The following is a 72,089-nucleotide window of genomic DNA, read 5'->3' on the forward strand; positions in this document are numbered from 1 at the left end:
AGAAACTAAATATGGCTAGAACAAACCACCCAGCCATTCTGACTTTAAATTAATGGTCATGAACCCTGAGTAGGCTTTTGATATTGTCCTACCACCTTACTATTTTCCTCAGCCAATTCATACTGACTCTCTTTGAGTGCATCGTCTACGTACTACCTTCTCCTAGATCCTTCATTTTCCAAAACCTCCTCCCTGTCAGCACATGATATTTTTAATATTTCAATGAGAAAATGTGAATAACTGGAAGAGAACTTCTGGATCTTTCCATTTCTAAAACTAACAACATACTAGCAACCACACTCACACTTGGTCCTCACTTCCGTCATAGAGATTTATTTATTTTTTTATACATGTAGATCTAGTTAATTCATTTTTTTTCTTTTTTTTTCATTTTTATTTTATTTTTTTATATAGCTTATTACCAAATTAGTTTCCATATAACACCCGGTGCTCTTCCCCACAAGTGCCCGTCATAGAGATTTAAAAATAAGTCCCCTTGGGGCACCTGGGTGGCTCAGTTGGTTAAGTGACCAACTCTAGATTTCAGCTCAGGTCATGAGGTCACAGTTTGTGGGACAGAGCCCTGCGACAGGCTCTGACAGCATGGAGCCTGCTTAGAATTCTCTCTCCCTTTTTCTCTGCCCCTCCCCCACTCAAACTCTCTCAAAATTAAAAAAAAAAACAACAACACCTTTTTTAAAACTTAAAAACAAAATAGTAAGCCCACCACTTCAGCAATGCATCCAATCCTAGTTTGCCTATTGAAGGACTTCACTTTTGCAATCAATCAAGCTTTCTTCTGCAACATCACCTCTTACACTTGAAGGGATTATTTCCATCTGCATATAAACCTGTTGTAATATGGTTTACCCCCCCAAAAATAAGTGGACATTCTTGACTCTTTATCCCTTATCAGCTTCTTCACTTCTTATCCTTCCTACACAGCAAAATACTCATGAGGATTCATAACTGCTTGGTGCACTTCCTCTCCTCCTCTGGTCCTCATCTTTGCCACTTCATTTAAACTACTTTCAAACATGCCTACTGATGTCCATGTTGCCAAGTTCATGATTATCTGTCTGCCCCATCTTCCTCTACCTCTCAGGGCTTTTCGCACACTTTTTCTTACTTAAAATAGTTTTTTTTTAATGATTTTCTAGATACCATACCCTCCTTATTTCCTCTGACCTTGTTAACAGATTCTTTATGGTCTCTTTGACTTCCACTCAAGAACTTAGGTCTAAGCTTTTATCTCCCATCTCTTCTCTGCATTTACTCTTTTTGTGATCTCATCCATTCCCATGGTTTTTAAAATAACCTCTGCACTCATAAATTATTTACGTCTTTGGACTCAACCTCTCCCTTGAGCTTTGTCCTTGTATATCCAACATGTTAATTTGGTCTCTACTCTTTGATGTCCAATACGCATAAGAAACAATATTTAAAATTAAGTTCCTTATTTCTCTTCCAACTTTCTCCTCTCCAAATTTTCTCTATTTCAGTGAATGGTTCCAATATTAAAAAAAATTTTTTAATAATGTTTTTTTAATTTTTGAGAGACAGAGAGAGACAGCGCGAGCAGGGGAAGGTCAGAGAGAGAGGGAGATACAGAATCTGAAGCAGGCTCCAGGCTCTGAGCTAGCTGTCAGCACAGAGCCTGCTGCGGGGCTCGAACCCACGAACTGTGAGATCATGACCTGAGCTGAAGCCAGACGCTTAACCGACGAAGTCACCCAGGAGGCCCTGAATGGTACCAATATTCATCCAAGTGTCCAGGTGAAACATCTTGGAGTCCTCCCTGACTTTTCCCGTCCTTGCTTACCAACGTACAATCCAATAGCAAACCATGTCACCTTTTCCTTTAAGATGTAAACAGAATTACTGGCCCACCCCAAGTCCCTATTCATTTTCACATTTTCTTTTTTTTTAATGTCTATTTATTTTTGAGAGGCAGAGAGAGAGAGAGAGCGCGAGCATGTGCGAGCAGGTGGGGGGCACAGATGATACAAAGGGAGCTCCATGCTGACAGCAGAGAGCCTGATGTGGGGCTTGAACTCACCAACTGTGAGATCATGACCTGAGCCGAAGTCAGACACTTAGCCATATGAGCCACCCAGGTGCCTTCATTTTCACATTTTTAACTACAGTTGACTTGTATTCTCTTCCAGCCTATATGTTATATAAAGTCATAAATTGATCATTGGGATTAAATAACCAATTCAAATAATTATTTTAAATTATGTAAGATGATATCTCCCCCAGGCACAAAGTTTTCTACAGCTTCCCTTCAAACTCTTAATCTTGATCCACAAAACTGGACCTGGTCTAGTCCCTGGATACCTCTCTGACCTATAATCGGATAAGTCCCCCTTGCTCACTGTACTCTAGTCACTGTTTCTTCCAACAACTCAACAAGCACTTACCGGCAGGGCCTTTGCGCCTACTGTCCCCTCTGCTTGGACTGTTCTTCCCCCAGACACACACATGGGTTCACCCCTTCAGCTCTTTCAGCTCTTGCACCTCCCCAGAGAAGCGATCATTTCTACCCTTTGTAAAATCACAGAACTGCTATCCCTTCTTACCTTTATCCATTTTACTTCTTTCATGTCACTTACTACTACCTGACAGTGTTTCACATGATTATTTTATCCATATTTACAATATAAGCTTTATAAGGGTCATTATGCTAATTTTATTTATTGTTATGGTTTCAGGGTCTAGGACAGTGCTCTATTCAATACAAAGCAGGTAATCATTCAGCCTTTGTTAAATGCACAAATGCTTCCTGAGCCTTAACATGATGGATTTGCTAATTACTATTCAGAACCAAGACTCTCTGTATATTATCAGAAACAGTCTAGTCAATCAATAATGTCGCTTTTTTGGCAAGTCAAGCAAATATTAAAAGAGTATTAAAACAAAAGGGAGGTAACTGCATTCATGAAATTGAATTCCTTTCAGTTAAAGAAAGTGCATGCTGAAATAGCTGGTGACTACAAAAGCAATTGTTGTCATTCTGGAACCAGGATCTAGAAATAAAAGAAATTCCTTTCCCTAAAGCAACTACACAGTCAGAACCTGTTTCCAAAGTAGGAACAGCATTATCAACACTTACCTAACAAGTATTTCTTTGAATAAATTTAACTTGCTCTCTGCTAAGAGCTCATTACTTAAATCAAGTAGGAAAACATCGCTTCCTAAATGAACTGCTGGTGCACAGTGTGAGGTACATGGTCAGTACGAAAACAGAGTGTACAAGGATCTGGTTAGTACACTGTGGGTTCCAGTGGATAACATTGCCCAGAGTGAGTCTAACTTTTCATAATGTCCTGAAAGTTTTCATAATGTCGTCGATTATTACCTTGTAATAATAAGCTACTAATGTCTTCTAATTGTTTGAGCCATTCCAACTCATTCATGTAATAATCACACATTTTTCAGTGCAACTTGGAGTTCTTCCACTACATAAGAATCTCAACTATTCTGTTCTAGCCTTCAAATAAACAGAAATCAAAAGTAAGATATATTAATGTTAAATGTAAATTGATTTTATGAGTCTCATTGACATTCCTTCCTAAATGCTATCCAGGGATGCAGAGCTATAGTCCCTCATGTGCTTTTTAAAGCAGTAATGCTTTACTGTAGAACAGTGAACTTATATTTGGCGTTAACTTAAAATTCCTATAAATACATTTCTGAGGGTCAGACTATATGTCCTGTGCCATGTAAGAGTGTTACTTCAAAATTAAATTAAGTTCCTTTGAAAATAAATTTTACACTTCTATTGTTAGCTATTAAGGAGTGTGGCTTCAATAAAAAGGAAGACTCTCAGTTTGGCTGAGTGCTGGGAAATTAGTTAGGAAAATGAAATTGGAACTTTGAGTTGGGATACAGAAGATTTCTCTTCTCTTACAAGATAATACATAATACTTAACTGGGCCGTCTGGGAGGCTCAGTCCATTTAACCTCCAACTCTTGTTTCTAGCTCAGGTCATAGCCTCACTGTTTGGGCCCCATGTCAGGCTTTGCATTGACAGCATGGAGCCTGCTTGGGATTCTCTCTCTCTCTCTAGCCCTCCCCTGTGCTCTCTCTCGCTCTCAAAATAAAATAAAATTAAATTAAAATAAAGTCTGTAGGAATATTTCCCTATGTGTCTTCCATGGGCTTAGACATGAAAGAAAAAAAAAAGAATTGAAAGTGTTGGACAGAAAATCTTCATGACAGGAGCAAGTCAAAAATGGTACTGCATTTGAGAAGGAAAGAGGTAAAGCTGTCACAGGTGAAATGGTAAAGAGCAACGTGTTCTTTTCAGTAGTCGCTGTTGGGTGTGGGATATACACTCCCTTGTCCGTCTCCTGTGTGAAACTTTTTAGCTTTTATTTATTTGTTTATTTGGAGAAGGAGAGACAGAGTGAGTGCAAGAGAGAGAGGAGCAGAGACACAAGGAGAGAGAGAACCCCAAGCACGCTCCATGCTGTGAGCACAGAGCCCAACACAGAGTTCTATCTCAGGAACAGTGAGATGACCTGAGATGATGTCAAGAGTGAGGCGCTTAACCAATAGAGCCACCCAGGGGGCCCCTCCTTTGTGGAATTTTTATTAGAAGATACATTGTGACTAATAGTGACAGCTGCATAGGTCAACTCCTTCGGGGAAACTGGAAAGATGCAATAGTGGTGTTAACAGAAAAACAACTCATGAATGCAGAGGTGGAAAAGAAGGAAGGGCTGGTGCCTGAATAGGGCACTCTCTTTGATCCACCCCTACTTCCCCAACTCTGAAAGTTAGTATCTGCTTTCACCAAAAGGCTATTGTTCCACCACAAAATAACCTTGGAACACTTTGAATATCAAGTTAACAAACTTCATTTATAAAACGGACCTTAACAATGGACTTCACTTCTGGAGGAATTATGCCCAGATGGTACTTTTATAATTTATTCAAGACTTACAACAGATATATTTGAAAATAGTTTAATATGTTCATTAGAGATTTATATGTATCATGAATTCTCAGCCACATTTCATCCCATTAGGATAGATAACAAATTGATTTCAGGCCAGAAGCCATCTAGAAATATGGAAGGATGCACACTTCCCTTCTATACCATCCACTTGAATCAAGATTTCAACCCTTGAATAAAATCATGTCGAGCAGCTTCCCCTGGGGATGGTTTTGTGACTCAGTAGGGCAGGTGCTCTCTTACCTGACAATTCAAGCTGCTTCTTCCCCAGCATAATAAAGTTAAATGGACAAGTTGTGTGGCTCACAAGAGAAGGTAACCACTGTTCTAGTAACTGGATGTCCTCAGTCTACCATTATTCAAATCAATCACAATATTCAGTTAATCACCCAAACCCAAATCACTTGCCTAATACAAGCAGGCTTTTCGTAAGTGGCAAAAGTCATGCAGAGGCTGGCAGAAAACATGTACAGAAGCATAATAATCTGTCAATTCATTTCTTATGAAAATAAGATTCATCAGACATAAGTAGCAGCTATTGAGAATGCAACAAAATAGAAAGAAATAAGGAGAGTCCAAAGGGCAGTCTATAATAAGAAAAATTCATTCAACCCACATGTAACAGTGTTCAGACAGGTATTAATTTGGGGAGAGGGAAAAGAAAAGAAGAGCCAATATGAATATACAGTTAAAGACATTAGGCAGTGTATCTGATAGAGAAAGAGTTTAGGAGAGAGAAGAACAAAAGTACAGAAGTGATATGTTGGGGCAAATGTAACTGACTAACTAGAAAGGGGGGGTTTTAAGAGTTACCACAATCCAATTACATGGATAGAGATAATCGTTCTTTCGATGTTGTGTTTAACTTCTACATTAAAAAATTCTTTTTGGGGTGCATGGGTGGCTCAGCTAGCTGAGCGTCTGACTCTTGATTTCACCTCAGATCACGATCCCAGGACCATAGGATGGAGCCCCAAATAGGATGCTGTGCTCAATCCTCTGCCCCTCCCCCACTCATTCTCATTCTCTCTCTCCCAATAAACATAAAAATATATAAAAAATTAAAAAGTATTTTAATTTTTATTTCAGTAATTGGCATCATGTTTGTGCTCTAAAAATGCTCAATGACTCAGAGTAATAGCTCTCTCTTCCCTGTTTCCCTTTCTTTCAAAACTATTCCAAATGATAACAAAAGAAAACCAAAGTATTTGGTCAACAAAGATTACTTTTGTTGATAATTTAAAACAGAACTTCTTAGCTTGGAATACCTAGAAACACAAAAACAGGGGTGCCTGGGTGATTCAGTTGGTTAAGCATCTGACTTCGGCTCAGGTCATGATCTCATGGTTTTTGAGTTTGAGCCCACGTTGGGCTCTGTGCTGACAGCTCAGAACCTGGAGCCTGCTTCAGATTCTGTGTCTCCCTCTCTCTCTGCCCCTCCTCTTCTTGCACTATGTCTCTGTCTCTGTCTCTGTCTCTCTCTCAAAAATAAATAACATTAAAATTATTTTTAAATACAAAAACAAGCCCCCCACAAAAACATGTTATCTTTACCACCTGTAATCAATCTGCTTCCACATTTTATATGGGAGAATACTCCTATTGGGTGCATGAAATTTATTACAGTTAACTCCCATGCTTCATGGGAACCAGAGTTCACATCTACTACAGTGAGGCACAAACAGGAGCATGATCAAAGTTATAGGTAAATAATGAATTTCTCCTCCTATAATAGTAAAGGAAATTCTTCAGGGCTTTCCATAGGTTCTCTTAAGGTCAACTTCTTTTCTCATGTTTACAAGACAATATTTTACCTGTGCCAATATAAAAATTTTTTGAACACCAGCAATATTTCCCCAGGTGTGTTCTGTAGAATTTTTTAAATGATTTTTTTAAATGTTTTTAATGTTTTATTTATTTTTGATACAGAAAGAGACAGAGCATGAGAGGGGGAGGGGCAGAGAGAGAAGAAGACACAGAATCTGAAGCAGGCTCCAGGCTCTGAGCTAGCTGTCAGCACAGAGCCTGATGCGGGGCTGGAACCCACGAACGTGAGATCTGACCTGAGCCGAAGCCGGAGGCTTAACCGACTGAGCCACCCAGGCGCCCCTGTAGAATTTTTTTTTTGTGATATGTTAGTAAATGTCCTAGAGATAAATGGATCTTGCTCAACTAAGTTTGAAAGCACTGGATTAGCAGATTTTTATTTTACTTCAGATCTTCTCAGAAGATTTGACTGCTCAACATCTAGTGCATTTAAAAGCAATACACTCTGCAGAGGTTCACTTCTTATTTGATCAGGAAACCACTGCATTGAGTGTCCATTCTGTGATATTAGTGTTGTGCAGAAACACTTGGTAAATGCTATTATTCTGTCTATTCAGGAGACAGTTAAATGTATAACAGGTAAATTTACAATGTCAAATATACACACTTTTTATTCCTAAGATGTGGGTTAGAGATCATGACACACTTTGAATCATAACACAAAATAAGAGGTCTTTGGTCTACACGTGTAGAAATAGGGTTATTCTCTGCAAGTTCATGGAAACTAATTAATGGCAGATTCTTTCAACAAAGGCTTAACTTTTTCCCAGAAGTTTCTGTAGACCAATATGAAAAAGTCTCATGGACCTTTTAATCCCCATCTTTGTAAAAACGGAAAGCCAAAACAGAAGAAGTTGGATTCTAGCTAGTAAGATTATATTCTGGATCATAATGTTATCTCAAGTGAAGGGTTATTTGGAAAAATGCAATACAACAGTTTAGTGATCACTTTAAAATTATTCAAATCATAAAATGAGAGTGAGGCATTAAATAAGTCAGTTGCCACCTTTCATATATAAATAAAAAATAGTTAACATTCAAAGTGTACTCTAAGTTATTTATAATGTTTGTCTTCACATTTAGAGGAGACCGCATCGGGCTCTGTGCTGACAGTGTGGAGCCTGCTTTGGAGTCTGTGTCTCCCTCTCTCTCTGCCCCTCCCCTGCTCCTGCTCTCTTCTCTCTCTCAAAAAATGAATAAACATTAAAAAAATTCTTCCCAGTAATATTTTCTATTTATTATTTAAAAGCTCCAAATACTTCCTGGGTAATATCATAATTAGTGCTTACATTACCCTTGGGAAATGAATACGCATATAAGTTATTTTCTCTATTATATAATTAGGGACCTGAGGCACCCACTCTAGCATTCAATTTTTTTCCTAAGGAATACAGCTTTTTAAACTATATACAGAACTCAACATTTGACCACAGTTCCTGTATCTGGATAGAGTTTATAACAAGGCCCCATGGTGTAATGATAGAAAAGTTTCTACAAATTTTAGCAGCTTTCTGAAATATTTACATTAAAAGCCTCTATTTAAGCTTGTAAACACCAAGAATTTGGCAGTCACATTCAGGTAAATATTTCTAGCATTCTGTGTATGAGGAAGTATACATGTGTCAATACTGTAGTGACAAAATATGTTTTTTAATGTTTATTTTTAAGAGAGAGAGAGAGAGAGAGAGAGAGAGAGAATCCAAAGAAGGTTTGGGGCGTTGAGCTGTCAGCACAGAGCCTGACGCAGGGCTTGAACCCATAAACTGTGAGATCATGACCTGAGCTGAAGTCAGATACTTAACTGACTGAGCTACCCAGGCACCCCAAAATGTGTTTTTATTCAATTAATTAACCAACAGATTAATTAAAGATTTCTCTAGGATTTCAGCTCAGTGGTCTGGGACTTCTCTGCGGTTAACGTACCCTCAGTAGGACTTATGAGCTTCTGATCAGAAAGATGAAAATGTAAGAAGGAGGGAAGAGAGTACATCCATCTTGGACAGAGTGAGGGAGAGTGTGTTAAAACCACATCTCAGAGTGTGGTCCTGGGGAACACACCTGCAACAGTGGATTCTGGGATCAGTCGATTTCAAGAAAGAGAACACTAAGTTGGGAGTTATACAACTTGCTACCCCCTGGCAGAAAGGACCTTTACTGTTAGTAGCAGATGGAGCACTAGAATCTCTGGCACATGTCTCAGGCCACTAGCTAAAATTTTCCAGAGCCCTGGGGTCTCCTGGGTGGTTAAGCCTCCATCGTCACTTGAGTCATGCTCTCACAGTTTGTGAATTCGAGCCCCGTGCTGAGTCTGTAGGTTGCTTCAGATTCTGTGTCCCCTGTCTCTGTCTCACCTTCACTCATGCTCTCTCTCTCTTCTCTCTTTCTCAAAAATAAATAAACATTAAAAGAAAGAAAAAAGACTCTCCAGAGCCCTAAATTAGGATGGTAGGCAAGTGGAGCAAACACATTAGCTGGTGCATTGTGCGAAGCATCTGAGAAAAAGGAGAGACGTAGTAACAATAAATAACACAATACAATTGGGTGGTTATTACTAAGAACGATTGATATTCTGAGAAAAGATAAAGAAAAGCTAAGAGGGATTAGTCACTGACTGATAGTTAAGTGAAAGTCAGAGGGCCTCCTTGCTGGCTCACAGCCACTCATCTCTTGCAGAGGGCAGAAAACGTTGGAGGCCAGGCCCAGGACTTAGTATTTGGAGGAGCCCAACTCCAAAGAAGTCTAAACCATCAACCAAGGCAGCTCTGCTCTGCCAGACTGAGAGCCGTCCGCGGAAGAATGGGACCCAAGCGGCTCTCTAGGGGACCCAGAGCAGAAGAGGCTCTGCTGAGCACCCACACTGCAATATAAGAGCTCAGTTACTTGAGCCTCTCAGATTCCATGGTATAAAAGGGTTTGGTGGTGGGCAAAGATGACACGAGGAACTTTTGGAAACCTCCAGGGACATCACAATGCAAACTTGTTAAACAAGGCCATACTCTATCATAAGCTATAATCCTAATTCCATACATACTTGTAATATTTTGCTTTAACTTCTAGCTTCTATATTGCTTTCATGGTTATTCATTTTAAAAGATGAAAATTTTCCTATTAAGTTCATATAATATAATTTACCTTCATGTTATTAAAAATGAGGGGTGCCTGGGTGGCTCAGTCGGTTAAGCAGCCGATTCTTGACTTGAACACAGGTCATGATCTCACAGTTCGAGTGTTCAAAGCCCTGCATAGGGCTCAAAGCACAAAGCCTGCTTGCGATTCTCTCTCTTTACCTGTCTCTCTGTCCCTCTCTCACGTCTGTGAGTGTGCTCTCTCTCTCTCTCTCTCTCTCTCTCAAAATGAATTTTTTTTTAAAAAAGCCCATGTCTGCTTTTTTGCTATTACATACAATAAATACTTTGATGAACAATTGGCATATGTAACTTTATATTAATTTCAATTATTTCTATACTGTTAAATACCAGTAGTAGAGTGTTTGATATAAACACATGAACATTATATGTCTCTTGATTATTATCATTATCTTATTTTATCTGCTCTCCAAAATTCTTATAGCAATTATAGTAACTTAAACAATTTCAATAGGGCATCAAATCCTCAAAAAATGAAGTAACTTACCCCCTCAAAAAAGCACTTCATCAGTAACAGAACCGGTATTAGAATCACATCTTTAACAGCATGACATTAATTTATTGAGGACACACTTAAAAATACAAGAGAAAAATGAAATTAAGGGCTTGGCTTTGCCAATAAGAAAGTAGATTTTACTCAGTTCCAAGGATAATAGGACTTATTTTGATGCTATTTCTTCAGCATGAAATACCTTTTCCTGATTTTCTCCTTACTTGGAAATTTCTACCCATTCTCCTTTAAAACCTTTTTAAAAAATGTTTATTTTTGAGAGAGCACATGCGCACACACGTGCTCACACACACATGCACACACATGTGTGAGTTGGAGAGGGGCAGAGAGAGGGTAACAGAGGAGACCAATATGGGGCTTGAACTCATGAACCATGAGATCATGACCTGAGCCAATGCCAAACAGACTGAGCCACCCAGGAGCACCTACCTATTCTTCTTTAGAGAAGAACTCAAAACTTAATTTATGGAAGAAAACACACTTTATCTCCAGATTAGGTTAGGTTTTCTATAAGATACTGTCATTCCAGACTAATTTCCGCTTGTAGAATTGATCAAGAGTATAATAAAATCATTAATAATTAATTACTTTCCTAATAAAACATGAGGTAAGTCTGTCTTCTTCATCACTAGATCTGTAATACCTAACACAGTGCTGCATACAAAAATTGATCAGTATTTATTGAATAAATAACCAATACATGGATAGTAGTATGGATGGTCATTTAAGCAGTACTGATTCACGCTCATGGAAAATCCTGTTAGCACTAGCTTTCTTTTTTCTAAAAATCTAAAGGGAAACTTTGTTTCAAGATGATGCATTACTATAAGCCTTTTCCACTATTGGCTCCAAAAAGCATCATGAAATGAAAGTAAAATTACACTATAAATAATAAAATATACCCCAAAATAGAAAATATGTCACGTATGAAGGAAAAAAGTATCGGTGATGTAATGGCAGACAAATCACGTCAGACAAAGTGACTACCCAAAGTATGAACAGAAGAAGGCAGTTGCAGAGATGGGAGTGGTTGAGCATGGTGAAGCGCTGAGATTTCAAGCTTGGAGTTGACAGATACTGAAAATAGAAATGGGGTGCAGGGAAGTACCACGTGTTCACTGCGAGGTTACTGATAACGTCCCTGGCTCTGCTCCCAGCGACAGCCCTCAAAGGTAATTCACGAAGAGGAAGATTTCCGAGTGGCCAGTCAGGACATGAGTGTGAAAAAAGGGGAGAGAGATAGCTGAGAGCCGGCAGTGACTCCAAACCTCCACGGCAGAGCTGTGAAGGTGCACTGCGTAAAATCTGAGAAACTTAACCGAAGAACGGAGGGGAAGGGAAGGAAAAGGAAGATAAAAACAGAGAGGGAGGAAAATCAAGAGACTCTTATACAGAGCACAGTCTGAAAGTTGATGGGGTGAAGGGTAGGTTAAGTGGGTGACAGGCTTTAAGGGGGACACTTTTCAGGATGAGCATGGGGTGTCACATGTAAGAAATGAATCATTGGGTTCTACTCCTGAAGCCAAGACTACACTGTATATTAACCAACTAGAGAATAAAACTAATTTTAAAAATGTAAAAGCAAAGCAAAGCAGTTTCACCGGGAAATAAACCATTTCACATGTTCCCCACCAGAGGGCAGAATGCTTGCTTTAGCAGCAGGCACAGATCAAGGAGTGCCCAAATGTTCCCCAATTTTGCAACAAAAAGGGAGACTTCTGGGTGACAAAATCCATGCCTTTGAAGAAAATTCATATCCACGTATTCTACTTAGAGTGAAGTCTTGAGGATATGCAGAGAGATGAATGGTGACTACTAACTGTCCATACTTAACAACCAGAAGTCTTCATCCATAAACATGAGTGGTCACACAAGGATAGCTACACTATTTCATAAAAATAACAACATGCAAAAGGAACATTCAGTTTTCAAGTTTTAAAAACAGTCTCATAGGCCATGTTGTAAGGAACAGACGACAGACAACACTATTTAAAAAAAGAAAGAATTAGTTTTATGCTAAAAGTGATTGAAGAAATTTATTACTGAAAGTCTTTTTCTGTCTAGGATTTAGACAAGAAGAAAGAATATTGTGTCCACCAAAACAAAAAAATAAAAATAAAAACACAACCAAAATAATGCTGGATATATTTTTTTTAATTCTAATTTTTGGGGGGCACCTGGGTGGCTTAGTCTGCTGAGCATCTGATTTTTGGCTTTGGCTCAGTTTGTGAGTTCAAGCCCCCCAAGTCTCTCTCTCTGCCTCTCTCTCTTCCCCTCCCCTCCTCATTCTCTCTCCCTTCCTCTCTCAAAATAAATAAACTTTAAAAAGTAAAAATTAAATAAAATTCTAATTTTTCTTGAACCTGTCAAAAATCTGTGTTTGCAAAGTCATCAAATAGCCTAAAATTCAATGGAGGAAAGACACTTCCTCAGAGAGATGGTCTTAAGCCTTGAATCAACCTGTGGCCAAACGTGGAAGGAAGAAATTCAGGTATCAAGGAAGCAAGTTATAAGATTTTAACAACCCACGCAAATTTATTTTAATTGCTCTATCAGTCAGCATTCTCCAGAGAAACAAATCTAATAGGAGGGTAAGAAAGAGAAATGAGAGAGTGTGTGTGTTTAAGGAACTGGACACTCAATTATAGATTGAGTGGATAGATTCTGGAATCTACAAGATGGGCCAGCAGGATGGAAATCCAGGGGAAAACTGATACTGCAGTTCTAGTACAAAGGCCTCTGATGGCAGAATCTCTCCGGCTCAGAAGTCAGGCTTCTGTTTGATCCAGGCCTTCAACTGATTGGATGAGGAAAAGCCATATAATGGAAGCCAATGGTAGCACACCGAGTTCACCTATTTGAATGTTAATCTTCTCCAAAAACTCTCATGTGAAACATCCAGAGGGACACTGGACCACATATCTGGGCACCATTGCCCAGCCAACTTGACACATAAAATGACCCATCACAATTGCAAACAGCTGAATATGGGCTAGAAAGAGAGAACAGAATTCTGGCAAGCTACAAACATAGGCCATTTTGTTTCTGCTGGGTTTTTTGTCACTGTTTTCCAGTGACCTCTGCTACGTACTCAGGGAAAAGACTGGAGGCACAGTGGGAGGCTGAGGAATGCCTTCCCTGGTGGGCAAGTCTATAGAAAGAAAGAGATGGTCATTGCAAGGAAAGCCTCAAGTCCCAAGAAGAGGCCCTTCCCTAAGAAACAACCCGAAAGCACCTTAAACATGAAAGGAAGTCCTGTCACCCTGGGGCAAAGGTGAAGAGTCACTATGGCTGAGAGAAAGTAAAAGAGAAAATCCTACCCTGGACAGGGGAGCAACTCGTGGGGCCAGAATTTCATACCAGTAGAATCCTGTGTCAATCTAATATGTACTTATGAGGAAAGGCAGAAACACTGCACTAACACAAAATCTGCAAAATGTACAAGGCAGAGATTGGCTGCCACAGAGAGAAAAAGCAGGATCACTGGGGTGCCTTAGTGGCTTAGTTGGTTAAGCATCCAACTCTTGGTTTTGGCTCAGGTCATGATCTCCTGGTTGTGAGTTCAAGCCCCATGTGGGGCTCTGCGCTTCTAGCATAGCTCATGTTGGATCCTCTGTCTTCCTCTCCCTCTGCCCTTTCTCCATTCTTACTCTGTCTCATCTCTCAAAAATAAATAAATAGTAAAAAAAAAAAGTCTATAAAATATTTCCAACTAATAAAATTAAAAAGAAGAAGAGGAAGAAGAATTAGAAGCAGCAGCAGCAGGATCACAGAGAAAGCTCCACCTCTGAGGCCCAGGGACACAGGGCCACCTCAGGGCTCAGGCTTGAGGCTAGATCAGGACAAGAGACAACAGCCCTCTCCTCACATCAGCAGGCGAGAAGACACCCAGACACCACCACCAACATTTCCGGAGGAGAGGGAAGAGTGTGGAGACTGAATCGCACTGGGGCACAAGAAAGAATGAAACCTGAGGGCACGAGAAAGTATCAAGAAGAACTCTGCAGCAAACCAGATTCAACTTTGACACAAGGAAACAACAGAGCTATTTGAGGCTGGTGACGCATCAAGAGTAAGTACAACAATGAAAAATTCCAAACCCAGCTCACTTCCTGACTACAGAGACCCAGCACCTTAAACTAAGGGCACAGCAGAGGAGACCTACCCATCTCTAGGCATAAATATCACATCACTCAGTCTTTCCTTGCTACACATTTTTTCTATAGTCTAACAAAAAATAGGAGACATATACACAGCAAACAACTCACTGTCAAGAGTTGAAAAAAATCAACAGAAATGGGCTCAGAGATGACTCAAATACTCAATTCTACAGTAGAGGATGGCAGACGGGAGGAAAAAATAAGGTGTAAAGGCACTTTTAATAACTGAAAGCCAGGCTCAAGTCTTCATATTTTAAGGGATTTTTACACACATAGCATAATGACTTTGAAACAACCGAAACCTAGATTCGTCCTAATTAAACTCAGAATGCCAGGTATGAATTGAAATGTTTAAAATCACTGAAAAAAAAAATAAGTTTACCTTTAAAAGTGTAAAAACAAGATTTGCATTTATATTTTCCATCAGCATTGTTGGAGACTAGAAAATGTAGCAATGTCTTAAAAATTCTGAAAACAAGAGATTTTAGATCTAGAACTCTACATTCAAAATATCAGATTTGATTTTGAAAGCAGAGATAGAAATTTGCAGCTATAAAAGGATAAAGATGACTTGAAGTGATACCCAAGAAAAGAATTTTAAAACATGAAATCTAACAGAAAGTAAATGAGAGATCTAAGAAACAATGATATGAACTCGGGGAAGACTTGACAAGAAGTTATACAATGATATCTTTCTGGCATGTTTAGAGCACAGGCCACTCCGAACAGAGCAAATACTCAGTATGATTAAAATGCTGTGTGATCTAAATGATAATCTTATTGTAATTAGATCACCAGGTGATTTGAATGCATGCCAGAGTCTGAGAAACACTAATGTGAGTGCTCTATTTTGCTAGTTCACCCTATCACAGTCAACTGATAAACTCAAAGGTTGACAAATTAAGAAGGCAAGACTCAAGGATGACATTTAGAACCATGGGCAGAGGAGTAACAAGTTGAACTAAAAACAGAAATCTTCAACAGTTATTATCTCTAGGAAGAAAGATTATAAGATGAAATAGAAGTAAATTTTTACTTTTCATATTCCATTCTTGGCCAAGCTTGTATTTAACTATGTATGTTATTTTTGTAGCTATTGTAAGGATATAAGAATGGAAATCCCAATGATTGCAAAATACTTATCATTTCACAACTGTTTTTAAACCTCCATTAACTATTTGCCTTTGTTAAATTAAATTTAGTGTGCATTCAGATTGTAACATTCAGATCATTCTAACACAAAATAAATACTAATAAAAAGAAGCATAAAAGATTTACAACTATAGTTAAAGTTCTATTTCTTTTTAAAGTATTCAACACAACAAAACTCCATTTTGGTTCAACAAAAGTCTTTGGCAGTTTCTTAGATTTGAATGGAATAGGCTTGGAAATGTTTGCGTTTGGGAATGAAAAACAATTATTGTTGAAAAATAACTATTCATTGTTTGCATCACAACATAATAAAGTTCCAAATAATAGGCCATTATTTGTATATATTCACAAATTGAAAGTAGAAGCTATAACCCTGGAATCCATGTTTAAACCCGAATAGGTCTAAATGAGATCAATCCCAGTGCTCCACACTAAACCCTAAAAGGAATTTACCATTTCCTTGTCCTTATTATTGAAATAGGTGCCATTCATAATGTCCTGGAGTTAAAAGTACACACAAATACTTTTTAGTAGTCAGCTGTATTTTAGTAATAAACAACTCATAAATCTCAATAGGTTCTGAATTCTACCAATAGAATCCTATATCAACCCAACACATATTTATGGGGAAATGTGCCCAAGAATGTTGTTACAACAGCAAAGATTTATTCCTCATTGCTGTTTTCTGTTGGCAGCTGTGGGTCTCTGCCTCCCATATCCTTTTTATGCAAGGATCCAGCCTGAAGGGGAGACATCTATTTGGGACATGTAATTCTCAGAGAAGGGGGAAAGATGACCAGAGAATTGTTGGAAACAGACACAATCAATGGCTGTTGAAGATTTGTGCTTGGATGTGGAATATCTCACTTCTGATCACACTCCCTTGGCCAAAGCCCAGTGTTTGCGGGGCAGGAATCTCTATTTCACCAGTACACACAGCAAGTTGCATAGAAAAGGATAGGAGTCATAATCATCTTTCACAACAGAGAAAGAAACCTGGGGAGGGGGCTGAGATGCTAATGTTCCATAATCCTTTTCTTTCCCTTGAACTTCACGCCGTATCACACTCACCAGGGAGATATTCTGAGATCATATGCCAGATGATGAAGTATTCCACAGAGGAACTGGAGGTAGTGAATTCCTGTAGATAGAATAATGAAACATTTTTAACCTTAACTCAACAAAAATTCTGCATTTTTATTAAAAGGTTGCCATCTCAATTTGTCTTTTAATTATATGGTGAATAACAGATTTATGATTATTTCTATATGCAAGTTTTACAAGGACAGTAAAAAATAAGATATACAGGACATGTCTCAATTAATAATGGATTAAACTGGGAGCCAAATTTGGCATGAGATGAGTTCTAACTATTGATTTTTTAGTCGAGGAGAAAGAGCTATCCAATTCCCATCCGATCTATGCAAAATAGACAGCTCAAAAAAGAATTCTGTGTGAAACATTAGAATTTGTCAGACTATGTGATTTTTCTCCATTTGTATGCAGAGTATATGCAAGCCAGACTGTTGATTCGTTAACTTTGTCAATATCATTGTACCACATTTATTAGTAAGTCTGCCTCACCTCTCATCTGAAAAGCTATCATCTTTATCCCACAGAATGTCTGGTGTTAAAATTCTGACACTACTGAACAGCAGATAATACAAAAGGTAAATGATTTCACCTGGATAGAGCCTATACAGTAGGAATAAAAACATGTAGCAATGGTTACTTAATGTTTTTATTATAAAATTCAAAGCTTAAAGTGTAGTTTTGTTATACACACACACACACACACACACACACACACACACACGCACCCGTACGCACACACACGTACCAAAAAGGTATTGACTGCTCTAAATAAGAAGTAAAAACTCTAGGAATAAAATTGGACCAAACTTATAGTCACTCCTCTTTTGTTATTTTGCATTCAAATATAAAGCACAGCTGAGGAAAATGACCTCTTCTTAGACCTTTCAGGCAAAGTATTCAGTGGACGTAAGCTTTCCAATCTAGAACCTTATGACACAGACCGAATTTCATTGTCTTCATCATCATGAGTATTACAATGGAATAAAATAACCTTGATCAAGGAAAAGTCCATGGGGTGGGGATGGGACACACCCAAGTTTTTGAGGGACTACAAAGATGGGCAATAAAAATAACAATGTAACTTTCCTAACTCTATTTCATTTTGTAAAAATTCATTTCAGATACACAGAGAGCATTTCAAAAAGTTTTTGGCATGAGGAGTGTTATATTGCAAACAGCTTATATTTGAATCTCAGAACCATATTTGTAGTTAGAGGAAAGTCAATCACTGTGTTTGAGCTTCATGTATTAAATGAGGAAAGGTAAAACATACATTGAAATAATGTAAGAATTAGAGAGAATGAGGGGCGCCTATGTGGCTTAGTCAGTTAAGCATCCAAATCAGGTAATGATCTCATGGTTTGTGAGTATGAGCCTCACATTGGACTCTGCTGCCAGCTCAGAGCCTGAAGCCTGCTTCGGATTCTGTGTCTCCCTATCTCTGGCCCTCTCCTGCTCACCTTCTCTCTCTCAAAAATAAACAAACATTAAAATTTTTAATAGAAAAAAAATTAGAAAGCATATCATAGTTTTGGGCACACAAGTAGAATTCGATTTTTGCAAATTTTCATTGTTGTTATGGTCTTTTTCAATGTTTATTTATATGAAAAATTATTCAAACTTGAAGAAAATACTCCAGTGGTTATTTTAAACAATCCCTTCAAAACATTTTGGGAGTTTGCGCTATGCAAGGCAATGTGCTTTGATTTCCCAAGGGGGTTAGGAGGAGGGTGAGATGCTGCTCATGTGACATCCTAGACATTATTAACAATAGGATGAGTCAAAACTGGAACAAGTATGGGTCGTCCAAGGAAGTGTCAACCTCTTATCTAAGGTTCTGTCTATATTTCAATCTGTCCCTTCATAATATGTTTTCTGATCTGTTTGTACACATATAACCCATCATTAAACACCACCCTGGCTTGTATTTTATGCTGAAATTGTAACGAGCAACCTCCCAAGTCAGCAAAACTGACTACCAAGGATAGTCAGATCTGCCAGGACCAGCCCAACAACACCAACTTTAAAATAAAGTGTAAATGTCACACGGGCATAGAAGGGATAGTAATAAGAAGAGACCTGACTCGAAAAGAAACATTCACCTAATTACGGCTCTACAAGTTTTATTTGAATTCAGTGATAGAAAATTAACAGATTTCAATTATGTCTAGAATTAGTCCAAAGAAAGATAATCTTGAAAGGTGCTCTTTCGCAATTATGTGGGGAATACTACACATGGTTTGAAGACCATAGGGACTAAACTACTTCTGATATTTCTGGATACATGAAGTCGTATCACATTTATCCAGTTAACACATAAAACACGCCAAAAGATTAAAATCCCACCGTATGCACTCCCATTAGCCAGGCTGGCTGATATCCTATTAAGTACCTAAGTAGTGAATTTGACCCACAGATGATACACTCACTTTCTAATAAGTTTTCCAATTAATGAAGAAAAACCGAAATTAAAGAAATAGATGTAATAGAACATAAGTTCACTCTATAAAATAAGTCAATATCTCTTTTATCAATTTCTTATAAGTAATGCTAAGTTTATACACTCATTTAAAGAGCCAAATTAGGGGCACCTGGGTGGCTCAGTGGTTAATCAACAACTCAGGTTATGATCTCCTGGTACATGGGTACAAGCCCCTCACGGGGCTCTGCCCTGACAGTGTAGAGGCTGCTTGAGATTCTCTCTCTCACCCTCCTCGCTGCCCCTCCCCTACTCGTGCCCACATGTACACATGCATGCTTCCTCCTTTTCTCTTTCTTTCAAAATAGCAAGTAGACTTTAAAAATAAATAAATAGTGGCACCTGGGTGGCTCAATCAGTTCAGCGACTGACTTTGGCTCAGGTCATGATCTCACGATTTGTGAGTTCAAGCCCCACATCAGGCTCGGTGCTGCTAGCTCAGAGCCTGGAGCCTGCTTCAAATTTTGTGATTCCCTCTCTCTCTCTCTCTCTCTCTCTCTAAAAAAATAAATAAATATTTAAAAAAATTTTAAATAAATAAAGAGCCAATCAATAAATAATATAAAAGTTGGTTGTCTGAGTGCCTTGGAACAATATTTCTTTTTGCCATTTACTAATTTTGTACCAAAAAAAGAAGTCTGAGCTAAAGTTTGTTTGTTTGTTTGTTTCTTTTGAGACGGAGAGAGGGAGAAAGAGTGAACAGGGGAGGGGCAAAGGGAAAGGGAGAGGGATAGAGAGACTCTTAAGTAGGCTCCATGCCCAGCACAGAGCCCGAACACAGTTTCATTTCTTTTTTTTAACATTTACTTATTTTTAAGAGAGAGAGAGAGAGACAGACCACGAGTGGGGTAGGAACAGAGAGAGAGGTGACACAGATTCTGAAGCAGGCTCCAGGCTTTGAGCTGTCAGCACAGAGCCTGATGCGGGGCTCGAGCTCACGAACCGCAAGATCATGACCTGAGCCATCTCGGCTGTGTAACTGACTGAGCCACCTAGGTGCCCCCACAGTTTCTAAGAAAGAGATACAATGATTCTTTACATGGGAGTGAGAAGATCCCTAGGTAATGTGACATGTAAAGAGAATCAGTTTAACTCCTATTTTCAAAGCTCTTATTACCTACAGCTGACATAAGTAGTACCAGAGAGAAACAGTTTCTTTTATTAGATTAACATAAGGCCACAAATTCATCACCAGAGAGTGAGTTTGTGGAACACACCTCACTCAGAGCGTGTCCTGGGATTTTTCTAGTCATCCCTGTTCTCGCCTCTCTTCCTCTCCTCTTCTTCGTCTCAAGTGTTCATCTGCACTCATCCACTATTTCCAGTAGAATATTCTGCAGTTTACAACTTTTATACAAAATATTAGCCCTTTAGAGGACAATGATGGAAATGAAAATAAGACGAGAAAAAGATGAGCAGATAATTAATCACTGTCACAGTTAAACAACACGAACTCTAAATATCATCAAGATCACTGTTCTTGAGAAAACTGAAAACTAAAAAGGAAAACCATTCCCAAACATAAAAATAAAACCTGACAAAGAAAAATATATTTAATTTGTAAATAAAAGTAATTAGTATCTTTGAAGCAGTAGTTAAGAACAAAAATCTCCTGTATAATGAAAATCAAAATTGCATAGGGAAACCAATTGTCCTAGAAGATTATAGAAAAGAAACAATATTATACATTAAAAATTAATGAGTACATATCAAGTATTAAGTCAGCAGCAAGGATACTAATTTTGACTATGACAGTGGGGTGGTTTGCTGTTTTTTGTTTCCGCCAAGAAGAGAAGAAAAATATATTTGCTAATTGAGAGCACTGTATTATGAAACAGCTTCCTCTAAAACTTACTTCCATTTCACTCTTCCTACATCCAAGAGAATTCACAAAATATTTCACTGTTTCTACACTCAAGGGAATACAATACATTTGTTGACCTAGTTCTTAGTTAACTTCGAGAGATGCCTTAGTCAGAAGTCTCTTTAACTTCCCGCAGGCTCAGAACAAAAGAAGTGATGAAATCTTCTCCTCTGCATTACAGAAAAAGTTGAGACTATAAACTGTATACCCCAGAGAGCTAACAACACTTGCAAGGGAGAAGGGGGGGTGGGGGGAAATTAGGAATTATGAAACAAGTAATCCTAAAGAGCTGAGTTCTCACTAATCACTGTCAGGAAGCCAATGCTGATTAAAAGTGTTCGGACTGGCTTCAGGCCAGAGGGCACTGATTTTCAGTTCACAGCAGTATCATGTGAGCATTTCATCTGAAAAGGGCAGGGCCCAGTCCTGAAGGAATATTTTACATATTTATTTGCCTTGAAGTCTACTCTGCTTTTTTTTCTTTTACTCCAAACACCCCCATGATTTCAAGACATCTTTCTTAGGAAAATATATGACCCTTTTAGTGTGGCAATAAAGAAACCGGCAGTTTAGGAAAATTCTAGCTGGAGTGTATTGAAAGTGGAAATGGTGGTTAAGTCTAAAATATGTAATTAACCACATACTGCACAAAATGATAATGCACTAAAGAAGCGCTATTCAAATCACAAACACGGAAAGCGATTATGTGCAGCCCTCAGTGAGGGCTCTGGCATTATTTAACTCAGAGTATCATCAACAACGGTTTAAAGCTGACGGATCTACTCTAAGAAATCATAGCTGCCATTAGTAAACCACTGAATAAACCGGTGCGTAGTTGACACAGTGAGATATAAGGAGGTCACACCAGGTTGGGGATCAGCACTTAGTGATGAATGATTTTTTTTTAATTTTACAATTCAAAATAGAAGCCAAAGTACCAATCCCAAACATAACACCTTCAATTAAAGGTTGCACATTCCACACCAATATTTACCACTGCAGCTATACATTCACCTGCATTCAATGTTCAGTGGATCATGTAGCTGAAAAATCACTATCCTAAACCTTACTTTCTTTTTCTGTAAAACGAGTAAAACTATACATAAAAAGTAAGGTTGCAATGAGGAGTAAGTGAGCTAATACATGCAAAGTAGATACTTTGGTACCAAGTAAAAACTCAAATAATAGTACATATCATTATCCAATACAAAAAAAAGAACCCTGCCAATTACTGTACACTGGCTAAACTTTATCACTTTTCATACATTTTCACTAGCCCTCTAGCATCCCTAAAAAGTTTATTATCCCTGCTTTAGGAAACAGGCACAGACAGATCCAACTGCTTAGAGAATTAGCACGTAGAGAAAATCAGATTACAATGAACGTCTGCCAACAAAGCCCACCTAATTTCAATTATGCCAGTAGTTCTCAAACTTTAGTATACACAAGTCTTCCGGAAAGATATTAAAAATAGTTGCTGGATCGATCACCGGAGCTTCTGGTTGAGCAGGATTGAGGCGACTGCCATGAACGTGTATTTGTAACAAGTTTATAGGTGACACTGATGCCCCTGGTCCAACGACCATATTTGACTGAATCATACCACATGGTTTCACAGAAAATACAGGATAAAATGGTGGTAATGGCGTCCCTCTTAGAGGGCCCCTTTTATAAGCCCGTAGAGAGATATGTGAAAAGCCTAGAAAATGCGTCTGTATTTAATTTTATCATTTAAAAATCCAGGCTAATCGTTGGTTTTAGTACTGTTTCTGGGCAAAAATGCATTTCCTCTTTATTAGATGGAGTTCTGAATCCCCGCCTTTAAAAAAAATCACTGTCAAAACAATCTGAGTTTCCTAAATTCCCTCATAAGCCAAATAACAGAAACTTCAGATAAATCTGTAAACAGGAAGATTCTATGAACTGTATATTTAAAAATAAATAATCTACAAAATATACAAGTGAGCACAACATTCATGGTAGAGTGCTGTTTTCTGTACTGCTATAGCTATAGAGCATACTCCATACATGTAATGTTGTCCAAAAGCTCTTGGGAAGGACTGACACTAGTTATTGGTTCACGTCTGCGCAGGCACTTTGATACGTATGGAGGTTTCAGTTAGCCCAGTTTTACATACTTTGAAAAAAGGATACATAAGCCTGCTGAGTAGCAGATACCACCTTTGTAAAAATATACATGTCAAACATATCTATTGATCAAAGAATCATAAAGAGGACCGATGAAGGGAAAGTATACTATTAATTAAATAAAAAATCCTTTCTATGAAATCTGAGACAGGTAATCATGTTTTTATTCCTGTCCACCCAAACTCTTTTTGTGAAGGGAAATTCATCAGGCAGTGTATTTCACTTTTCAACAATTCTACTTATTAGAAAGTTTTCGCTTTTATTCTGTGCATTTTCAATCTGGGGTCCATGCAAACTCCTTCCCCAAAGTAGTTGATCTATGAGGCTGAAATCCTAAGCAAACATTGGCATATGATTGGTGTATATCTTCCATCAACTCACCGACTCAAAACAGGTTCAGAACCATTGATTTACATCATGAATTCCATCCTTGTGCAAAAAATCTTTCCTCCTACTTATGCCATTGGGAATTTTATAGCCTAAAGGTTTGCTACTGCTTCAATATATCAGCTTTCCCATTACTTTGAAAGCAGCAATCCTGTCCTCCCCCCGCTGACTGGTCTTCTGTTTCATACATTCAACATTTCCAGTTGTCACCACCATTCCAATCTGATGTGCTTTCTGGATACTTGCAATTTTTCTTGCCTCCAGGATTGCTAAACATGTGCTTTGAGGCATATTAGTAACCATCACATTTTTAGGTGATTGAATTTATGTAATTAATTTTTTTCTCAAAGTAAATCACATGAAATGCAATCTAAAAGGCAATATATTGTTCTGCCAGTATTTATAACAATAAATGAAAATAGCACGTCAAAGGGCAAAATTTTGTATATTTCCTAATGTTAGCACCACTTTCTTTGGCCTAATGTTTGCTTTTGTGCTGGAAAAACAAATCTTTCAACAATTCCAAAAATATTTAACTTTTTACTTGCTCTGTGTTAATGTACTGAAGTGCATTTCAAAATAATACAGCCACACAAAATAGAAGAGTATACATTAATTGATAAATAGGAATCTTCATGTTTAATCTAGTGATGCATTCTACTGTTCCTGAGGACAAAAAATTTAAAAACCTGCCCCCCGAATTTGAAAGAACCTTGCAGGTAACCTTGCAGCAGCAGCGTTTAGACTGTCTTGTTTCTGAGCTCCACATTGTGCTGTGAGGTTAAGTACAACACGCATGAAGGAAATGAAAATATAAGAGTGCCTAGGGACAACGTATATGTTGTAAGAACAGATACAAATAATGGGAAAAAAGAGAGACCCTAAGAAGAGAGAGGAAAGGAAATAGCCACGTGGTCCATAAGTCACACTGTTTTCAGGGATTCAGATTATAGAGCATTGCCCTTTGGGGAACTATATGTAAGACATTTATTATTTTTCATATTATTTAAAGGTACTCAAAGGTGGTCTGACATAAAAAATAACAAGAAAAAACTTAATAAAAGTACATTTAGGTTAAGAGTCAGTCAGACTTACCCATGAATTCCTCATCATATCCATCTATTGCTCACTTGGCTAAGGCTGAAAGGAATTCCATATAGAAGTGAAGTCTATTGACGAAAACTAATGAGCACAAAAGTAAAATGTGTGATGATGGAATTTTACCCTGGATTTGAGACCTTTATAAGATTCATCATAATTCTAATCATAACATTACTAAATACCATAACACCTTTACTGAGGACTCAACAACGTGACAATCACTGCGCTTAGAGTATTCACCCAATTACCTCATTTACACCTCATAACCATTAGATAGGTCAGCAGTTGCCAAACTAGAGGCTGGGGGACAAATCTGACCAGCCAACTGTTTTTGGAAATAAAGTTTTATTAAAATGCAGTACTGCTCAATCAGTGAAATAGTGTCTGTGGCTGCTTTCACTCCACAAGGTCAGAGTTAGGTAGTTGCAGTGGACCATACATTCCATAAACCTAAAATATTTCCTTTATGGCCTGCTACAGAAAAAGTCTGCCAATTCTTGAAATACACGTTACCGATTTTACTTTTATTTTCAGTTGAAAACACTAAGATATCCAGTCTCTTGTGATAGGTGCTGTTCTGAAATTGTCCTTGAATGACAATAAAAATCTCATGGGTTAAGTTCCAAACCTATTATGAATGACCTTCTCCATGAGAAAGATGTGTACTTCTTACTCTATGGCCTATATCCTGTAACAAACAGTGAAGTCACAATATGTGAATTTTAGAAAGCTTAAATTAATTGATGAAACTCGGATTTTGAGATGCATTATTTCAAACTGAAGAATAAGAAAAATAAAAGGAAGAAAGTATATTTATTTTAAATATCTGCTCCACAGAGAGGCCTTCCCTGATAGCCTTCTTTGAAGAACCACTGCAATCAATCCCTAGTCCCTTTCCATTGAATCACCATGGTAATTTATTTAATTAATAGCATTTGCCACAAGTTTCAGCTGTAATGTTTGTTAGCTTATGTATCTTCTTCCTCACGGATCTAAGTTTCATGAGGACAAGGGTTCTATCTGTCTTGTTCATCATTTATCTCCAACGCCTCGCCTAGTAATATTAGTGCTCAAATAGTTGAAGAATGACAGATAGTGAAAGAGGTCAGGGAAGGAGACCAAAGAGAATAAATTGTATTTTCAAGAGATAAAGAACTAAAAGAAAAGCCTTTTGGGCATAGGGAAAGACTGCACAGAGCAAGGAAAATGCTTGCTTTGCTCTTCCATTGTTTATTGCTATAAATAGAATAAAATAAGTCATCCTCAAAGGAAGAATACAGAAGGAATATTTTCTGAGGAGTATCATTCTTCTAAATATTGATCACTTCTTCCACCTAAATCAGTCATTTATGAACAAATTCTAACATAAAACTATTTTACAATAGAGGGGATAAAAGAAATATGGTCTTGAACCTATAATTCCTGAACATTAGGATTTCAAGGGGCTGGCAGGAATAAATTTCCATTAAGAGCAAACTAAAATTGAACTACTAAAAAGGGTTTGGGTATAAAACTGAACAAGAGTAAAATGGTTTAATGAGTCATGAAATTTTATGAAACTGGTAAAAATACTCTATCTAAATAGCAGTCTCTGAATCCAAAATAATGCTATCTTGCTTTCTGAAATAATCCAGTTATCTTTGGACATTATCAGAAGTTGCAAGGACAACTTTAGCCTGGAAAAGCACTGAGAAGTTTTAAGTGTTTGAGATTAGAGTCCACATATGCCACCCTTGCTGTCCTGCTATGAACACAGTGCTAATCAAGGTCACCCACTCGACAAATAAATGGGGAAGTATTTCTCCGAAATGCTACTCTGTAGCAGATGCTGTCAGACACTGTCAGGCTCACTTCCTTCCAGGGTATCTCACTCTCACGGGGAAGGCAGGTCAGCAAACACACTATGTGTCTAGTGTAAGAACCATACAGAAATAACCCCAGAGTGCTACCAGAGGAAGACCGTGACAGACATGTACAAGGTAGCTCTGTACAACCCACGACAAACAATGCCTATTTACTCAGTCTGCAACAGTGGAGTCAAGCACCATCACTCGTGCTCGGCAGACTCAAAGGCAAGAAGAAAAAAATAGCTTTATAGTGCAAAAGAGGGAAGGCTTTAGGCATGACATAACTGGAGGTTATGGTCATGGGGAATTTGTAGATGGGCTAACTAAAATCAGGCTAACTAATGGGATGGGTTAGACACTGCATAGTTGGCTCTTTCCAGTTAGTCCTAGGGTGGAACAGGGGCAAAAATAAGGAAAGCTGTCAGTTATGTGTAGAACGGTCACTTTGTGCTGAATGCCATGGAGGCCGATGCTTGTCTACCTATACTGCTTGCTGCTGGAGTGACTCTGTAGGTCAGCGTTCCATTTTTATATATGGTATGGCCATTGTTATTTGTATATTCAGGCTCTCAAATGCATATTCATGATGATGAATTTAATAAACAAGTTAGGTTTACATTCCAACAAATTTGCCCCCTATTTTCCTTTTTCTCTTATAAATTGAATGTAACCTAGCCTTTGAAACCTTCATGTAAAAGAAGTCATTTGCTAAAGAATGCTTGTTTGATTTCCACAAAGAGTCATAATGGAGAAAGATCAGTGCTACTGCAGAGAGAATTATAAATCAACAGATTGGACAATTTAGAAGCTTATAACAAAATTATTTTCTCAAATTTTTGTTTAAATTCTAGTTAGTTAACATACAGTGTAATATTCCTTTTGGAAACAGAATTTGGGGATTCCTCACTTACATATAACACTGGGTGAGCAACACAGTCAGCGGCCTGCTTATACCCATCACCCATTTCATCCATCCCCTGCCTACCTCCCCTCAAACAACCCTCAGCATATTCTCTATAATTAAGAGTCTCTTATGGTTGGCTTCTCTCTCCTTTTTGTTCCTTTCCCCTATGTTCATCTGTTTTATTCCCAAAATTTCATACATGAATGAAATCATGATATTTGTCTTTCTCTGACTGACTTATTTTCCTTAGCATAATACTCTCTAGCTCTATCTACATTGCTGCAAATGCAAGATTTCATTCTTTTTCCTGGCTGAGTAGTATCCCTTTGTGTTAATATACCACATCTTCTTCAGCCATTCATCAGTCAAGTACATTTGGACTCTTTCCATAATTTGGCTATTGTTCATAATGCTACTATAAACGTCAGGGTGCATGTGCTCCTTAAATCAGTATTTTTGTATCCTTTGGATAAATACCTAGTACTGCAATTGTTGAGTCACAGGGTATCTCTTTTTTAACTTTTAGGAAACTCCATACTGTTTTCCAGAACAGCTGCACCAGTTTGCATTCCCACCAACAGTGTAGGAAGGTTCCACTTTCTCCACATCCTCACCAACATCTCTTATTTCCTGTGTTGTTAATTTTTGCTATTCTGACAGGTGTGAGGTAATATCTCAGCATGGTTTTGATTTGTATTTCCCTGATGCTGAGTGATTATTGAGCATCTTTTCATGTGTCTGTTGGCCATTTGGGTGTCTTCTCTGGAAAATGTCTATTCATATCTTCTGCCCATTTCTTAACTGGATTATTGGCTTTTTGGGTGTTGAGTTGGGTAATGTCTATACTACCCAAAGCAATCTTCATATTTAATGCAATCTCTATCAAGGGGCTCCTCGGTGGCTCAGTCAGTTAAGTGTCCGACTTCGGCTCATGTCATGGTCTCACAATTTGTGGGTTTGAGCCCCATGTTGGGCTCTGTGCTGACAGCTCAGAGCCTGGAGCCTGCTTCAGATTCTGTATCTCCCTCTCTCTCTGCCCCTCCCCCTGCTCACACTCTGTCTCTCTCTCTCAAAAATAAAGATTAAAAGAAAAACCTCACCAGCATTTTTCACAGAACCATAATAAACAATCCAAAAATTTGTGGAGAATCACAAAAGACCCTGAATAGTCAAAGCAATCTTGAACAAGAAAATCAAAGTTGGAGCATCACAGATTCAATTCTCTTTTAAACTAAATAAACATGACACTTCAATTCATAATGGCTGTGCTACTACCTTAAATGATACCCTTTTAAATTAAAAAACGGGTGTTTTTAGTTAACAAAGTAAAGGTTCCATTAATGCCTAACTAATCACATTTGTCTTATATCCTCCTTGCACCCATTAATTTCCTTTTGTATTTTCTAGTCTGGAAAACCTGCATTTTAGATGCACAATTCTACCATGTCTTTTTTTTTAATCTTTATTTATCTTAATTCTCAAAGAAACAATGGTTTACAAAAAAAGAATAAGAAACAGCAGAACAAAAGCCGAGCCAACCACCGAAAAACTACTTGAGTCCAGATGGTAGAAAGAGTGTGGGGAAAACCAGTTATGTGGACATCACACCATTACTTGCCTTAAGAATACTTAAAATAGATTTTTTGCATTTTTATTTGAAGATGGTGCCAAAGGCTGATTTATAAGTGACAAAAATAATGTTTAAACGTATTCATAGTGTGCCTTTATGCATGTGTCTCCCTCACCACATATATTTTCTTTCCACTGCTCCTGGTTTGAAAGTGTAAAACACAATGTAATATAAATTTAGTGGATCTTATTCAATATACCTTCCCAAATTTTATACATGAATTGTGCCAGTTTTTGCTGTCTTGCCTCACATAGACTCCAGGAAATGTGTGACTTGCGGCAGCTCAAGAACTTAAATAAAAGCAAACGTGGTTTCCAATACAAAGTCATATACTTCTCATGTGATTATAAATTCAGAAGGAAATGATTGATTCTGCTATTTAACAAATTTTAGAGGCATCTCAGGTTGTTAGCAAACTCTTTTTAATGTAGGCTGATAAACAATTCTGACTCTAGATCGAGGTAATTTTCCCTTAGACAAAGTCTACCAAGCGCCACAGAATATGTCAGCCCATATTCAATAAACTGGATTTCGCTTTGGAATAACCTTAGGATCGCTGTAGCGGTGGGTATGGGAACTGACTATGTGATAACCACAAACTTTCATCTACCTTTCGTTATCTCATTTGCTCATAGCTCTCTCAAATAAAGACTGTTAATTTCAGGTTCCTAGATATCCTGGAAGGAATCCATAAACTCTGAAACTTTGTGGAGAGGCAGATATTCTTTTCCTGGAAAGAGGATGCCTATCTATAAATAGATTCCAAAAAGGTATGAGGGAAACCAAACTGGTTGGGATATTGGGATATATCTAAATCATAAATACCTTTGGGACCTATACTAGAAAACCAACTTATAGAAAAAGAATAGTTTGGGGCACCTGTGTGGCTCAGTCAATTAAGCGTCCGGCTTTGACTCAGGTCATGATCTTACGGTTTGTGGGTTCGAGCCCCGCATCAGGCTCTGTGCTTGACAGTTCAGAGCCTGGAGCCTGCTTCGAATTCTGTGTTTCCCTCTCTCTCTGCCCCTCCTCCCCTCATGCTCTGTCTCAAAAATAAATAAAACATTAAAAAAAAAGGAAAAGAATAGCTTTAGTAGTCTTTAAAGAATGCCACTAAGTAGTTTTCTCATGCATCTAGTAGTGACATTTCTTCTCTTCTCTCTCTATATATATTTATTTAAGATTTAAACACATTGGTCACTTCAAATATTTTATTACTATTTTGAACATTAAAGTCACCAAAATATTTTGCCTTTATGGTGAACATAATTTCACATTTATCTTATGCTTTAATTTGATGTTCTGGTTTTAAGTGAGGTCACAGATTATTTTCACTTATTTATTCTTTCATTTACTCATTATCACTACTATATAGATAGGGTTCTTTGTCCCCAACAAGAGAATCCCTTCTAAACAGAAAAGGATGTATTAAGGGCATTTGGTAGCTTAACGAATTTCTATCTCAGCCCAAGAGCCAAATTTAGATGTTAGACAGAAAGAAAATTGTAGCTGGAACAGGACTTTGACTCTGTTCTAGTGAAAACGCCACTATGGCATCTGCTTACCACTTAAAATGCTATGAATCAACTATTTGACAACTACAAAGAACCTGAACCACATATTAGCCATTTGCTCTTCCGTATCTACTCTCAACCCTTTTCCACTTTGCTCTCTGCTCCAAAAGGCTGATCTACTAGATTCTACTAACAAGGTAATGACCCATATGGATTCTCTTTGGATGGACCAATGGGGATGTTGTGAGAAAACTGGAGAGAAGAGAGTGAGTTTATGACATTTATTAATTTAGGTCCTTCCCTAAATCTGTTAGGTTCTGTCAGGTTGCCTCAGGATGGCTGTATTCCTCTGGGCAACTTGCCCTGCACAATTCTCTCTCCCCCTCTATCCAGCTGAATATTCACTTCTCACTGCTTTGAGATAGGGTTGGAGGGCATCCCTACTGTTGCAAGACCAGGCACTTGCTATATTCCTATATACCATGCAGACCTTTACCAATGGGGCCTTTATAAATAGAAAGTGTGTCCTTTGTTTCCTGTTGCAACCCAAACTTAGCAAAACAGTGTTTGCATTTCTGTTATTGAAGACCTGTTTCATAGCGATTCCGGGAAAATTAAAATTCTCTCCTACAGGATGCTCTCTCTCTGCACTTGACTATACATAATGTAACTTATTTCCACCTTACAAATCTCAGCTATAAATCTGCCTGGTGGATCTCAGATAATATGAAGAACATTGGATGCAAGGATTTGGGGAGATTTAGTTTTAACTTTTAGGCTTCCACAATTCAAGACAATACACCGAAAGGGGAAAGAATGGAGGCAGTATACCATTATCTACTTCAAACGCTGATATTTACACAGAAAAATCTATAAAAACTTGACCTATGAAGTGAGTAGTAGTCTTTTCTACAAGATTTTTCATGTGTAGACTTGGCCTATGTTGTTTTATACAAATATTTAGATTAGTAATTGAAGAGCTTAACTCAATATTAACCAAGAACATGCATGTATTAATTATCAATAGTACATAAAGCTTAAAAGGTCAGGTAAATATTTGCTTTGTTATCTGTATTCAGAATATATTTTTTGTCTGTGCAATAAATACACCTGAGGTTTATTCTATCATTTTACCAAATACATCCTCAAAAATGTAGCTATATACAAGTCCCATTTCCCTTGTGAATTCTGTGGGTGCTAACAATATTACACAGTGGAGAGACTGTGGTCATAAAGAATATTTCCAGGATGTAGTAGACTTTATTAAAAAAGGTTTATTTATTTATTTTGAGAGAGAAACAGAGAGTCAGTCAGAGAGAAGATCCCAAGCAAGCTCCTTGTGGTCAGCACAGAGCCCATCATGGGGCTTGATCCATGAAATACAAGATCTCGACCTGAGCCAAAATCAAGGGTGGGATGCTTAACTGAATGAGCCACTCAGGCACCCCGAGATGTGGTAGAGTTCTTAAATGACCACAGTCCTTCATTTCTCTGATGAAGGGTAAGTACCTATTTCCCAAACTCTTGAATATGGATAAGCTTTGTGAACTGTTTTTGGCCAAAAGGATATAGGCAAAGTATGGCACAAGCAAAAATTTGAAAAGCGCTTACACACTGGGACTTGCCCATTTACCAATCCTGGGATCTCTTGCCACCACCATCATATGAATAAGCCTTGGCAAGCCTGCTATGTGACAAGCGGCATGAGACTCAACTATACCATCTGCTGAGGTAACGGAAGCCAATCACCAGACAAGTCCGTGAGGCCGTCCTGGAGAAGCCAGCCTCCAACCAACCTGCTGGCTAACAGCAGACACAAGAGCTGGCCCAACTGAGATGAGCCAAGCCCACCCAGAACAAAAATGCCCCCAGTGAGCCCAGCCTAAATTGCAGACCCACAGAATTATGAGCTGAGAAAGAAAATAAATAGGTTGTTTTTAAAAAAGGTTAGTTTTTCAAGACACTAAGCTTTGTGTGCCTGTTTTGTTTTTTAACACAAACAAGTGAATGGATACATAAAAATATACTAGAAGGAGTATGCTGCTCTTGACTAACCTAAAAAGATATAGCATTGGATATAGGACTGGGCAGTGAACTGAAGCTGGAGAAGCAGTGGGGAAACTTGCAAAAGCTGGCCTGTGCTACGAGGTAGAAGACCAAGTGGCAAAATCATCACCTGCACCAACAAGGGAGACAAAGAATGTATCTGCTATGCTCTTTGGGCATTGACAAGACAGCTTCACAGAAGAATGTTTCAAGTATCGGTTGGCTTCTTTTACTTTCTAAGATAAGGTGTGATAAGAGAGAGATATGCTAAAAATAAACTATTTTCAAACAGAATTTATTTATTTTCTTCTAGATAGAAATTAAAAGGAAAATAAAGGGGTAGGACAAGTTGGATTAGAAAACAAAATTGTTTCTCATTTCCAGTACCTTCAAGTAGTAAATTATTATAGAATTTAGTGACTCATCACTTATATAGAACACCCAGTGCTCATCACAAGTGCCCACCTTAATACCCCTCACCCATTTGACCCATCCCCCTACCCATATCTTCTCCAGCAACCCTCGGTTTGTTCTCTACAGTTAAGAGTCTCTTTTCTAGTTTGCCTCTCTTTTTCTTCCCCTGCCATGTTAATCTGTTTTGTTTCTTAATTTCCACAGATGAGCGAAATCATATGGTATTTGTCTTTCTCTGACTTATTTTATTTAGCACAGTACACTCTAGTTCTATTTATATTGCAAATAGCAAGATTTCATTCTTTTTCATGGCTGAGTAATAGTGTGTGTGTGTGTGTGTGTGTGTGTGTACATATACATATATATATGTATATATACATACATATGTCACATACTCTTCATTCATTCATCAATAGACTATGGGCATTTTCTATAATTTGGCTATTATTGGTAAAGCTTCTATAAAGGGCACATATCCCTTCAATCAGCACTTTTGTATTCTTGGATAGGTACCTATTAGTGCAACTGCCACATCATAGGATAGTTCTATTTTTAACTTCCTGAGGAAATTCCAAGAGAAGCAATTTCAAATAGAGTGAGGACAAAACTGAGAACAAAAATCAAATCAAGGATGTGTCTGCAAAACCTTTTGTTAAAATGCTGAAAGATTCACCAAAGTGAAGAATGGCCTCTCCAAGATACGCACAAGGCTTCTTAAAATAATAAGGCTGCAGTTATACAAAATCTTAACTTCCCAAAAGGCATCTATTAAGTAAAAAAAAATTGACATTGGAGATTTTATTGAATAGAGTGAACTAGAATCTGATATATGGAAATCCCACAAGTTTTTATGGAAGTTCTATTAGAAAAAGAACCATAGTTTAGATTAAAAGGAACTAAGATTGCTAAAATTAAAAACAAAAACAAAAACAAAAAAACCTCTCCTGTATCTCAACTGTCTATGGGAGGAACTGAGTTAAGAAAGCTACTCAGTTGCAATTGGAAGCAACATTTGTGGGGGAAAAAAAAAAAGAACATTTCAGAGACTTGAGCCAGGAGCTCAAAGGTTAGACTCAAGGTCCATAGAAGATGGTGACCAAGCAACCACTCCCAAGAAAAAGTTAAGAATTTTGTACTGGGAAGCCACTTCTACAGAGAACAGCGCCCAAGCCCAGAAACAGTCCCTGGTCCCAGAAGACCTGACAGTCTTTGCCCTGTGGGATTCCTGATTTGCATGGATTAGCACCTGTGATCTGGGTCCAGTTCTTCCCTTTTTTAAGTGGAAAAGTCAGTTATAATTATTCTATCCTTGGGGCGCCTGGGTGGCTCAGTCAGTTGAGCACCGACTTTGGCTCAGGTCATGATCTCACGGTTTGTGAGCTCAAGCCCCAACGTTGGGCTCTGTGCTGACAGCTCAGAGCCTGGAGCCTGCTTTGGATCCTGGGTCTCCTCTCTCTCTGCCCCTCTCCCACTCATGCTCTGTCTCCCTCAGAAATATTAAAAAACATTAAAAAATAAATTATCCTATCCTTGTCCTCCACTGTAGGTGAGACACACATGTGTTTTTAGTTCCCGGTTTCTTTAGTTCATGGGATCAAGAGGAACACCACTAAGGAGGGACATTCAGACCTTATTTAAGCATGAGAAAAACATTCAAGGATCTCTCTTTAAATCCTGAGATCCTGGACTTCCAGCCTAAAACTGGAATTAAATGAGACTTCTGGGGAGTCTTGGGAGGAGATAAGAGTATTTTCAAAGTGAGAGGAAAGTAAATTAATTGGGATCAACGGACAAACTATAGTAGTTTATTAAAACACTATTATCCCTCTTTCATATAAAAGCTTTCCACTTTCCCACCCCTTGAAGCTAGGTTGGCTGTGTAATTTGCCGGGTAAATGAGACATTAACAAAAATGATACTAGCGCTTACCTCCTTGCTGTTTCTGGGCCTTCTGCCACTGCCACCATGTGAATATGCCCATATTAGCCTACTGGTTGATGAGAGACATGTGGCTTAATTACATTTATACTCTCTCTGAGGGTGTGACAACAATCAAACATGAACTAAGTTCTCGAGACTCGGCCGGGCCCCACGTGGCCTCCAAATAACAGCTGAGCAATTAGAAAGCCCAGCTGGGTTCATGCAAGCGCAGCCTGAAGAAGAGCCCTGCACAAACCGCCAAGCTGAACGAAAGGTTGTTGTTGAAGCCACTCTCTCTGTTACGCTAGCTTGTTACACGGCAAAGATAAACCAATATACAAGACTAGTCTACTTCCACATAAACATCTGGATGGAATCTCAAAAGAACAACATGACAGTCTATCTCCGATAGAAGTCTGGGAATCTAGGATTACTAAAGATTGGATTTTTTTGTTAGCTAAATTAAAGACCTTTTCTTGGAAAGAGTTGAACCCTCTTTTTAAATTGTCTGTACTAACCCTCTTAGAAGTCAAAGACAGTACTTTACATTGGGGTGAAAAGAAGCTTCCAATTAGAGTTGAAAGGTGTTGGGGCCAGAGGGCTGGGTCACGGGGAGGGCATGACCTCTGGTTGACCTGAGGGCTGGCCTGAGCAGAGGCTCCTTGAAAGGTACATTCTGCCCACTGTTCCCACAGTAGGAGCCATTTCCAGGGTCAAGGCCTTGAGAGAGCAGTATGTGGTTAGAACATCTGTACAGTATTTGTGACTTAACCCATTTAAAACCTCTGGATAGACTTTTTAGATCTTGGAGGGTGGCTGTGGAGATCTACTTGGCTTGCAGCCACCTAAGACAAGCCTTGTGTAGTTTCCTTGCTTATCCAACCTGCTGCCAAGCCCTCTGGAGTGATCCACCTCTTTTCCTGATGTCTCCTTACCCTCAGATAAAGAGCCCAGTTCTCAAAGCAACAAAAGATCTGGGTTAGTTTTACCTAGTAACCATTAACTGTGTAGGTGACATACACATACACATATGTGGAGCACATAAGTGGACAGTTCTATTCCTCTGCTGAATGAGTAAAATAAAGCGGTTTGGAGGAGGCAATACCTGAGTTTCCATCAGGCTTTAAAATATTTTTTTATTTCATTTCATATTTTGAGGCCAGTCTATTAAACTAATGTTCCACTAAGCTAATAACAATGCTTCCCAAAGCAATTAAATTCATATAACTACATTTCTAATCCAGGGTGTATACAGAAGATTTATATAGTTCAAGACAGAAAATAATCACATTCCTAGGTTGCCCTATCAATCTGCCTAGCTCTCTAGAGAAATGAGAGATTTGTATTTTCTAAAATTGTAGGATTGAGAGTTTCAGCAATGAGTCCATTGAGAAGTAGTTTTCAAATACTAATCACGTGTAAAGTTATGTGTTTTCACACCTTCTAGGACACAAGAGGTATTGTATGTAGAAATTGCCCCCAAATTACTCTTAATTGGAAAAGAAAGATATTTACTTATTAAAAAGCAAATTGGGGCACCTGAATGGCTCACTGGTTGAGCATCCGACTTCAGTTCAGGTCATGATCTCACAGCTGGTGAGTTCCAGCGCCACAGGGGACTCACTGCTGTCAGCACAGAGCCCACACCAGATCATCTGTCCCCATCTCTCTGCCCCTCCGCCACTTTCTCTCTAACACGTAAATTTTTTTTAAAAAACATTAAAAAATAAGGCAAACCACAAGCTAACCCATAACAATATATGATGAATATCAGTGACATCATGTAAGTCAAAGTTTAATGGTAAAGAGAGTGGGTTTTGGAGCCAGATTGCTGACATATGATCCTGGCTCCATCACTTACCTGCTGTACAGCCTGGACAGGTTTTTTGTTTTGCTTTATTTTTTACCATCTCTGGTCCAGCCCCTTATGTACACATGCACAAAATAGGTATACTAAAGTATGTATGCCCACAACAGTTTAAACGTTAATATATGTGGAGAGCTAAGCACATAGGAAATGTTACATAAGTGCTATGTACCTAAATGTAGATGGTAAGGGGCTAGGAATAATGAGCTCCTCCACATGAACTGCCCTAAGAGACAAACCCCAGCCACCTCTAGAAGAAGTCAGTCAACTTCCCGACTTCAATTTCATGTTCCATCTGTGTATCAGATTTCAGAACTGGACCATGTTTGTTAAGATCTTTGTTTCCTCACAGACTCAAAATCTGTGTGCTATGGTATTTTTTGTTATAGACAAATTCTAATGACAAGGAATGTGAGGGACATGCTTTAATTATAACGTGTTTTAATCATAATCATGCACTACATTTAAATTTTTTTTAATGTTTATATTTGAGAGTGAGAGACAGCGTGAATAGGCAAGGAGTAGAGAGAGAGGGAAGCACAGAATTCCAAACAGGCTCCAGGCTCTGAGCTGTCAGCACAGAACCCAATGTATGGCTCAAATGCAGGAACAGTGAGATCATGACCTGAGCCGAAGTCAGATGCTTAGCCTACTGAGACACCCAGCCTGCTCTGCTTTCGAATGGCTGTTAGAATCAATACAGCTATTGATGCATTAGCATGAAATATACATGTAAATTCCATATCTATGTTGTGCACTAATGCATCTCTCCTAGGAGACTGAAACATAGTGTGCATCCAGGAATATCCTTGAAATAAATTGATGAATCTGATGAAAGTAATTTCAGATGTAGAATACTAAAAACATGGGGCACCTGGGTGGCTCAGTCAGTAAAGCATCCGGATTCAGCTCAGGTCATGATCTCATGGTTTGTGGGTTCGAGCCCCACATCGGGCTCTGTGCTGACAGCTCCGAGCCTGGAACCTGCTTCGGATTCTGTGTCTCCCTCTCTCTCTGACCCTCCCCTGCTCTGTCTCTCTCTCTCTCAAAAATAAATAAAACAAACCATAAAAAATTTTTTTATTATACTAAAGGTGGTATCAAACAAATGCAAAGCTCGGTAGGTACTATTGTTCAGATGAGTTTCCTTTTTTTTTTTTTTAACTACATGCACCTACACAAAGTTCTACAGGTGAAACAAAACACAATAACTTACCTCAAACTAATGTTAGAAAATGGATTCATGTGCTAATAGATTTAGATTTCTAGAATTTTTCCTTTTGAAGTTATTGGGAGTCTAACAGTTTAAATGCCCTAGGAGCCACCTTAGAAGTGATTTTCGGTGGAAGCATTCAGCGCTGGGTCTGAACGTGTGGCCTCCAAAGGGCAGCATCAGCATCACCTGCAGACTTGTGAGAACTGTAAATTCTCAGGCCCCATCCCTGACCTGGTGAAATTCTGGAACTGGGCCCAGCAGTGTGTTTTAATGAAGTCCACAGGTGTTTCTAGTGCATGCTAACTTGGGAGAGCCCTGGCTTCCAGCAACTTTGTGTTCCTCACTGTCTTTTCTTAGGGACTTTTAAAGGAATGCTATTGTTCTGCCTTCAAAGAAATACACAATTCTTGGGTTATTTTAGGAACTGGTTCCAATATTACAAAAATCAAAATACAAAAAAGGCAAGCTCGCTCTTTTCTGAACACAATGAAACAGGACTGTTCTACCAGAGAAAGATTTTTAAACACTTGGGCAGGACTTTTTTTTTTTAATCTTTTACCACATAACTTATGCTAAGTGTTATTTTTGTCCTTTCATTTAGAAACTGTTGATTTAGTGAAGAGAACAAGAAATATCACGTAGTACAAAGTGTAAAAGTCACCAAAGAAAAAGGCCAAAAACTAAAGGCTGAAGAAAAGGCTAATACTGAATTTCATTTCAAATAGATAAAAATTTACAAAGCCAAGAAATTCATCTAAAGAGGCGGCGCTTGCATAAAATAGAAATAATTCATATGTAAAAAGGAAGAGCTGATTTTCCCAGTTTGATTGCCATTCAGAGACACATTTGTAAATTATAAGGAGAGATTAGGGGAAAAAGACAAAGTGATTTAGAATTGCAGTCTTAAAATACTGCCAACGCGCTGCATCAACCATCTTTTAACAGTAATTGAGTCTGTGTATAGGGAATTCCACTGTATTAACCACTTTGGGAATTATAATGTAGTTGAATACAGCTCTAGTTTTCACAGAAGACACAATCTACTGGAAAAAAGTATCTACGATGAAGGTGCATATTAAAAAGCACTAGGGAGAAAAGAGAAATTTCATCTTAACACAGAGTTATAAGACCGTGCTCTAAGAAAGAATTCTGTAATGGTTTCTCTTAAGATGGACTGCAAACATTAGAGCTGATAAGATAAAATGATGTTGGTATAGGTTTAGTACATTGCTTCAGACATAGTAAGTAATCTATAAACATTTGTTATTCTACTTTACAGTAAATTCTATTATCTTTACTTTCACAGTAGAAGTATCAGTTCCTTAATTGACTGTATTAATGTACCAACTAGAAGGAGTTAGTGAACAAGAAAAAGAGAAGACAAAACTGTCAACTACAACAGAGTTTATTTACATTTTAAGAGGATTTAAGAGACTCAGTGAGAGACGAGAGACTATGGGACAAAGAATAGTGACACTATCAATATAAATCCCTGTATCATGAGAAGTTATGGAACTCCAGCATGTGTAGATACTGTAGAACATGTTACCTTGCACCGCCAGGATACAAAAACCCACAAAGCTTAGACTTCTTGTCTGGTGAGTGAGAAGATAAGGCTTTTCTGAGAAGTATATGAAAACTGAATACAAGTGATTAAGTGCCCATTTTATGAGGGACAATGAAGGTACAGGGTCAATATCAATTAAACAAGAGATTTATATTGGCAGGTGGTATTGGAGTTTTTAGGTTGGACTGGAATTCCTTGTTCTGCTGTGTTTTTGTTTTTGGTTTAATTTTATTTATGTTGAGAGAGAGAGAGCAAGAAAGACAGAGAGAAAGAATGGAGGTGGAAGAGGTGGGAAGGAGAGGGAGAGAGAGAGAGAGAGAGAGAGAGAGAGAGAGAGAGAGAGAGAGAGAGAAGAGAGAGAGAGAGAGAGAGAGAGAGAGAGAGAGAGAGAGAGAGAGAGAGAGAGAGAGAGAGAATCCCAAACAGGTGCCATGCTGTCAGTGCAGAGCCAATGCAGAGCTGAAATTGATAAACAGTGAGATCATGGCCTGTGCTGAAACCAAGAGTTGGCTGCTTAACTGACTGAGCCACCCAGGTGCCCCGGTTCTGCTGTGTTTTTAGGATAAAATCATTACCTCCCTTGCTCCCCCCATCTTCCTCCTCTTATCCTTAAACCATAAACACTAATGAGCTCATAGTGTTAAGGTGGAAGGGGCATGATTAGAAAATTTACAAAGAGAGTAAATGAAGACAGAATGTGATATCTATTACTTGTTCCAAGAAACAACCAACCAAATAAGCAGATGCGGCAGGGCTGGAGGGGGAGGGAAGGAGGTAGGTAAGTATTCTTTACTCGGTATCAATGTTCATCAAAAAGACAAAATCCAAAACTACAGAACTAATTGTACTTGCCACCAAGTTTGCCAATGGAACTGTGTATGTATATCTGTGTGTGTGTGTGTGTGTGTGTATACTAATTCACATTCATACATTCTAAATGGTTTACAGAGTGACTTTGCACACATTCTATTATTAATTTGCATAGCAAATATGAGTGGAAGCAGCTGCTCAGGTGGCTTAAAAGATTTGAGTAAAGGCCAACAGCTAGACATTGGATGGAGACAGAATTTAGAGTCGAATACTCAAAATGGTGCTCTTTGAAGGGTCAGAGATGAAGACGTTTCCTGGTCTAAATTTAATTCACTATCAAGAAAAGAAGTTCCAACACGGGAGAAACTATCATTTGTTGAGCACGAACCGTGAGATCAATGTTTTACCTCTCTGTGCCATCTCCTTGGCCCAGCCCGAGTCTTAGGACCCGTATACGATGGCTTTTGGTCATATAATCACTAGTCTCCACTGTCAATCATTCTAACTAATAGGATGAAGAAGGAGTAATGCTCAGTGCCCTCCAAGGCTGGTTCAGCTAAGAAAAGACAATAGTGTTTCTCCTTCTGTCTCTCTTTCTCTCTGGCATCCCAACTCCTGTGCTTTAAGGAAATCAGGCCATATGTGGAGGCCATATATAATTGGTCTAAGAAGGCAGTCCTATTTGGCATCCCGACCAACATCCAGCCTCATGACCAGACCTGTGAGGGAGCCTTCTCCAGGCACTGACTGCAACACAACAGACCCTGAGTGACAGTGGGCTAGTTGAACTCAGCCCCGAGGGTCAAGGGAGATAAAAAGAAGTGTTGCTACTTTAAGTTATTAAGCTTTAAGGTAATTTGTTCTACAGAAAAATAACCAACACTTCATTTTTTTTTTTACCTAGATTGTTTCTTTAGAGAAGGCAATTAGTTCAATTTCTAGGCTCTCTGCGGAAAACCAGCCAGGTGGTCAGGTCTGAGATTTCACTGTGCAGAGACAGCTACTAAATTGTGGGGCCCAGTGCCAAATGAAAATGTGGGGCCCCTTTTTCAGAAAGCAGGAAAAAAGTGTGGTCACACACATAATATATATATAAAGCTTTTTCTTTTCTTTTATGGTGTCTCCACCTGTTTGTGTTTTGTTGTCTCGTGCCATTTCCAGGAAAGCAAAATCTACATTTAAAATTATGAGCATTTTTTGTGCTACTCATCTTTATATATTATGCAGTGCTAGCTTCAAATGTAAATATCAAAACATTCAACTTACATTCAACTAAATGCCAAAATTATACAATTCATATTACATGACTCTTGCCCAAAGGGGACCACAAGCCCACCAAGGGAGAGAAATAAGAGCCAGATTCAGAAAATCTAAGAGAAAGAGAGTCTATGCCTAGGGAAGGAGTGAGCCTAGGGATTTGTTCTGGGACATAAGGATTGTGGGGTGAGTATAGACCCTCAAAGAAGGCGCAAGTGTGAGGCCATCTAATGATGCAGGGTGTGCACATGCTCACTGAGCCTGCTGCCTACAAAGGAGCCATGCCTCAGAGAGGGTGAGGTCTGGAGAAGTCAAGTTCCATATCTCAATGATCTGTGGGCTCTTCACCAACGCAAACAGGCAACCTCCAAGGATCTTTAAACCTTTGTATTGGGAGCACTCAGACCTGGATGAAGGGTGGTCACCAAGCCACATGTAGCGTGGAGCGGTTAATAAGTAGTTTCAAAGGTAACTGAAATTATAACAGAAGTCCAAAGTGCAATGGGAGCCAGTGAGGGTAGGAGGGGTCATCTTTGAAGTCTACAGAAAACTTCCCCTCTTTCAGACTTCACTGGAAAGAGAAGCAGGAGCTTGTATGTCTTTATTTCTCGGTTTGTGGGAGAGACAGGAAGAGGATTGAGCAGGGACACAAAGAAAGGGCAAAAGAAAGGTAGAGCATGCCCAGCAGAAAGAAGAGCATGGACCACAGTGCTGTCTCTTGAACACATTAATTTTGTAGGTAATGCAGACCCAACGCTGACATACTAAGGGGAAAAGAGAGCAGGTTCTGACAGACATAGGACATCAAAATGCAAACTAATAGCAAACCCTGCTGTCTCAGAAGCAGGGAGGAGGATACAAGAGACAAAACAAGTATTTTTTCCCAAATGTAGAGCTTGAGATGGGATTCACAGGCAACCAGTTCATTTTGGAAGTTACTGCAGAAAGCGCCATGAAGGAACAGGGAATTAGGATGGAGAAAGGAAGGTAACTAATGAAGGCAGTGTTGCTCTGTCGGTAACTGCAGCTTATTCCTGCTGTGGGGCCCCCAGCCCAGAGAGATAGTACAGAAACTTCCCTCAGACCTGTCTCCTGGGGGAGAAGGAAGCTAGGGTATTTTCACCAATTCCCATCCGTCACTGGTGAGAGACTGCCCCAGGGGAGCTAACTCCCTAGGGCTGCTGGTCTGGCAAAGTGTGGCAACAGCATACTGCCAGGCAGAGAATGCCTCAAGCAGAGAGCAAGGCTGCCATTGGCATTCTTGCCAGTGGTGAACTTCAAGGCAGGCTGAGAGGTGTGGGCAGAGTACAGTGTTGGTCACAGCATCTGATTGAGTAGCTCATTGAGCTGAGGTAAGGAAATGGAAACGATTTTCTTCTCCAGAAGAAAATTCTGGAGAAGACCATGACCTAAGCAGGGAGATAAAATGGTAGCTGGTACTACCTAGTTCTCCAATTAAATTAATCGATTCACAGAGTTTTAGCACTCTGTATCTCAACCACCATCTTAAATGACAAAACTGGGTTTTCCAAGAGCGAAATCACTTGTCCAAAGTTTCAAAGTCACGAAGAGGAGGAGTTTCATAGCACTGGTTCTCGTCTTCTTTCTACTATTACATACCTCTTTACTAACATGGCTTTCGTCTTGAAAAGGAAAAAAAAAGATTAAAGAATAAATGGGGATTGGCATAATCATCTTCATGCACCAGGACATAAGCAGCTTCTAGAAAGTGGATTTACAAGTGAAGTCAAAACAACAGCCAGCATAAGAAGCCCTCCACCTTCTTGAAATGTATATATTTTCTTCCAAGAACTCAGCCTTTCTCATCTTCATATCCTCTACAGTTTTGGAGAAGTAACAGAACATTTTTCACAGAATATTGCTCATGTGCCCTATGTGTATATTAAGGTATATAACATGAATAAGTAAGAAAAACTAGATTTCCCCCAGTTTAGTAATAAAGAGTAATGCTGAATTATTGAGGGTAGTCATCTATCAGTAATGCTCCAAGGAATAAGTTAGCATATCCCAGAGGAACAAAATTCTACTATGCCCAAACACATCATGGGCTTCCAAGAAACAACTTAAAGAGCTAAAAAGAAAACATCAATATTAACACAATATTTAATCATTTAAAGGAGGACAGTGTTCTTGGAACTGTACCTTAATAGCAATCTAAAATTTTATCCCCTACTATAAGAACATGGCTTTAGCCACTGGAGTGATTCAGCTTGTATAGTGATTTATTCAGCGGATATAAAAAGATTTGAAATATTAAAACCTTAAATTTGAAAGGTTATCTTCTCTGCCTGGACAACAGCTACATGTAAGGGTAAAAATATGACTTGAACAAATAACAGGACATCTAGAAATGAAGGATGCCTTGTAAGTGAACATAAATTTTAAAATAAGGTGAATAGAATTTTTCATTAAAAATATCTAACATACTGAATATATATTTGAAGGCAAATGTACGAAATTCATTGTCATCACTGCCATGAACAATCTTAAAAATCAAAACGCTACAGAGAAGTTATTTTTATGATAGTTAAATCTTCTAGAGACCCAGGTGAGCTTTTGACATAAATCTCAACTCTCCTAAAAATTCTTCCCAAAATGATACACAATCCCCCAATCTTTCCATTCAAACAGCTTCAAAAGATCACAGTCTCACACAGCTCATACGTCTTTTAATTCAACTTTTGTCAAACTGATTTATGATTTCGAATTGGACTTATGTCAATTTGATTTATGTTCCTGCTCTCGGTCGATGCTTGTGTACTTACCATGACGGAGTTGTCACAGAGGAAAGGGGACACACAGGGACAGAGATGATATACCTCCCAAGGGGCCATTAACTGGAAATAACAGAGCAAGGCTCGCCCTTTGCTCTTGATGGTCCATGAGCTTCAGGAAGTGTGCATCTTGCACATCCATGCAAGAATGAGACACATGGACTCCACTGAGATAAGCAAACAGATATAATCCAGCACTTTCTGGGAAGGTAATATCTCCCATAAAGTTGCTTTGTACTTTTAAAGAATAGCTGAGTTATGAAACCATTTAAAACTCGTTACCTCTGCCCATTAAGTGATGAAACATTTCTGTTCAGCTTGTCTTGCTACAGAAGGAAAGCCTATGTGGTTGTCTCAATTGTTCCCTCCTGTTTTTTTTTTTTTTGTTTGTGTGTGTGTGTGTTGTATTAATCTTTAATTATGTATAAAGACTTCCTATCATGTCACCTGGGGACCTTTTTACCCACTGCTCTGTTTGGCAGCCAATCTCTTATCTCTCTCTTTAGCAATGGTGAGGCAGATGCCCTTTCCATGGGGAAGAGAAATCCATGGTTTGTTGCCTTTGCCAATAACAAAAATGTTGGAGAGCCAGGTGGCAAAGCTGTTGCCATTGGCATCTTTCACGTGAACTACATCAAAAGAACCAGGGTGTCTCTCTCTGTTGGTGATCACACCAATTCTTCCCAGGTTAGCACCTCCGGTCACCATACACAGATTACCAATATCAAACTTGATGAAATCAGTAATCTTTCCAGTTTCCAAATCAATCTGAATGGTATCATTCACCTTGATGAGAGGATCAGTATAGCGTATGGTGCGAGCATCATGGGTCACCAGATGAGGGATCCCTTTTGTTCCCACAAAGATCTTTCTCACTTTGCACAACTTATACTTGGCCTCCTCAGGCATGATGCGATGAACAGCAAAGTGACCCTTGGTGTCATAGATCAGGCAGAAATTCTCCCCAGTCTTGTCAATGCTGAAGACATCCATAAAACCAGCAGGGTAGGTTATATCAGTTCGGACCTTGCCATCAATCTTAATAAAACGCTGCATACAGATCTTCTTTACTTCATCTCCTGTTAGGGCATACTTAAGTCTGTTTCTTAGGAAAATGATGAGAGGGAGACATTCTCTCAACTTATGGGGACCAGTAGGTGGACGAGGGGCAAACACACCAGTCAGCTTATCCCGCATCCAATGCTTTGGAGCTGCTACCTGCTTCAGATGCTTCTTGGGACCACAAGCCATGGCTGTGCTAGACACGAAAAGAGGACTGCCTCTTTCCGGTACGCAAGAAAAGAGTCCCTCCTTAATATACACAATTTGCCTGTCCCAGGGAGGAACGGGTTTCATGATTTGGTAGAGAAAAAAAGATGTGTAAGATAATATTGCACCATCAGCATTCACACAAAATAAATTTCTCAGTCAACCAACTTGAGGACATAATGGTAAGTTATCTGTCCTTTGAGAAGCAAGATTATGATTTCACTATTAACAACTGTTGGCCAAGATATAAGGTCCTATTTTCTTCACGTGTGGTCTGCCATCAGCACACATATTCTTCAAAATCTTTGATGTCACTGCTAAGTATAATTTAACTTTCTTCTTTTTATTATTAGTTCATTACCACACTTAACTTCTACAAACCCAAACTAAAAAGTGAGGTATAGACTAGGTGTCTATCAAGCATGTCAATATTTACTTGGATCACCACCAAACAGTGCAGTGGTAAGATTTCCCAAATGATCTTTTGCTTAACTTTGATGTGCAGAAAACATTCTGTCTTTAACAATTATGGTATACTTTCTACAAATTGCCACTTGTTACTACCTACGAGGAAATCACCAAAAGCCAGTTTGAAAACTATGTTTTGAAAATATCTGAGAAGGATATTTTTTCTACTGAGTATCTGCAGAGAACAGAAGATACCATGATTTCAAGGCCATGTCAATGCCATAAAATGTTCTTGTCTAAGTAGATCCTCAGGTACAAAACAAGACCATTAAGGGGCACCTGTGTGGCTCAGTTAAGGGTCCGACTTCAGCTCAGGTCATGATCTCACAGTTCGCAAGGCTCAGTTTGTGGGCTTGAGTCTCACATTGGGCTCTGTGCTGACAGCTCAGAGCCTGGAGCCTGCTTCAGATTCTGTGTCTCCCTCTCTCTCTGCCCCTGTCCCACCCACGCTCTGTCTCTCTCACAAACAAATAAATAAACATAAAAAAAAGACCATTAAAATTTTACGTCTTTCTATAAATTTTAAGTTGTGACCACCAGCAACTATCTGGCCAATTTCCTCTTTCCAGATAGCAACAGTCAAATAATTCAGAGAGTTATGGAAGTTTACCCTTTATAGATCTTCAGTAAAGAAAATGGTCACATCTTTCACCAGTTTATGAGCAGTTATTTAATCGAAGAGAACATTCTAAACCAGTCACAAAGATCTAATCCATCCCTAGAATTTATATAGATTAGATGCCCATTCTACTGATCTCAGAGGATATCAGGCAGCCTTGAACTCTACTTGCCAGTAAGCCTCTGAAGCTACGAAATTAATCTGAGGAAATCTGTATTCCCTCAAATTAGCAAATACCATAGCACCTCAAAGCAATAGTGGATTCTAGTAAGGACTGATGAAACTTTCTTAAACTGAAGGTAAGAAAGACGAAGCAAGGCCCCCACAAGAAAGCCAGAGGACTCCTTCTCTACATCTAACACCCTGGGTACATGACTCGAGTTAGTGTCTTAAGAGAACAACAAATTATGATAGGTTTCAGACAGTGTTGTTGGATCATCATTTCTCAATATAAACACCATACCCAACTATAAGCAGTAAATAGCTTAATTTTAGATAGAGAGATATACAAAAATGGTGTGACAAATACAATTTCTAATAGTTTTGTAAGTAATGGATATAATTCCATTTTTATAATTTCTATTTCTACATATTTCCCCTTGCACCTGGATGTAAGTAAGCCTGTAAGTATATTTAGGAACCAAATATACTCTAACAAATATAAGACATTGCTATTGCTTTTCTTTCTTTTTAAAAAGTACCAATAACATGTAACATTAAAAAATTCAAATGCTATGTAGACTATCTGAACTATCTAATTCATGCTGTCTTTAGTAAGAAAGCATTTGAAATTATATCTACTAAAATAAAGGAGAAAAAGATTACTAAGCTAATATTTTAATTAAGGAATTACTAAACATGGCATCTTGGTTCTCTATTGCCACATAACAAAATTAGTGGCTGAAAACCACAAGCCTCCTAATTTTTGTGGAAGAGGACGTGCAGTTACAGCTATGCTTGGTGTCTCTGACTCAGGGTCTTTTGTGAAATTACAGGCAAGCTGTTGCCCAGAGCCATGTTCTTACCACTAGACTGGATTGGGAGGGTGCCCTTCCATGGGGTCCGAGTGGTTCCTGGCAGAGCTTGGAATATAAGAGTCACCTGGGAAGTCACCTTGGGATGGCGATGAGCAGCCATTTCTCCGAGGGCTGGAGGAGAACACGTGCACAGAAGACCCCTGCCCCTCACCTGCAGACCTAGGATGTCCTGCCCCGTTTGGAAACAGCCAATCATGAAGCTCCAGTTTTCCCCCACCCCGTCGAGACAGGCAACCTATCCTGTCCCGCTGTGACCCTAAAATGCCCTTACTTGGTAATCAGCCCCCCAAGACCAAACCTGAAACCCCTCACCCTTAAAACCCCCGCCCATCGCCAATCGCGCGTGACTTCCCTGACTGCCGGGTACTCCAGTCACGGAACCTCTCCCAAGTACTGTGGACCCCAAATAAAGGCCTTCTTGGCTCCATAACCTGGCTTCCCTCTTTCCTTTAGTCTCTGTTTCCATCTATTAAATCTTACATGGAACACTTGCACCTACGTGCTTGTCCCTCCCCACAGGTCCGCCTCACAACGTGGCAACATGCCTCTGTACGGAGTAAACGACCCAACAAAAAACAAGACAGAACATCCAAGATGGAAGCCACAGCCTTTTCTCACCCGATCTGCAAGTAACGTTGCATGTTGTTTACCACATTCCACCCAGCAGGAAGTCAGGAAGTCCGGCTCACACTCAAGAGAAACGGACTAAACAAGAGTGTGGACACCACAAGGTAGGGATCATCCGGGTAAAAGCAGAGGCTGCCTTTCATATATTGTGTTGAAACTCTCTTGGAAAATATCCCTGTAGGTCTCAGTTCTGTTTAATCAGCAGCTATTTCTCATTTGTAAAACTTGATTCAAATATTCTATGTCAATATGATATCTGGCTAATTTGGTTATTTGAACCTCCTGGACTGAAGTCTCCAAGAAGCACATGGAAATATAATTTAGTCCTCCAAATAGAGTAAGTTATATCTTCTGATGTGGCCCATTTTTGACCCTGTAGGAAACCAATTTAAACTTTTCACACTATTTTTATTTGTCTCCAAATGCAATGTCTCTTTTTTTAATTTATATTTTAGTTAGTTAATATACAGTGCAATGTTCATCTTAGAAGTAGAATTCATTGATTCATCAGTTACATACAACACCTAGTGCTAATCACAACAACTGCCCTTCTTAATACCCATCAAATGTAAATTCTAATTATCAAATAATTGTTAAATGCCTTAGATTGTTTGGAAATGAGATTATGAAATCCTCTGGTAAAGTATTAGTAAACTCCAGTTTAAAGCATAAATCAAATCTGCTGAAGAGGAATAACTTCTGTTTCAGTTTGGAAAGAAGATTTTCCTGGTTCAGCAGAAGGGGCTTAAATTATGGACAGAAACAGACAAAATATGTAAAAGGCCTGGGAAGCTTGATTCATGCCAGATCTACCTTTGCCTCAGTTTTTTTTTTTAATATAAAAGAGAAAAACAAGAGCATCAATCAAAAATAGGTTTAGCATCCATACCTGCATCCATATAGCTACCCTTTAATTCATTATTTCTCAAGGTATAACATGTCATTAAAATCTTGCTCCAAGGATGGACCTTGAGGGTGTCCTACTAAGTGAAATAAGTCAGGCAGAGAAGGACAGATACCATATGTTTTCACTCATAGGTCTAACAGGAGAAACCTAACAGGGGACCATGGGAAAGGGGGGGAAGAGTTAGGGAGAGGGAGTGAGGCAAATCATGAGAGATTCTTGAATACTGAAAACAAATTATGGGCTGAAGAGGGAGGGGGGAACGGGGTGATGGTCATGGAGGAGGGCACTTGTGGGGAAGAGTACTGGGTGTTATATGGAAACCAACTTGATAATAAACTATTTTTTAAAAAGAAAAAAGAAAACCAGTAACACAGAGGGAAGAACAAGGAGGTTTTTTTTTTCCATGAGAACAAAAATAAAAAATGTTACAGTAAAAAAAAAATCTTGCTCCAAATTACTTATTATTTTTATATAAACATCAAGGATTAAATTTCAATTCCAATAATGAGTCACCACTTCTGGCCCTTCATCATTTACTGAAGGATCTTTTTTTATACATTCTGTATCAGGCGGTTACATTTTTGGCTTTCTTGAGACAGAAGTAAGGATATCAGATCATCAGAATCACATTGGATCCCTACTGCTTACTACATTTTTTTTTTTAACTAAGAAAAGGTCAGGCCCCTCCTGTGACCCATTTGGATCCCAGAGGATATCATGGTGAGGAACTAAATCCATTCAGAGCATCTGTCTCCCTGAGCTGGCTCTTGCCCATAGTTGACACAGAACTGAAACAGTTGGATGTGACGAAAGACAGATGCTAATGATGATGCATATCTGCAAAAATCAGCCCTCATAGTACAATAGTCGTCTCAAGGCTTTCAGAATACTCTCTGACAAAGTGATTCATCACTTTCAAGAATGCCACTTTAAAGTATTTCTAGCAATCACATAAGGCACATGCTGAGAATGACGTGAATTAGATCATTTTAAATACACAGAGGTAACTTTATTTCCCTAACTGCTTCCACTATGTAAGGAGAAGATATTATTTCCAAATTAAAGGTCATTCATTAATGACAATGCGAGTTCCCATAACAATTGTCTACAGAAATAGACACGCACGCACATACGGTATATTCAGGCACACATATATTGTGAATAATGAAACAACTTGCCATCTAAAATAATACTAAAATATACTTTTACCACAGCATAAAGGGCACTTGTATGAATATATATGCATCAAACTGCTAAGATGTACAAGCTAAGCAATTTTAAAAGGAAGTTGAGTACTAAGAAGTAGTATTCATTTAAAAACTCAAGTTTGTTCCATAGGCCAAAAGAAAAAACATCTGAGTACTAACAAAGTGACATAAACCTCTATTTTAATTCCTACTAGAAACTAAGGTCTTTTAATGATTATTTGAATCCATCAGGCTTACGTTTGATTTTAATATGGCTGCCCTTTTCTGTGTGTATGCTTTCTCAATGTGAAAACAAATTCTTCTTCAAGATCTTTACAAATACAGAAGATATTACCTTGCCCTGTCAATTAGAAGGCCTATGTTTTGAGAAAGAGCAACATTCTGAAAAGATGCCCTTGTGATTTAGCAGATCTTTAGCAGCTCCCCCAAATAACAACTTTCACATGTGGGACCCTATGTTACCCAGAGATAAAAGTATCTGATGAATGTTCTGTTGTACTACCTCCTCCCTATTTTTCTCCATCTTGCTCTTTTTTATGTCTTGCCTTAACAACATGACTCCGCCATTACTCCTCCTTGACATAAAATAGCACTTAGTGAGTTTTTTTTATCATAACTGAACTCAGAAAAATGAATACATCAGAAAGCCTTCAAGATGCTCTGTCCTTTTTCTCCAAAGGGCCTTACATGGCATTGGTGTGTCCATGTTTCAATTATTATCTGTTTTCAGTCTCCACAGAGTTCCTGGGAATGTGAGAGCTTGATGGTAACAAAGGACTACTAGCTGTTTTAGTCAGCTAGGGCTGTTGTAACAAAAATGCAAAAGACTGGGCGGTATGAACAACAGAAATGTATTTTCTCATAGTTCTGGGGAGCAGAAGTCTAAGATCAAGGTACTAGCATGGCTGGCTTCTGGTAAGCGCTCTCTCCTTGGCCGACAGATGGTCATCTGCTCTCCGTGTTCTTCCATGGCTTTTCCTCCGTGCAGCTCACTCCTGGTGTTTCTCACCGCAACACCAACCCTCTAAGATCTAATCTCCCTAATTATCTCCTGAAAAGTCCTATCTCCAAATACAGTCACATTGGGAGTTAGGACTTCAACAAATGGATTTGAGGGGTGGAGGAAACTATTTAGACCCTAACACTTGCCAGCATGTTGGGATCTTAAATGACGTCTTTAGGGTCCCACAGGAAACTCTACGGTTCATCCAGGGGTCATTTAACTCTAGAAGGTCTGTGACCTTCTAGTTCCAGCACAGATTATCACCTACCTCTGGATCTGTATCTCAGTATATAGGCCAAATATATATGAACTTATGTCTGCAATATAGGAGCAGCCAATGGCAATTCTAAAGGAAACTCTTCTAAACCTTCCTTTATGTATTAGGAAATAAAGCAAACCATTTACCAGTTACTCACAGTGATCCAGGTGACTGTCTTATAAAGTACCATTCTCATGTCTACATCTCTAGCCTTCTCAGACAGTATTGATCATGACTTAGAGCCATGTAGGTGAATCAATCCTTCTTCCCTCATTCATTCATTCATTCATCTACTATTTATTGTTTGAATATGCTGGTCAATATCCAACACACTGAGATTCAAAGATAAGGAGGACAAAATCTCAACTCATGGTTGAGAACTGAATTTGAACTTTTAAAATTTGGACCTTTGGACCTAAGTTTGAAGGACAGAATCACTATCCTGGTTTCAATATCATAAAAAGGCGTATCAAAATTAAAATGCTTTCAGGTCAGGACTGCTGCTAGGCCATAGGTGCCTTTGTGCAAGTTAAAAAATAGCCCAGATTGGCACATGAACAGCACCAGTGTACAACGAGCATCCCGTTCTTCACAGGGTAAGCACGATACACAGGCAGGTCCGTGGCTGCCTACCGTCTCCTCAGTTATACCCACTTGTCCGAAGAACACAAACTGCACCGTTATGTGTGGCAATTATCTTCCAGGTGGTAGAATTCAGACTATATCGGGAAGTAACACAGGCCACCACTAAACATTCCAATTGAACACCACCCCATACACCAAACAGTTAACCTGAGGAGATTAAGGCCTAGGAGACTTCAAGGACAATCCAAAGAATGGTAGAATCCCAGAGCCAAAACCATGCGACTATATAGATTCCACAACAATGAAATTCCAGAGATCTTTGTGACTGATTTTATTCTGAGAAACTCTTATCTGCTAGAGAAAGTGAGGAAGGCAGACTACCTTCATCCTGAGCTGCTTCTAGCCATCTATTTTCTGAATTATATTACAAATGAACTATGAATAGAGACCTAAGCTGTGAATGCCATATACCTTACAAGTACTTACTAAATGCAAAACAACATAATCTTATTTTAAACAGAAACTTTTTTAAAAAAGAAAGAGAGGTTTTAAAAAATCAGTTAGGTAGGAATGACTAATTTCTAGTTACAGAAATGATTATTGGGTAAAGAGAGACAGTCTCAAGGGTCCTGTGTACACTATCTAGAATATCTTCAATATTTCATTTATTTTAGAGTTTTTCCAGTAGGCATGCATGAGTGCATGCCATCAATTCAGTGACTGAGGAGTTTGATAACACCATTTTTCTGTCTCTTGAAGATAAATACACAACTTAGCTTTGGGCTTTCAATTAAATGAACCACAAAACTCTGATTTATTAAAATTCTTTGCAGATTTTTGGACAGAAATTTATTCATGCTCAAAGGTAACAAGAAATTATTATAAAGGTTTTTGAACTGATATTTGTATTTTTTTGGCCTACAAAAAAAAGATATAAGTAAAACCTTTATTCCCTTACTATATTATAAGTCATATTTAGGTGGACCAAATTAATAAAAAGATTGATAGAAAATTTTGCTGGTATCTATGCTAATAAAATATAAATAGCATTTTTTTCTTCAAAAACAATTTTATTATTGAAATCTAGCTGATAAACAATATTATCTGAGGTTCAGGTGTACAACTTAGTGATACGTAGTTTAATATCAAAATGAGTTCAATGTCAATGACCATATGGCAGCCCTAGATTCTAGGGCTATCATTTAGAATTTATATTCTAGATGATCACAAATTCACAAATTGTCCTTTCTCCTTTCCACAAGCACCTATTCTATCTTAATTCTCTACTAATATTTTCTAACCTATATTTCCATCTCCATTTGTACCATGAGATTCAGAAATTGTAATTTCTTGAGGTGCCTGGGTGGCTGAATGGGTTAAGCATCTGACTTTTGATTTCGGCTCAGGTCATGATCTCACAGTTCATGGGATGGAGCCCCACATCAGGCTCTGTGTTGACAGTGCAGAGTCTGATTGGGATTCTTCTCTCTCTCTCTCTCTCTCACTCTCTCTCTCTCTCATATGTTTGTGTGTGTGTGTGTAAACACTTAAATATGTACCTTTTATTCCCTCCAAATATGGAAATGTGTACACACACATATTACTTTTTCCATTGAAAACATCTATGCTATCTCTCTATATTACCACAAAAAAACTACTTTATTTTATTAAAGGGCTGTATGATTTCCCATTGTATGACTCCCCTATAATGACAGTTTAGATACAGCTTTTTAGTTTTATGTATAACAATTGCAATGAAATTAACATACGTCTTTATGTACTATTTTTTCCATGTAATTAATTTCTCAAAGTGAGATGGTGAAATCAAAAGATTACTTTTTGATGAGATTCTTGAAAATTGACTCTTTCACCTTTTCTTACAGTGATAGATTCTATATAGCCATGCAAAACTTCAGCTGAGGCAGTTATGGTGATAGGCAACTCTTTACTCAAAGGCAATTTTTTATTGTTTGACTTTGATACAAATGAAAGCCAACCCACTATTGTCACTGAGAAAGCATTAGCATCTCTTGGTTTTACTGCATTTTTTTTCTTTTATATTTTTTAAAAAGAAAGAAAAAAAGAGTGCAAGCAAGGGAGAGGGGTAGAGGGAGAAAGAGAGAATCTCGAGCAGGCTCCAAGCTCAGTGTGGGGACCCATGTAGGCCTGACCCGGAGCCCCACAGGAGGCTCAATCCCATGACCCTGGGATCATGACATTAGCCAAAATCAAGAGCCAAACGCTCAAAAGACTGAGCCACCCAGGTGCCCCAGTTTTACTGCATTCTTTTATATTATTTATTTTTGAGAGACAGAGAGAGACACTGTGAGCAGGGGAGGGACAGAGAGAGAGGGAGATACAGATTCCAAAGCAGGCTCCAGGCGCTGAGCTAGCTGTCAGCACAGAGCCCGATGCGGGGCTCAAACCCATTAACCGTCAGATCATGACCTGAGCTGAAGCCAGATGCTAAACCCACTGAGCCACCCAGGCGCCCCAGTTTTACTGCATGCTAATATACTAATCATTATCGGGAAAATACAGCATGTATTAGATTAGTGTAGGATACTTGAAAGACCATTGTCCTAAGGCAGGTCTGTTGCTATCAAAATTTGTAACTGTGTCATACTCTCTAGCATACAGATTCTTTGTTTGTAAAATAAGAGAAATAAAACTGACAGACTCCGTGGTCCTTTCTGTGCTACAATCCCTGCCACTTTATAAAGACAGCAGTGCCATATTATTTAACTTTCAAAATATTCCTCCCACTTTGACTGAAAATGGAATGATTAGAAACATTTTTCCTAGATCCATTCAAATTGTATAAAACTGGAGATACATGTTCATATATCCTGGAATTTGCCACCAAAGCGGACATACCGATTTCTACTGCACAGTGTTTTTGTGAAAATTCAGTAACCGAATACTCTCAGAACACTTAGTATATACGGATACTCAGTGACTACCACTTTTCTTCAGTGGGATCACTGGAGAAGGCTTAGAGTTTGTGTTTAAATGCTATAGTACTGTATTCTGTTTTAAATCACGAAATCGTTTAAAATTCCAGAATTAAATAATCATTATAAAAAATTTTTGACATAAATTATGAAGTGTCTTAGCTTTCTTAACAAAGAACAATTGCAAATGTATTTACTCCTGAACTAATATTGAAAGAGCAAAATAATAAAATATAACAAGCAGAAGAGATTACCAAGAATACACTTAATGGGCTTCAATCACTGTCGGTTTATCTAGGTCCAACCCATGAATTGAAAAGAACCCTCTGTCACATAACTTGAGTAACAATGGCAAACGACATCTTTGATAGAAGCTGCATCCCAAGGTTCTAGCTCTGAAAATAGCTACGTCTAGCATATATAAAGGCCAGCACATGTATATTTTATGCACTTTATTATTTCATAAGATTTCAGGCTATAACATAGTACAGCAAGAAAGGACATATGCAATCATTAGATCCTTTAGAGCTAGAAAGAAATCTCCAAACCTTGACCTTATTCAGATCATTTTGCCCTAATGTGCATTACACACTGTCCATATTCCAATCAAACACCAACAAAGTTTTGCTGCAGCCTCTTTGTTCCAAATGTAACTTCATCCTCTCACCTTTGGGAGCTTCCCTTGTTTTTTCTGCACAGAAGCCTCATCCCCAACTTCTTTTAAGATCACAGTCAAGCTGACCTTCTGTGTATGGCAGACAGTATTCCTCCTGTACTTGGTTTGCAGTCAGATTCAACCTTCTATGATTTAATGTGGCTCTATCTCTTGATTTTGAATCCACAGAGGCCCTAAAACCCAGGTGTCTTTTATTCTTTCATAGTATGATGTGCTTCTTACTCATCTGGCATCAGGTCTTCAAAACATATATTTAGAATTTAATTGATTTGAATCAAATAGAATTGAATAGCACTGTTGATTCAAACTTTAAGATTCAAAATTAATATATGTTTACTGGGTTCCACTGGTAGTGGAGATAGAAAATATAAGCCATTAAGTGCACTACAACTCAACTATTAAACCCATTACAATTCTCCTCATCTTTGTTCCTTAAGTGTTATTCAGAAGCAGGAAAGTCTGGGGATTTGAAGGAGTTTTAGTCCCTCATTCACTTGATTAACAGTGTCCCTGTGTGCAAAGGATCAAGTGCCACCTAAATGCTAGATACATAAGGGTGAAAAAGATAGACAACAAGAATTTTTCAGCTTAGTGGGGTAATAAGCTAAGTAGAAAATTAGAATTCTGTCTTACAATAGGGTAAGTAGAGGAGTGTGGGACTCTCTGAAGGCCTCTAAGATCTAAGACATGATGACAAGAGCAGTGGGAGGGAGCAAGCTGACAAAGATACAAAGGAGAGGGGGTGCTAGACACAATCGCATGACTATGGAAAAGCAGGTGCACGGGGGAGGGGAGTTGTCAAAAGATAAATCCATGTTAATTTGCTTATTCTTTATAGCATTCACAAAAGGGCCTTCATAAACTAAACATTCATACCTACAAGCTGGCACTACACCACTCAGAAGGATTTAAAACAGAAACCACAGTTTATTGGCACGATAGTATCAAGCATCCTCTTAAGATGCCCATAAAATGAGTAGGAGAGATGCCCAGCTAAAAAACCTCACATCCACAAGAACCAATACCTCTGTAACAATGCCACAGCTTCCAAAAACCCCAGTAAAGGCGTGCTCGGAGACAAGAGTCACCACACTCAGAGATGACTGATGTTAATCTGCCAATCAGGGAGAATTTTTCCACCAGCAAGGTTGCCTGGATGTGTACTCCACCTCTGAACAGAGGCAGACAGTTCACCAGCCATCCTCATCTCCTGCTGTCAGAAAGGGTCTGACAAGCACCTGCCACACTCTCCTGTGCTTGGTTCTGAGTGAACAGTGCTCCAGGTAGTGGACACAGCATGTAGAAGCCTGTGGAAAAGGAACAAATAGTACCTTCCGGTGTCTAAAGCAAAGTTCATACAAAGTACTGAAGTGGACTGGGAGTTGAGAGAGAGTAAGAGGTGCTGGAAGTGGTAAGAGAAAAGCCACAGAAGCCCGGGAGAAAATATTCCCAAGGCTCTGGTTTAATGTGGCTCTGCTCGAAGGTTCAAAGCAAGGACATGATTTAACCATATGTGCATTTTAGGTAACTGCCTGTGGCTATTCTATGCACAGGAGATTAGAAGACAAAATGGTCTGTCATCTATGTCTGCCTTTACACATACACTCTGCAACTTTCTTGCTCATGTTCTCTCCCCAGGCATTAGTCTAAACGCAAGGAGTTCCCTACCTTCTGGCTTTCTGTTAGGGTCAACCTATGCAGAGCTCTAGCAAGAGATCCAGCCGAAGGCAGAGAAAGAGGCCAGGTAATTCTGCCCCTGGACTCTTCCCTGCAGGGTTCCTTCCCTGAGATTGGCCGTGTCCTTCCACCAGGTGTCATTGTTCCTTTCTAGGTGGTTCTTAAAACAGATCACTATCACCTGGGTTCTGATAACCAGTCCTCCTGAGATCAGCTCCGGGAGTCCTGAATCATCTGCAACTATTTTTATTTTCAAGCGTTCCATCTATTTTCTCCTGGGTCCTGCTCTGATCACAGTAAGATGTTAGGTCAGGCAACCGGTTAGGAGTTGTTGGGATCCTGCCCAAGGTCCCCTAGGAGACCTTTCACCATTTACGTGCCCCTGCTCCGACCCCACTTTCTGTGTGCTGCTTCTCACAAGAGAATCTGTAACACTATTGGGAAGAGGGCGGGCAGTGCCAGGACTTGCAGACAAGGAGAGCTGAGCGCCTACATCTCCCTGGTGCAGGCCTCCCAGGCTGTGGTGGCCGGCTGGTGCAGGGCTGCAAACGCCCAGCTCCTTGTCCCAGCTCAATTTCTGAGGCCTGCCTGTCCCCAGACGTCCCTGTGGGCTCAACTCCAGTTATCCCACATTCAGGGCCCTGTGCAAAGGGAAAATGTTAGTCCATCTTGGTGAGAATGCAGGGCACTAAATAATAAAACGTTTTACTCTCTCCTGATTTGTCACAGTGGTTTGACCTTCCATTTAATGTCATTTTAAGAAAGAAACATGCTTAACATTTTACACTGTAAGCCACAATTTCACTGTTCACATTTAGATTATCCAATGCCTGCTTTAAATATAAACATAAGAGCAATTCATTTATATCAAATCACTGAAAGTACACAATTCATAGTTTGTGGCTTGTACATGCACCGGTATTTCACTGTTACCAGAACAGTGGAAATGCTACACAAAAGTAAGTGAACTGTTTTTATTTCATTTCTTGAATGGGCACACGTCCTATCAACACTCCACCATTAGCTTACTGATTGAGGAAGGACAGAAAGAAGAATGAACTATGGGTTACTTTAACTTCCCAGATTCCTTCTGTGTCACCATTCTTAGCATAAATGACCAGGTAAGATGGGGAAGTCTGACACTAGCAAGAAAAGATCTGGTAGTTTCCTTAGTCCTTCCTGTTCCTCGGAAGGTCACTGACTTCTTTCTGCTTTCCAAGCACACTCTTTCAAAAGCCAAGGGCAGCTCTCAGGGCTGTGGACACCCCAGCTTCCTCAGCCACAGATTCAACATCCTTACCTCGTACCTGCTTTCAGTCAAGCTGATTCCCCACTCATTACAGCTCCACCAAAATTCAACGCTCAGGGAGCATTGTGAGTGCTATTTGCGAACAGGGAGGAAGGAATGAGAAGTAACACTAATTACATGTGTCTGCTCACCTGTGTGCTCCATTGTGCTGCCCTCCCCTCCCCCACTGCACTTAAAAATTACAGGTTCAAACATTAGATTCTTACCACTTTCAAGACCTTGGCAGCAGAGCATTAAACCAAGACCAGGGCTTGATTCAGTTCGGATGCTACACGTTTGCTCAGGCCCTTGACTCAAGCCTCTTCTGTACTGAATTTTGCTGAATCACACCCTCTCATTGTTTCCCCCTGTGTGGGGCTCCTACTGCCTTATTGGTTTCCCCAGGTGGCCTTTCCTTGCTAAATCACTTGCAAATGAGACCTTTTCTCAAAGTTTGCTTAGGAAACCAACCTAAAAAAGGTTTTATTGGCAATATTCCTAAGAAGCAAATCTAAGATGAGATTCCGGAACTGGATCACTGTGGGGACGAGGAACAACAAGCACCCGGCACCTGTCTCCCCAGTACTGGTGGTGAGCGGAGGTGATAGTTCCTGGGGTGCCCCAGCGCTGCAGTTACAAGATTTCCATGAACTGAACGGGGACAGACAGGGATGGAAAGAGATGCCCTTGCGTGTGCAGGATTTCTCCCGATTGAGGGCTGTGGTGGAAATGTGGAATTGATTGGGTTTGACTGAGCACTGGTGATGCATAAAAACGAGAAAATGATAGGAGCGCGTGGGTGGCTCATTCAGTTAAAGGTTGGACTCTTGATTACAGCTCGGGTTGTGATCTCACAGTTCCTGGGTTCCAGCCCTGTGCTGGACAGTGTGGAGCCACTAGAGATTCGGTCTCTACTCCTTCCCCACTCATGAGCATGTGCTCTCTCTCTCAAGATAAATAAGGAAAGCTGAGGAGAGAGAGAGAGAGAGAGAGAGAGAGAGAGAGAGAGAGAATGACAGGCTCTTGAGTTAATTACCAGAGTGAATATGAGAAATATCAATGGCAGCATATAAAGGGGTCCTTGTCTTCAGGCCAAGAGTCAGTAAACTCTTTGGGCCAAGTCTGATGCACTACTATCTTTGTAAGTAAAGCTCTATTAGAACACAACCATGCTTATTCATGACACAGAGTCTATGGCTGCTCACGGTACACCCTAATAGCAGAGCTGAATTGATGCCACAGAGCCCTTAAGACCCACGAAGCCTAAAATATTTCTCTGGCTCAGTATAGCAAAAGTTTGCAAATTCCTGACCTCAAGTCTGAGAGCAGCCTGAGCTGCCCTGCCACAGGGACTTCCTCCTTGTCTGTCTCTGTCTAAATTTTCCTCTTCTTAGGAGAACACCAGTCACTGGAATAGGATACACCTTAATCCAGTATGATCTCATTTTGACTTGGTTACATCCGCAAAGACCCTATTTCCGAATAAGGCCTATCCACAGATCCCACGTGGATAAGAATTTTACTGAGATACTGTAAGAAAACGATCTGAACCTAACAGACGCCATGACAGGCGTTGTTTCCCCCTCTAAGCTAAAAGGTCTAAGGTCAGTCTCTTCGGAACCATTTGGCCATTTGGCCATTTGGCAGTCATACATTGCCCGGGGGTATCCAATCAGGAAAGCCCCGCTACCTCACCCCACATTCCTAAGGGTAAGGCCTGCAGATGGGAACTTTAGATAAGCCCCTGTTACCTAGTGTTAAAGTTAACCCCATAGTCACCAAACAAGACCCTGAACTCGCTCTGTAATTGGTTAATTTCAAAGATACCCTAAATGTTGTAATTGGGTCCCGCCAAAAGTAATGAACGCTCTGAATAGTGTGTATGGTTAGAGCTGCTGCCAATACTGTTGTACCATTATGATTGGGTCGCTGTACCTATGTCGCAATCTCCTGTAACTCCCCCTTCCCAAACTCATAAAAGTCCTGCCCTGCCTTTGTTCTGGGCTCACTCGCTCTCAGCATGGATCCACCACGCCTGTAAAGTCTGTGAGCCCGAGTTTAGGCCCCGGCGAGCCTAAATTCGTAATAAAGCCCTTTGCTTTTGCATGCGTGCTTCAGCCTCCCTGGCAGTCTCTGGTTTCTGGGGGCGATAAAGAAATCTTGGTTATAACAATACAAGCATGCACATGTGCATGTCCATATACAACCATATGATATGAGATACTCTCAGTATAAACAAAGTCTTCAACAACAACAACAAAGTAGTGATTAATTCCAAACGAAGTTACTTAAGACCTTACAGAGAAAGTAACATATTTAATGGGACCTAAAAAGATGAGATGGATTTGATGAGGAAGTAAAAGAGGAAAGGACAGGAGGGTGGGGAAGTAGTGGCAACACCAGAGAATCTCGAAAGCTTAGATGGGTGTTCAAGGAGGCGAAGAAGTCATTAAACCTGAGGAAGAAATGACTTGTGAGAAATGGTGAGCCATGGTCTAGGTGTGTCCTTTTGGTAGAAGACCATTAATTTTACTATGAATTCTAGAAATCAAAATGTCCCTCAGATAAAAATCTTTGCATTTTCAAAGTCTAGCAAAATACATATATAATCAACTTTGTAAGGGAACAAGAAACATTTTTGACAAATTAACCTGGGATATTTAAGTGTGTGTTGTGTTTTATGGCGTTGTTTTGCATTACATTTCATGTACTGCATTTGTTTTATATCTCTGCTTTTTATTACGTTGAGGATAAGCATTTATATGAATAGAGCACCATTTCTACTAAAACAGTGGGAGCAGCAGTTGGCATTTAATACCACTCTAAAGGATCATTTTCAAAACCTCTCTTTAGGGAACCACATTTTAGGAGCAACAAAAGTTCGAAGAAAATAGAAGCAAAGGTGGATAAAGAAAATCAAAAATTAGTGAGAAATTTCTTGGTGAATATCAGTCAGATTCTGCATAAGAGTTTAAGTGCAACCAGATCTTAGGCGTCCACCCTCAGTTATCATACACTTTTAAGTTCATTTGAGACAAGGGAGCTTACCACCAAACTACAAATTTGATATGTCCAGATAATAAAAGAATTTCTACCTCACTATTCCTACATGATAACAATATAATGCATGTAAGCACACTTTACAAGCTGTATAAGTTCTTCTATATGCAATAATAATAATCAAATAGAAACTATGCAATAGGAATTGTTACAGAGTATTTTTAGTGCTTATTCTGTGCTAAGCACTGTGATAAGTCCTCTGCATAATTATTTTATTGATTCCTTTCAGTGACCCAAAGGAAATAAGTAGCATTTTGAATTTACAACTGAGGAAGTTAACCTAGAAAGGTAATGTGATTTGCCCAAGGAAATATAGGAAAGTAATACAGAGATGGTAACATACAGGTAACAGAAAGAAGACCTGAATGTAAGAAGTGCTAATATCAAAGACCCAGATATTAACCATAAGACATCAAGCAATCCTAAGAAATGGCTGAATATGTAAAATGGGCAAAAGCTTTGAATATACACTGTACCAAAGATATATATGGTTGGCAAAGAAGTATGAGCAAATACACTCAGCATCATCAGTTAGAATGAGCATGCAAATTGAATATACAATGGAATACCAGTATACGTCTACTAAAATGGCTAAGATTTAAGTTTAAAATTAAATAAATGAAAATACCTTGCAAGGGTTTCAAGGAAGTGAAGGAACTTGAATTCCCACCTAGTACTGATGGCAACATAAGATGGTACAACCACTCGGAAAAACAACTGGAAGTTTCTTAAAAAATTAAACCTACACTTACCATATGATCAAGCCATTACATGCAAAATATTCACCCAAGAAAAATGAGCTCATACAACCACACAAGGACTTGTACAAGAATGTTTATAATAGCTTTACTTCAATAGCCAAACCTGTAAACAAGCAGAATATTCATGAGACGGTGATCGTGCAAACAGATTGTGTTATCTCTACACAGTGAAATACTATTCAACCATAAAAACTATTAATACACAAGGCAATTTGGATGGATATCAAAACCATTGTGCTGAGTGACAGAAACCAGGCAAAAAGGTATATACATCTTTTTTGCTCCTTCTATTTATATGAAATTCTGTAAAATGCAGATTAACCTACATACTGAGGAAAAACAGACCAGCGGATGACTGGGATGTGGTAAGGCAGAGAGACAGGAGGGAGTGATTACAAAATATGAAGGAACATGAGTTGGGACACCTGTCTGGCTCAGTGGCAGAGCATGCAACCGTGAATCTAGTGGTCATTCAAGCCTCACGTTGAAGCTGGAGTTTACTTAAATAAACTAACAAAAATAGAAAATAAAAAATATATAAAGGAACCTGAGGGAACTGTGGGAATTGATGCATATGTTCATTACCTTGACTCGTGATGATTTCGCAGACATATGCATATGTCAAACCCTATCATCTTGTACACTTTATTTACCTGCAGTTTATTTTGGGTCATTTATACCTCTCTGAAACTGTTAAAAATGTATATGATTCCTTTTGTATTGCTGTGATTTTTTAATATTCTTCTTTTAATCTGTGAGAATTACTACCAACATTTTAATGATGGTTTTCTCTGGGAGAGAAAGATTAGAAATTTTCTGAATTTTCTTCTGTGAGCTAATCCTCATGTTCTCGATACAGTAGAACAATTACAGATATTCTTTTAAAATCAAATACCAGTTTAAATTTAATTTTTTAACGTAGTTACAGAGAGGGAGGCAAACCATAAAATATTCTTAAATACAGAGAATAAACTGAGAGTTGATGGGGGGAGTGAGGAAGGGGAAAATAGGTGATGGGCATAAGGAGGGCGCTAGGTGTTCTATGTAAGTGATGAATCATGGGAATCTACTCCGAAAGCCAAGAGCACACTGTATATACTGTATGTTAGCTAATTTGACAATGTTATATTAAAAAATAAAATTTAATTTTAATTGCCCTTTTTGTTTTTTAGTATTTTTTATTCTAGTTGGCACACAATGTTACATTAGTGTCAGATGTACAGCACAGTGATTCAATTTCTCTACAGCTATGCTGTGCTCATCACAGGTGTTTGTTTCTGCCTTAACCAGACAGGAAATAACATCAAGTTTAGAACTGGTTTACTTATTCTTCCTACTTTTCTACAGTATCCTGTTTTTCTTCGTAATAAAGATAAATTTTATATTTGAAAATGAAATGTCTTGTTAAAAGAAAGCACTATCTTGTTACAGACCCTTGAAATATGCCTATCTACTATCCTGGCAATTATTTCCATACCTACATTTGTTAAAATAATCCAGAAAGTGACTTTATCAGGACCCAATTTGGCTGTGGACCCCCACGCTCAGATAAATTGGTTGTGACGTTTTCTCCTATTTCGCTGCCCTGACTTCCTCCAGGCCTTGGTCTTTCGACAGAAAGAGGGTCATAAAGGCAGAGCAAGTACGTTGGGCTCCTGCTTTCCTTGCTAGTCTCAGTGCCTGCTTTTTTTTGATAGCACTTTTATCTTAGGTGAAATAATAAGTTACAAACGCCCAAGGGCAGAAATGGGGCAGTGTTTAGTTAAATGGAGTTGTCACGATCATGTCTGTGCCCAACGGCTACAGGCGCGCACGCCCCCCCCCCCCGCGCCCCGCGTGGAACTCGGTGCCTCTGTAAGTGAAGGCGTGTGTGTGTGTGTGTGTGTGTGTGTGTGTGTGTGTGTGTGTGTGTGTGTGTGTGTGTGTGTGTGTCACAGTGGCCGTCGCCTAGGGCTGCGGTTCTGACTCCAACCTGAAGCCCCTGGCGCTCGAGCCCGCGGTGAGCCGCCCGGGCCTCCGTTTCCCCACTTCTAAAGAAGGGGAACCATGTCGCCCTGTTTCTTGTTCCTCTCCAAGCAGTTGAGCAGTTCGCTGGTGTCCCTGCGCAGCGCGCGCCGATGCCTCGCGCTCCGACCGCTCTGGATCTCCGGGCGGCCCTTGGGTCCCCAGCCCGCCGCCCCCTGCCGCCCGCTGGCAGCAGCCTCCTCCTCGCGGGACCCCTCCGGACCCACCTGCGCCCCCTCCCGGGTGCGGCAGAACTTCCACCCCGACTCCGAGGCAGCCATCAACCGCCAGATCAACCTGGAGCTCTACGCGTCCTACGTGTACCTGTCTATGGCCTATTACTTCTCCCGAGATGACGTGGCCCTGAACAACTTCGCCAGATATTTCCTTCGCCAGTCCCGGGAGGAGACCGCGCACGCGGAGAAGCTGATGAGCCTGCAGAACCAGCGGGGAGGCCGGATCTGCCTGCAGGACATCAAGAAACCTGACCGGGACCACTGGGAGAGCGGGCTGAGTGCCATGGAGTGTGCGCTGCTCTTGGAAAAGAAGGTGAACCAGTCGTTGCTCGAATTGCACTCTCTGGCCTCAGACAAAGGTGACCCCCATTTGTGCGACTTCCTGGAAACACACTATCTGAATGAACAGGTGAAATCTATCAAAGAACTAGGTGACCACGTGCAAAACCTAGTTAAGATGGGGGCCCCAGCTTCTGGCCTGGCAGAGTATCTCTTTGACAAGCATACCCTCGGAAATGAAAACAATCACAACTAAGCCACAGCCTGCCTTCCTCACTGCCCAGGGTGTGCCAGGACCCAACGTCCGCGGACTCCTGCTTTCTTGCCCTTAAAATGCACCTCCACCTTATAGCCTGTTAAACTGTCCTAATCAAGGGAATTGTAGAGAAAATATACTTAGCCTCCAGTTACAAGGGCTTTGTTTTTTGTTTGTTTGTTTGTTGGTTGGTTGAACATCAAGATAATTTTTCCAGCCTGCAAAGTAGCCCAGGATACTATGTTCTAAAAAAGACTGGAAAACAGCTACTGAAAAGTAGATGCAAACTTTCTCCAGTTACCAAATATTATTCCAGACCATGGGCCTTCACTAAAATTCTGTGATTTTTCAGCTGGACAAGTGCCCATTATTTTTAAGACCTTATGCTAAAGGCTAAAAGTGGAAAGATGTCCAAGATAAATATACAAATAGTATAACAATTGAAGAATACATATGTACTGTAAAGTACTGTGAAAATCATACATTCAAAATTCTATGACAATTTTTACCCTTCCTGGTATTTTCCAAGAAAAAATAATGTCTGGAGTTGATCCGTTTCTAAAGGACTTTGTGATCAGATAAATTCAAGAAAAGCTACACAAAGTGTCGATGCTGGCCTTAGGAAGTCACAACGTATATGAACATTTTAAGGGCTATGGGAAGTTTTGGAATTAAAAACATCTTGGATTATCTTTGTTTAGCCTAGTGTTTTCCCAAACCTATCCAATCTCAGCTAAGTTGTATGTGTGTGTTTTAATCTTTTTTAATGTTCATTTTTGAGAGAGAATGAGACAGAGTGAGAGCAAGGGAGGGGTAGAGGGAGAGGGAGACCCACAATCCGGAGCTGACTGCAGGCTCTGAGCTCTCAGCACAGAGCCCCACACCAGACTCAAACCAATGAACCACAAATCATGACCTGAGCCAAAGAGGGACTATTAACCACTGAGCCATCCAAGTGTACCTGTGTGTGTGTGTGTGTGTGTGTGTGTGTGTGTGTGTGTGTGAAATGATGTCTAGGTCTGATTACAAACTATACACTTGACCACTGGGCTTTATAGCCTCCCTTTTAACAAAACTCCCTTTGACAAGAAGAGTGAATACATAGCAGAAAACACGTTTCTGTGGCCTTTAAAATAAAGGGGAAAAAACATTGCGGGGGAAGGGAAGTCATAAAGAAATCCCGAATTAAGGAGGCATCAGCTGGGCAGATGTTTTCTTCGGGTTTGGGAGGAGGAGGCATGAGAAAATGAATGTGAGAATATTTGGTCAGCAGGCCTGGGGCTGGACTAGGAACACTGGGTGGTGTTTGAATAGATAGGCTGAAGCCAAATGTGGAGGCGGGGTGGTAGGAGAGGCTTAAGTTTAATGCATTGAGCAATGGCAGTGCTTTGAAGGGCTCTCCACAAAGAATGCTGTGCTAAGAGCAATTGAGCAATCAGAAGTTTGGTTGTACAGAATACAAACCCGAGAACAACCTAAATGTCTGTGTCAGTTTGGGTCTTACAAGAAACATGCCAAGATGGGATTACGTACAAAAGAAATGTCTTAGGGGAGAGAGAACAGCTCTTGAGGGAAAATGGGAAAGGAGATGGGAGAAGCAGAGACAGCAGGGAAGCAGAGACTCCATGCACGTCTGATCCTGGGGGAAGAAAGAAAGGAAAGTGGTGCGTCATTTTAAGCAACTTGCTACAAAGCTCTGTGGGAGACCATACGCCAGGGTCTCTCATCAGAGGAATCCCAGGTCTCCCAGAAAGGGGCCTAAATTCATCCCGGAGCTCTGTTAGTGACTGGGAAGTTCAGGCTTGCAACAAACTAAGAGATGAATTGATTTTTCTGCACAGAGCAGCAGGGGTACTTGGTAAATTGTGCTCCCTGTAGTCCCAGATTTGAGAGGCATAGGCACATGACTGCAAAAACTCAACAAAATGGTTTAGATTAAAATGCCATGCATGGAATGCCCTACAGCTATTAAATATGATTTTGCCAAGCACATAATAATGTGAGCAGAAATTCACCATGTGTTCTTAAAAACAAGCATGTTATAAAACAGGGCTATATTACATAATTGTTTATACACAAGTACAGGGGAAATAATACATGTGCATACAAAATGGAAGTAGATATACCTACAAAGGAAGCGAGACAGCCTCTTAGTGAGATTGTGTTTGGTATTTATTTTCTTTAGCTCCTTGTCTTTTTAAAAGAAATTTCTTATTATGGACACCCACTGCACTACTATCATAATAAGAGAAGTAAAAATATAAGGTAGAGAGAAAGCAATTGGGCCTGAACCATGGCAAAATCAATGGAAATAGAAACAGATGCTGATGGGAATTTACAGGCAGATTCTTTAAAATTTTGCAAATGAATGAATGGGAGAGAGTCACAAAAATGGGAGACAGGAAGAAAAGTGACAGATCTCAGAGCTGTGTCACTGGAAGACAGAGGGTCCCAGAATAAAAAGGAATCTCCACAGGAGGAGCTACTAGGTGTGGGGAGTGTACAATAGTCTGCTTTTGATTAAGCTCATGGGCCTCCCGTTACCTTTTGTCCATAAAGGTGGTTTATTCTGCTGCATATAATCTTATTATATGTGTCTTCAGAGAATTTCCCCTCCAGTTCTTCTGGATGAGTGTTTTCCAGACTGCAGCTCCCACCCTACTGGTGTCATGAAATTATTTCCTGACTCACCGTCCACGTTTTATTATTAAAATAGATTTGAACAGACATGAAAGTAAGTGAAATAAGGGTAGTGTCTCCTGAAATTCCTGTTTTGCAGTGTCTGTGTGTGTGTGTGTGTGTTCATGTATTTACCTCCTCAATAGTGTTATTTCTTATTCCATGTTGGTATCAAAAACATACAATAGCCATTGTCCCCATTATTTTACACGCTGTCATTTGGATCTCTCAGGCTCCTCCTGCTCGCCATGGCCTGTTGACAATCCCCTTGTTTCACTGAACATTTAGAAGGAATCCTCAGACTTCCTCATCGTGGAACGGATCACATGCTTGCATTTGCACAAAGCCTTCTGTCCCATTGCAGCAGCTGAAGCATCCGTGCCACTTTCTAAAGACAACCTCCCACAGTGCCCCGAGTCCCAACCCCAGAGCTCACTGAAGGATGCCAGGACTTCACACCTCTAATTATTCTCCCGCTGGCATCACCCATTTTGCCCTTTCTACTGATTGGTTCCCAGGAGAAGCAAAGATGGTGTTACTTCTCCTTATCATATTTAAAAAGCCACCTTTGGACTTTATTCCCTTTCCAGCAAACACTAAGCTACTAGCCCTCCCCTCCCCCACCCCGCTACATAGCTCTCTTTTATATTCTTTTACAACAAAACTTCTTGAAAAAGTTATTTCAGCTTCCTGTCTCTACTTACCCTGTTCTCTCCTCAGCCCCTGCAATTGTTTGTGTTCACTGTTTACCCTGACATCACCCTTGTTATTTTTCATCAAAAGCATTAGTGACTTCCATGATGACAAATCTAGTGCTTTCTTAGTCTTCCTCTCACTCAACCAGCTAGCAAGACTTGTCATGTCACTCCTAAAGCACTCACTCACTGTCATTTGCTTCCCTTCTGATTGCTCCTCAACTTCCTGAACTTTACACAACAAAGCATCCCAGAACTCTGTCCTCTGGATCTCTTCTCCTCTTTATCTATACTTGTTCTTTAAAGATCTCCTCTAGTACTGTAACTTCTATTTAAATACCTATCTATTGATTTCCAGTCCAGGAATGCAATGAAGGAAGACTGTGAACTCACCTCTTCCATGGAGCTCACCAAATGACGCTAATTATAGAACAATTCTTCCTGAAAAACTGACCAAACAGCTACCTGAAGAGCTTTTGGACAAAGAGAGAGAGAATGGCAAGAGAATAGTGAAAGGACATAGGTCTGAACCAAACTGATTCCATGACAGGCTTTAAGTTTCCCCGCTGAGCTTAAAGGCCTAAGTTTTGGTTTAGACAATAACAGGAAAAGGGCACATATTGCTCAACAAGCGACCACCCTCGCAGCACCCAATCAGAAGCGGCCAGCTGACACACTTAACATTCCTAAGGACAGGCCTGGAGATGGAAACTATAGATAGTCACCTGTTGTTTAATGCTAGATTAACCAGTTACTCACCCCACATGGGGGTCCTTAGCCCATCCTGTAATTGGTTATTTTCAAAGAAACACCAAATGTCGTAATTGGGTCCCACCAAAAGTAACGAACACCCTGGACAATGTATATGGTTAAAATTGTTACTAAGGCTGTTATATGATAATGATTGGATTACTGTACCTATGTCATAATTTTCTGTAACCCCCCTTTTTCAAACCCCATAAAAACTCCACCCAGCCTTTGTTCGGGGCTCTCAGCATGGATCCACTGCGTTGGTGAGGTCTGGGAGCCTGAGCTTAAGCCTGAATAAATGCCCTTTGCTTTTGCATATGTGACTCGGTTTCCCTGGTAGTCTCTGGTTTTGGGGGATATTTTAATTTGGGCATAACAATAGAAAGACACAGTAACAAAGGGAAACCCCATTCTAGCACACTGAGAATGACAGCGGGGAGGGATAATACTAAGGGGCTGGGGACAGAGTCCTTGGTCCTTGGGTATAGGAAAAAAACAACCTTGGTTTAAAAGAGTAACTAGCATATAAAAGAGACAATGCTAGAACTCTACCAAATGGAAGAGTGGCTGTGGGAGCACTCTCCTGGTCAGAGGGACTAAAAAAGCAGTTTGCCTTCCTGTTCCACCTTAAAAGCCTAGACTGGAGTAGGGTCTGGATACCAGAATTGGTGGGGGCAGGACCATCATCACAGGGAGCTTCAACTTCAGCAAGCCCAGGATTCGAAAATCTACACCAGCCGAAAATCTATACCGGCCGGGGTCATCCTGGGACTCAGGGAAAAGGCTGCAGTTTAAAAGGGCCAAGGAGCTGTGGGGACATTCTCTCCTCTTCCACTTAAAAAAAATGCAAGACTGGCTCACAGTGGGTTTGCAAACTCAGAGAGCCAAGGTCCACGACTCCAAATCAGCCCCAGGGCTGCTGGGTTACAGAAAACAAGCTGAGTTTTAGATTTCTTTGGGTTGTTTTTCTTTAGTTGCAGAAGTTTGTTTTTATTTTTAAAATTATTTTTTTCAATTTATCTTGGTTTCATTTTTATTTCTGTTATTTGTTTTCTTTTCTTTTTTTGTACTTATTTTCTTCTTTTTCCTTTTCCTTATCTTTTTTCCCCTTTGCTTTTTTCTTTTACTATTTTCTTTTTATATGTATTTTTTTCCTCTTTGTAAAAAGCCACAGATTGAAATAGTAGCTAGCATATACAGCCACAGCCCCAGACAGCCATCAAAAGTCACTAAGCACACACAGTCTCCATACACACCATACACAACTCCTTCAAATTTAGAAGCAGTACCTGTTCTGCCTAATCCATAGAAACAAAGACAAAGTCAAACAAAATGGGAGATAGAGGAGTGTGCTCCAAAAGAAAGACAAATAAAACATCTCTAAAAAGGTCTAAATGAAACAGAGATAAGCAATATGCCTGACAAAGAATTCAAAGAAATGATCATAAAGATACTCACTGGGTTGGAGAAAAAAAATGGAAAAACTCAGAGAGATTGAACTCAGAGAGATAACCAGACAGAAAATACTTTAAAAAAATTAATCAGAGTTGAAGAATGCAGTAACTGAAATAAAAAAGATACTAGAGGGAATCAATAGTAGATTACTGGATGCAGAAGAACACAGTGGTCTAGAAGAGAGGGCAATAAGAGCATACAGGCCGAACAGAAAAAAAAGAATTTTAAAATGAAGATAGGTTAAAAAATCTTTTAGACAACATTTGCATTTGTATTACATTTGCATTACAGGGGTCCCAGAAGAAGAGAGAAACAAAGGTATAGAAAACTTATTTGAAGAAATAATAACTAAACACATTCCTAACCTAGGTAAGGAAATAGACATTCAAGTTCATCTAGCACAGAAAGTTCCAAACAAGATGAAATGAGCAAGTCCACACCACAACACATGAGAATTAAAGTATCAAAGATTAAAGAGAAAAAGAAAAATTTTAAAGCAGCAAGAAAAGGAAAAGTTTACATACAAGGAAAATCCCATAAGGCTATCAATTGATTTTTCAGCAGTAACTGTGTAGGCCAGAAGGGAATGGCATGATATATTCAAAGTGCTGAAAGGGGGGAAAAACCTACAACCAAAATACACTCCTGGCAAGGTTATCATTGAGAATTTTAGAAAAAATAGCTTCCCAGACAAAAGTTACAGGAGTTTATCACAA

The 72,089-nt window shown here is 39.4% G+C and overlaps 2 protein-coding genes across 2 annotated transcripts; one reads left to right on the forward strand and one right to left on the reverse strand.

Annotated features, from left to right (window-relative positions):
• Positions 1–45,019: 45,019 nt before the first annotated feature.
• LOC115293678 (40S ribosomal protein S4-like) lies at positions 45,020–45,875 on the reverse strand. Its single transcript, XM_029941356.1, has one exon. The coding sequence runs from the start codon at positions 45,870–45,872 to the stop codon at positions 45,081–45,083; it is 792 nt and encodes a 263-aa protein (XP_029797216.1). The 5' UTR covers positions 45,873–45,875; the 3' UTR covers positions 45,020–45,080.
• A 19,129-nt stretch (positions 45,876–65,004) lies between these two features.
• Positions 65,005–66,486, forward strand: FTMT (ferritin mitochondrial). The gene has a single exon (XM_029941611.1). The coding sequence runs from the start codon at positions 65,066–65,068 to the stop codon at positions 65,792–65,794; it is 729 nt and encodes a 242-aa protein (XP_029797471.1). The 5' UTR covers positions 65,005–65,065; the 3' UTR covers positions 65,795–66,486.
• The last annotated feature ends 5,603 nt before the right edge of the window (positions 66,487–72,089 follow it).

Source organism: Suricata suricatta, chromosome 6 (assembly GCF_006229205.1).
Source record: "Suricata suricatta isolate VVHF042 chromosome 6, meerkat_22Aug2017_6uvM2_HiC, whole genome shotgun sequence".
Classification (NCBI taxonomy): Eukaryota; Metazoa; Chordata; class Mammalia; order Carnivora; family Herpestidae; genus Suricata; species Suricata suricatta.

Coding starts and splice junctions, on each gene's coding strand:
- LOC115293678 (XM_029941356.1), bottom strand. CDS start 45,872: ATGGCTTGTGGTCCCAAGAAGCATCTGAAGCAGGTAGCAGCTCCAAAG.
- FTMT (XM_029941611.1), top strand. CDS start 65,066: ATGTCGCCCTGTTTCTTGTTCCTCTCCAAGCAGTTGAGCAGTTCGCTG.